The sequence below is a fragment of the Adiantum capillus-veneris genome, chromosome 19 (genome assembly GCF_014529385.1).
Source record: "Adiantum capillus-veneris isolate H3 chromosome 19, ASM1452938v2, whole genome shotgun sequence".
Lineage (NCBI taxonomy): Eukaryota > Viridiplantae > Streptophyta > Polypodiopsida > Polypodiales > Pteridaceae > Adiantum > Adiantum capillus-veneris.
In genome coordinates, this window is record NC_140949.1 from 124,829,323 (window position 1) to 124,901,411 (window position 72,089).

The 72,089-nt window shown below is 42.5% G+C and overlaps 1 protein-coding gene and 1 pseudogene across 5 annotated transcripts; one reads left to right on the plus strand and one right to left on the minus strand.

The window, feature by feature from the left end:
* The first annotated feature begins 10,370 nt into the window (after positions 1 to 10,370).
* Positions 10,371 to 45,044, plus strand: LOC147434807 (caffeoylshikimate esterase-like). Of its 5 annotated transcripts, none has more exons than XM_086491223.1 (3): positions 10,372 to 10,994; positions 12,644 to 12,684; positions 44,174 to 45,044. In XM_086491223.1, the coding sequence occupies exons 1-3, from the start codon at positions 10,609 to 10,611 to the stop codon at positions 44,266 to 44,268; spliced, it is 522 nt and encodes a 173-aa protein (XP_086347349.1). In that variant the 5' UTR covers positions 10,372 to 10,608; the 3' UTR covers positions 44,269 to 45,044. The 5 variants fall into 5 exon arrangements, 3 of the variants coding, with proteins under 3 accessions (XP_086347347.1, XP_086347349.1, XP_086347348.1); XR_015185387.1 differs by having other exon boundaries at positions 10,384 to 11,895; positions 12,606 to 12,684; XM_086491221.1 differs by lacking the exon at positions 12,644 to 12,684 and having other exon boundaries at positions 10,371 to 10,994; positions 44,144 to 45,044.
* A 26,744-nt stretch (positions 45,045 to 71,788) lies between these two features.
* The window catches only part of LOC147434808 (caffeoylshikimate esterase pseudogene), a 1,355-nt pseudogene continuing 1,054 nt past the window's right edge, over positions 71,789 to 72,089 (minus strand).

Genomic DNA, 72,089 nt, shown 5'->3' on the forward strand with positions numbered 1-72,089 from the left:
CCACAAGGGCAGCACCATAAAGCTCAGGATGCATTCAGAGATGTCGTGCTTGGCCATGTTTTGATAGATATGTATGCCAGTTGGGTACCCCAAAGACTGCGAGTTTGTGTGAGTGTAAATGAGTGAACTTACATAATTTTTATTGCAAAGAATGTAGATGAAGGTGACAAGGACTAAATTTTTTTGTCATGCCAAACAAAGGGACACATGGGCAATACACCACAACATGGCAACGTGGAATGATACATGTTTTAATAAAACATCGGTAATGAGTTCTTCCTTGTACAACTCTAGTAGAAGAAGCATAAGTCCCCCTTCAACACTGGAGGCAATAAAATGGTAGGGGAAGGGCACGTTCCCTATGGTATTATTGTGAACGTGGAGGGTGAAGTACACGTTCCCTACAATATTATTATAAATGTGGAGAACAATGCTAGCTCAACACCATACATACGTATGGTTTTTTTTATAATGGGCACAAGCATCGCAATGCAGGATATGCATCTCTCTCCATCTTCAAATACTACAATGTGTAAATTTTTACCTCCATACATCTTTTAATGCAATATCTCATTTGTGATGCGAGGTCATATAGCTTTTGACGAAAGCTTTGAGGAGATATGATATGCAACCATCATCACAAGCTATGTCATGAGGTAAAATCCACATGACTATCACTTCTTTACTTCTTACTGCATGCGAAGTGAAGCAATCAAGGCAAACTAGTTACTATATATATTTTTGAAATGGTTATGGGATCAATGAAACCCACATGAACGCGTAATTAAGGCATTGGGCTCCCAAAGTGGAGATCATGAATTCAAATAATCATCGCGAGGGGGAGAGTCCACACTGTTGACATTTTGGGCACCCTCCAATCACCTCAATGTTTGGGTGAAATTGTGCATGTCGTTGATCCCATCACTCGGGCTTCATTAAAGACCCGTGTGATTCAGTGTCATTGGGGGGGGGGGGGGGGGGGGGGGGGGGGGGGCTCCCAAGGTGGCAAAAAGGTGTGCCCTTCATAGCAAAAGTACAAACCTAGGACGTCCTTTCATGAGGGAAGCAAAAATTGGCCTAAAAACCATGTCTACTTGCAGTTCCAAGATTCTGTCATTCGAGTGGATCTTGTGATGGGTCGAGCACATCCTCTAGGAAACAGGTTTATAATTGATCATAGATCTGACACCACAGTTCACTCGGCCCCATTGCAGTATTGTTACACGTGTAAAGCGGACACTGATGTTGGGGAAGATTCTCCTTATCTGGATGTACTACCTGGGATAACTGAGTCGGACAATGTGGATTGGGTCCACCTAGCAGCAACCATAGACACTTGGGGAAATAGGGGGACAACCTGGGTAACACCTGAGGGGGATGAAATGCCCATACCCTTAAATATGCTACAAGCAATGCATATAGCTTCTGACAAGACGCATCCTCATATAACAAAGACAACATACAAGTGGGTCCCTAAAGCTTCTTTAGCAACCATAGCTAGTGCTAAAAAACAGAAGCCTTGTAAGAAACGTCCACTCGCCCCAAGAAATGTAAAGAAACGTTGCGTTGGATTCCTATAAAACTATTGGAAGCCCAAGGCTACTATGAAGGAAATGATCAAATCTGGGTGTCAAAACGTAGATTGAGTTCTTACCTGTCACCTGACCCATGTGAGCCCAATCCCATAGCTCCAAAACAAATCAATGATCGCGGAAAGAAAAAAATTACAAAATGCTACACACCTGCTCCAGAGTTAGTTTGGGTACTGAAGAAAGAAGGATTTGTTCCACTTAGCTCAAGAACAGGGAAATCAAATGAAGCTTCTTGCTCTTCATGTAGTTCCTATACGGAAATAGAAGCTTCAACACAACCTCCACCTACCATTGTACATATCCATACAAGCAAGAAAGAGTTTGCACCTCCCGTTGTAAGTTCACCACCTACAACAATGTTGCAAATAAAATCCTGGGAGAGTACCTTACCCCCTCTGTGTGTTCCGTGACGCTTTTTAAAAAACCTTCTTCCAGTAAGATTTGCACGATACCTCTAGTCATTTTAGTAGCTGGTGTTCCCTTTTTGTTAGTGAAAAATAGAGAATATTTTTTTTTAAATGCATAAATTTTTGACTTGTCAAACACCCAGAGGATACTCATTGCAAAGAAAAAGATGAATCATGAAAAGGCATCATGATTATACTCACATTTCATGATATTTCTATTGATAATGAAAAAGGGAAGAATATTTTTGGCTTGCCCAAAGGGAACAGGCTAGAGATGACTTCTCTATTTTCTTGGATAAAAATACATAATATAAATGTTGGAAGAAAAAAATTTGATTGGTCAGTGATGCAATAAGGACTCAATATGATGTAGTAAGGACTCAGTAGAAGGGAAGTGTGTCAAACCAATGAATCATGATGAGAAGGTTTACAACAAATATCTCAACTTTTAATACTGATCTCGAGTATATTGTCCCAACACACTGCCCTAGACAGAGTGTGTGTGAATCCACTAGCAGCGAGGTGTGTGAATTCGGTGGTGGCGCATGGGTGATGGTCACACTTGGGGTACAGGCCAATGTGGAGGGCAGAGTAGACGGCAAGTAGGGACGGCGGGGGAAAGAAGTACGTACTAGGGTGAACGTAGACGCCATGACGGCGGGCAGGGCAATGTAGTGCACGCAAGTGAGGGCTCCATGTGGATTTGGCCCCGACACAGGCATCATACACATGCACCTAGTTGCAGCATGCGAGGGATTACCAGCGTATACTAGGGTTGCTGATTGAGGCAAGCGGAGCAAAGGTGCTCCAACTTCTCTCTCCAGGATGGAGCTCACTAAAACGAAGTGCCACAATGGATTAACAGGAGGCTATGAGGAGAATCTGTTAGACAAGGGGAACTAGAACCTTGGAGTCCACCTCCCAACCACCCACTATATAGCATGGCTCCTAGCCCTTTGCCCTAGTTGGAATCCCTTTCCACACTGCCTAGCCCGGCCTTGCCGTTGTCCTGACATTACTCCCCCCTTAAAGAAGAGTTTTTGTCCTCGAAAACAAAAGTGGGGAACTTCTTCTTAAGAACACTAATTTTTTCCCAAGTGGCGCCTTCCTCAGGTCGATCTTTCCACTTGATTAAGGCTTGTTGATGTACATGGTGATGCGTACGTAAATCATGATAGTCAAGAATGCGTTCAGGTTCATGCGGTAATGTAGGAGGTTCAACGAAACCATTAGGGTTTAGGCGCCTCGGCCGGCTTTTGTAAGTTGACTCCATTCTTTAGGCCATGACACGTCAGCAGTTTGTTACATCTCTCCTTCTTGAAAGAGAGTAATCGTCCACAATTACAGCATATCTGCAAAACAACTCAAGTTAGCTCAAAAATTACAGCATATCGGCAATTACAACATATTTGCAAAACAACTCAAGTTAGCTCAAAAATTTCCGAGGGTCATTCTGAGGGACAATCAATTTGCTCTTTTTATTAAGGAGTTAGATTCTCCTTTCTGCTCTTTTGATCAAGGAGTTAGCTTCTCCTTTCGTCTAGATCAGAACTCTTGATATTCAGGCGTAGTAAAATATAGCCATCACACCGAGACCGTACTGATCTTCCACGGGTATCTTGATGCACTAAAAAATTACATACCTAGGCAATCTCATCGAATTAGGAATATTTAGTAATTGGCACATCACAATGCAACACAAATGCTCACATATGCATGTTACAAGACATAGAAACACAAAGCCGCCGATGAACAGTGAACACTCCCCCCGCAAATAACCATCCAGGTCCGGGCCATGAGCTGTTCAACGACTCCCTCATCACTCCTCCCGCAAATAACCTAAAAAGGTCCGGGCCATGAGATATAGAGGCCTTTTATAACCAAACGCCCCCCAGACCGCAGCCTGCGTCGTTTGGAGGTGCTGAGAGTAACCACTGCTCAGACTTCTCAATACTCCCCCCGTAAATAACCATGCAGGTCCGGGTCATGAGTAACAACAACAATACTCCCCCCCATAGTGGTCTCAAACGGTCCCGTACGTTTTGTAAAAGGAATAGCAAGAAAAATACATGATATCGACAATATTTTCTATAGACGTAGGATGTACCGCAACCGGTAAATACAGATAAAAAATCCCATTGATACCGGTAATTAGCCTTGCTAATTGCGTTCGTGCTCCAATTGACGCCGAGGATGTAATCTTGCTTCGGGTTCCAAGAAAACAATCCGATCGTGTAGGTGTGTTTGCCTTAGGCACCCCGTACTGCACTGGTCTTTGTATTTTGGATAACTTGCCTACGACAACTTGCCCTTTGTATTTCCCGGCCTTGCCCTTGCTTGGCCCTGTATGTATGCCTAGCTTCGCCCGAAGTTTCACAAGATGGAGGGGGGGGGGGGGGGGGGGGGGGGTTACCCTGCTGTGGGTACCGTTCCTTGTTTGTGGAAAAATTTAGGGTGCCCACTAACCCATAGGGTTGGGTGCCCACTGGGTGTGAAAAAAAACACCAAACACAGGTGATGGCGAGCTCGCAGGCAGCACGAGGCAAGCAAAGCCCACCCCGCCGTGGGTGTTGGTCGAAAGTGCCTGCCCCACAGGCACGTGAAATGTTCAAGATGTCCACGCGATGCCGTCAAGCCTGAGAGGAGGCAGTTTGGTGCAGGTCGCTTATCGGCCCCTTCTCCTCGCAAGCGGGGTTGCCCACCTAGTTCGCCACATCGTCCTCTTCACAGGGGGTGAGCTCCACGGTGCTCTTGGCCCCGACATGCAAAGCATGCAAAGTTTTGTGTGGCTCTCCAGCACCACGCCTGTCCCTTCCCAAAAATAGGAACCTTGCTCTTGATACCAATGTTAGACAAGGGGAACTAGAACCTTGAAGTCCACCTCCCAACCACCCACTATATAGCATGGCTCCTAGCCCTTTGCCCTAGTTGGACTCCCTTTCCACACTGCCTAGCTTGGCCTTGCCCTTGTGTAGTCCGGCCTTGCCGTTGTCCTGACAGAATCAATGACACCGGTGCAAGTTATGGACTTCTTGCTTAAAAGAGTTGCGTTGGGCATTTTGAGAACTGATCTTGGAGGTCTCAGTGCTCGCTAAGATGTAGGTTGAACTAGTCTTGGAGGTTTCAATGGAGAGAAGAACACAAACTCCCATAGCTGGTTCTTGAAGTCTGATGATAGCAAAACTCTTACCTCTATTCAACTGAGGAACTACCAGCTTATAAGCAAGTCATGGCCAAGACCTTTGAGCTCCTTCGGCCATGTCTCCCTCGCCCTCAAGCTACTAGATCTATCTCTTCGCCCTCAAATCCTGGCACCACCCCTCAACCTCCACCTCCTGCAGTCCAAGCTGGTCATCTCCCATCTCCTTGTATGTGCATAGGGAATGTTTGGGTCTCCTCTTTCCAAACATCTATATCAGCATTACAATATTTTTTCACAATGCAATTGTGCATTATCTTCTGATATATGTAGGGTGCACTATGGCCTTGTTTGAGGGGGTTTTGTATTGCTTGTTGTCCATACTCCTCATAGTCTTGCTTGTTTAAATCGCCCCTTTCCTTGTTCTGGCTTCTGCAAGAGTTGTATTTTCTTGCACTTCTTTACTTAGCAATCCTTGTGAGGATGAAGGTTTGGGGTTTCTACAATTTTGGCCCCTTGATAGCTGCCCTGTCTATCGACTATCTTGATTAGTTCCTCTCCCGCTACAAGTTTTTGGTAGTCATAGTTATGGGGCTAATAACTACTTAGTACTGTGATTGCCCCTGTATTTTGAAGTTTTTGCAAATTGAGTAGTGTACCAACACTTCAACCACACACATTGTACCAGCTTTGGATGGGGTTGTTTTGCAGCTTTGCTTGGCATGAGCAAGAAGGCAACCACGACACTAAGTATATGTGGAGGGGAGGTAACGTCTTTGTGGCCCTTATGTGGAGATCTTGGTTCCCAATTGAGAGCTGCACGCTGTTTGGCTATTGTGAGCTTGCTGGCAAGCTTCCATCAGTTTGAGGTTTTTGCTGAAGAGCGTTTCTAACCATGGTTGCTTTGTGTTGGGAAGGTCAAAACATGAGTCTCTGGTCCAAGATGTTGCTATTTCAATGCATACTCACGAGCGACCATGGGCGGCATGTTTTTGCTGATATTAGCATTGAGGATTGCTTTCAAGCATGCTTGTGAGTAAAAACTGCAAGCTCCTGATTAAAAAAATGTCTTGTGTAGTTATGCATGCTCGTTAGTGTGACCAGCTGGATGTTGAATTTGCATTGTAGAGAGATGGTGAAAAGTAATTTAGTTATTGTTGCTCCTCGTAGTCTGCTCTTCTTTGCTTGCCTGCTATCATGTGAAGGGGTTGATTTTTACGAAAAGGATTTCGTTCGGGGAGCCAAGATGCATATCATGTTGGTTATTTTCTTGGATCCAAGTTGAGGCTCAATGAATGGTTTGTGATGATGTTATTGAGAACATGTTTGAATGTTGGTTGGATATTGTTCTGTTGAATAGGTGAAGATGAGAGAGGTGTGAGGTTAGATATCTTGCTTTAATTATCTGAAGCATTTTGATTGCCAGTATTATTGACTCAAGGTGCTACTTTGTAGGTTATCTCTTTTGTGGGTTGGATTGGATGATCAAGTGTTTGCATTATCAAATTCAAGGCAATGGTTGTACAGGCCTTAAGAATTTATTGGAGTTTGCAGGTGTAACTGCAGAAGCTGTCACCTGAAGCCCATTGATGAATTCATGTAACTCCTTTACAGTCTAGGTAGGAGGCTTTACAAACGAGGAACCAAATCTCAGTAGCATATAGGTACTAGACCTCTCCTAAAATAGACTGGAGGACAGCATGTCCAAAGATACCAGTTCTCTCTCTGTCTTACTGATGTTGAGCCTGGGGCACAACTTGTTGTGGGTGCCATCCCTGAGAGTTCTATGCATCTCGAAATTGTAGGAGTTTTGGATCTCTCCTATAGCAAGCTTTAAGGAGGCCTTTGGCCACTTGCCAATTTCTCCTTTCTAGTACAAATTGATGTGTCTTAACAACTACTTCTATGGCCCAATCTGTTCAACTGAGTAGCGTGACATTTATACTTCAGCATGTTTTGGAACACATCCAAGGTCTATGCGGTGAACCATTGACACAATGTGCCAATGTGTCAAAAGATAACGAGACATGTGAGATGCATCAGCAGTGATGTGGGTGTATTATGAAGCAATCATAATCACTTTACTGCGCTGCGATGGGCCAACAACATTGTTATGGAAATTCACATACCTCTTGCACTCATATGTTGATAGTGTGGGGTATCACGTAGAAGGCAAAGAAGGGACAACTAGATACTGACTATGTGCTCAACAATCTCCATGTTGGGGTCTAAGAAGGGACAACTAAGCTAGAAATTGACGTGCGTCAACAATCTTTATTTGGCACCATGTTATAAAAACAACTGAACATAGGAGGGGAGAGGGAGGCCCTCAGCATGAATGTGGCCACCTTTGAGAGGCCTCTTAGAAAGGGTGTTTTTGCTCGACTTATAGATACGGAGAACAATTTTAACCAAGAGAGCCTAATTGGCATAGGGAACATTGGCAAGGTGTACAAAGCTGAGTCAAAATATCGGTCTATGGTTGGAGTCAAGAAGCTGCTGCAATTCAGCTATCAAGAAGAAAGAGAATTCATAGCAGAAATGGAGACTTTGAGCAAGACTTAGCATGGTAACTTGGTGTCCTTGTTAGGCTATTGCAAGATGGGCAAAGAAAGGTTGTTAATGTTTGAGTACATGGAAGGTTGAAGCTTAAATGATAGGATGCATGGAGATGAGGGGATGAAACAAAGGCTGACATTGCAACGCCATAAGTAAATTATGTGTGGGAGGGTTGTTCTTTCTTCATGAGGAGTGACTGATCCATATAATCCACACGGTTCTGCGACACTTCCCTGTTACTTGCCTGCTCGGGGTTGAGAACTGTGCCTCCTGCAAGGTTTTCCTTCTAGTCGTTTATGTCCTCCAAGCATGCTTCTTGTAGGATCGTGTGTGTACAGCTGCAGGAAACCCCTAGCTATTGCCGATTCTGTGCAGCCCCTGCCATATGATTGCCGAGCCTTTGGTGGACAAGCTTGCTAAGAAGTACAAAGTCAAAGTTAGGTGCTTGAAGCTCAACACAAATGAAAGCCCCTCGACAACAATTGAGTATGGGATCCGAAGTACTCCAATGGTGATGATCTTCAAGGGACGGGTAAAGCAAGACACTATTATCGGTGTTGTGCTGATGGCAAGTTGCAGTCTCAATATGGTTTGGGGATGCTTGTACTTGAAAATGACCATGGGATAGTAGCTATGCTTTAATTGTAGCTTACTGTTTCTTTTCATGTGTTGCTCTAATCATTTTGCAATTCATGATGATACGAGCCTACCTTTGTGCAGAGAGAGAGAGAGAGAGAGAGGCGAGAGCTTTGTCTTCTCCTCCTGCAAGCCATCTCTCTGAAGCACTCTTAGAAGATCTCATGGGTGTAGGATGCCATAACTTTGCGACCTCCTCCCTCGGCATTGGACCTACTTCGTCCGCCTCAGATTCGAGGTAGAGAGTTGAGAGAGAAACAAAGCCGCTCGCAAGAAGTCACTTTCAAAGAGGAGACAGAGGGAGAACCAACGTGCAAAGTTAGGTGCTGAAGAGCGATTTGCCTTGCTAGCATCATCAGCTCCATATCCAAAGCTTTTCAATGACTTTCCTTCAAATGACTTCAACACCCTCTTTTCCCTTTTGAACCTGCAAGACAAGATGTTATCTGATGCGTACGTGCGTGTGTGTGTGTGTGTGTGTGTGTGTGTGTGTGAGAGAGAGAGAGAGAGAGAGAGAGGCTCTTGCTTGTAGACTTTCACTTCATGCTCTACGGCCTTCCTGATGCGTGCGTGCGTGCGCGTGTGTGTGTGTGTGTGTGAGAGAGAGAGAGAGAGAGAGAGAGAGAGAGAGAGAGAGAGAGAGAGAGAGAGAGAGAGAGAGAGAGAGGCTCTTGCTTGTAGACTTTCACTTCATACTCTACGGCCTTCCTGGCTCGTTCTACTGGCGCCTCGACTTCTCTCACCGCTTCCTTCACCTTGGCTTATGCACCCTTGCCTTACATTTAATGATGATATCCTATGCGACTTCTCCCTACCCGTTTTAGTTAACTAGCAGGCCTCGTGATTTTATCACTTTTTTTCTTCTTGTTTTTTTTAATTTGAGAAGTGTTAAAATAGCATATACAGTTTTTGGCCTTTAGAAGGCCATAGGAGAGTGGATGAAGAATTGATGCACTTTTTGGACCGTTGATTAAGAATCACGGATTGGCGACACATGTCAGCTGAGCTTGTTTTATAATATATATATGGGTTTTTCCATCATTTCAACTTGGTCCTTTCTTTTAATGCTCAATTGACTTCTTTGTTTAATAAAGGTTATATTTTCTTTATATAATGTAAATGGGTCTTTCCATCATTGTAATTTGGTCTCTTTATTTAATGCTCACTTGACTTTTTTAAAAAAAATCTTTGTTTAGTTTATAAGTTTTATAAAAGTTATATATATATTTTATAATGTAAGTGTCTCTTTTCATCATTGTAATTTGGTCCTTTTATTTAATGCTCACTTGATTTTTTTAAAATTTTTGTTTAGTTTATAAATGGGTCTATTCATTTAAAGATCTAATTACTTTCTTGTCAGCTTTTTGATTTTAAACATACATTGTTCTTGTAAATTTTCTTTTCATTTACAGACAATTTCTAACTAAAAATTTATATATTGTCTTTAAATGAAAGAATTTTATTACCACTAAGATTTTTTTTTCAACTTTTGGTTTTGATATGCAAATGTCTCCTTATTACTTTAGTTCATATATTATTATTAGGGATTAGCTTTTTAAAAGATCACAACTAAGATTTTTTTTTTCAACTTTTTGTTTTGATATGTAAATGTCACCTTGTTACTTTAGTGCATGTATTATTATTAGGGATTATGTTTAAACATTTTCAATATTCATTTCTATCCTAAAGATATTATGTATTTATTTCATTTAATAGCATGCATCATTTTATTGTGTAATTTGTTTCATTGATATATTCAAACAAGAATTAGATCAATTTCTAAACTCTCAATATTTTATATACTTTATGTTTTCACGAGGTCAATTAATATAACACTAATACATAAGAGCATAAAGAAAAGCGAAGATTTTTGGTGCAATTCTTTTATCATTCAATTGAATTGTTGGATGTTCTCCATGTGATATTTGAACTTTTTTGGATTTTAATGTAAGCATATGGAATTGTCCCCCCACTCTCTCACTTAGTTGATGTCGAGGTATCTCTGTGTCTCTCTCTCTCTCTCTCTTCCTTATGTAGGTCAAGTGTGGTAGATTGGTTATGCCATTTCCCTGGTCTTAAGTTCAACTCTTTGTCGGCTAGATCTTTAAGGTCTCTTGGGATAGTTTGGTACGAAGTTAAAATTCTCTTCTTCTTCTTCCTGTGTCTCTCTGTCTTCCTTCTGTAGGCCGTCTTAAATCTTTACCTTGTTCATTACTTTGCTCGATTTCAATTCGATGAGAACGCTCTTGTAAATGCTGCTTATTGGCAGCGTGCAATGGACACTTCGATGCAGCAAAAGCAGCAGCAGGTGCCCGTTAATCCGTGGGCATGTGATGAACAGGAGCACTTCAGACGGCTTGGAGTGCGTGGTCAGTCTTCCATCTACATCTCTCCCAGAGGCCTGCGCCTCTTCACCAGGACAGTCGAGCGTGCACATACTCCCCCCTCCGCATGCATCTGCATGATCCATGGCTACACCAATGATATCAGTTGGACTTTCCAAAATACAGCGATCCGCTTTGCCACAATGGGCTACGCAACTTTTGCTATGGACATTGAAGGCCACGGCTCCTCAGAGGGACTCAAAGGTTTTGTTCCCAACCTCGACTTTGTTGCAGAAGATTTTTATTCCTTCTTCATGGTGCAGAAACAAGATCCCAGGTACAAAAACCTTCCTTTCTTTCTTTTTGGAGAGTCTTTGGGAGGTGGTATATGCCTCCTCGTCCACCTCGCGCACCCGCAAGATTTTGCAGGTGCTATTCTGCTGTCACCCATGTGTAAAATCTCTGACAACATCAAACCCCCTTGGCCTCTTCCCCAGCTCCTCACATTTTTCAGCTGGCTTGCCCCCACATGGGGTGTTGTCCCCACAAAGGAGCTGCGGCCCCTTTCTTTCAAAGACCCAGCCAAGCTTGAACTCTCATTACAAAACCCAAACCGCTATGTGGGAAAACCACGCCTTGGCACTGCGCGTGAAATGGTGAGGGTGACTTTATATCTGAGTCAGCAACTCCAAGAGGTTAGCCTTCCTTTCATAGTCATGCATGGTGGGGGTGATGTGGTTACAGATCCTGAAGTAAGTAAAGCTCTATATGAGACTGCTAAGAGTACAGACAAGACCTTGAAACTCTATGATGGCATGTGGCATGCCTTATTGGCTGGAGAGTATGATGCGGATGTTGATGCCATTTTCAATGACATCCAAAAATGGCTAGCAGAACATGTGGAAAAATGCAATAAAGACAGCTGAGAGCAGGACCTCTATGCAGGATGTTGCACATTACTTGGTTGCTTTGTGGGGATTGAGGTTTTGTGCTGCTTCAGCCGGCACTTCTTTTTGAGTACCTTTATCCTAGTCAATTCTTGCAAACAAAGATTGGAGACGGCTGAGAACATGTGGGTGAGTTTGGCTGTTCGTGAGGAAGAAGAGACAGTCGATTGGACTGTGTAGATGTCTTCACAGACCTGATTCTTTCCATTACCCATCAATTGTTGCTTTGGGTATTTACAAAGCCCCTTGTCATGAACTGTCAATCAGCCTTATTATGGCGCATTCTGGCTGGTACAGGTTAAGTCCATTTCTGTTGATTGTTGGCAATAAAGCTTATGGTACGATAATCTTAAGAAAGGTCTATCTTTAGGTAGATCTTTCTTGTGCTTACTGAGAATGCCAGTATTGTTATGACAATGAATTTTTTTGATGATGATCTAAAGAAAGGTCTGCTTAGGTAGGTTTTTCTTGTGCTTACCGAGAACATGAAATGGCTACAATAACACACAAATGCCAGTATTGGGACAAAGCTCTAGAAGGAAAGAGAGGCTTATTGATGGAAAAGCTTTAAAATATTTGAAATTTCTATCCGGACAAAGCTATCAATGGAGATACATAGGCCTTTTCTCTCATCCATCTGTCTGTCTATTATAGAAACGTGCATATGCATTTACATACATACGGGTATATAGGCATACACACTTGAATTTAAGTATACATTCGGTTCAAAATGAATGTTTTTATATGTGTTTGTATGATCAGATATGTATACATGTGTGCTTTTTTTTTCTTGGGTTAAGGTTAGCATCTCATCTGAACACCCTTTTTAGCCCATTTATCATAGTCATTTTTGGCAATTTTAACCTACTTGAAATGTTCGATTTTAAGCTCCCTTTTCCTCTCTCTCTCTCTCTCTCTCTCTCTCTCTCTCTCATATTTGTGATAGCAATGTGTTAGGTATATGCTTTCATTCTAAGCTATCGAAGTGTTGTATTATGCAGCTTCTGATTGTGGTTTGAGTGGAGTTCTTGTGCTGCAGTGGGGTGGACGATGGTGACGTTGGTGCAATGAAAGGAGAAGGTGCTTGCCCAACATCTTTTCATAGAAAATCGGTTTTTTTTCCCTTGAAAAAGTAGTTAAGCTCTTGAATAAGGCTACAAGATACACCCCTCGTTTATGTGCAAAGCTTGGCTGGGTGATTGTTCTAGCTATAGTTGGTGGTGGCATACTCATTCAAGAGGGTGGTGGGAATAAGGGGGACAAAATAGCAGGTCCCCGCCTCTGGATAAGCTACAAGCATAACTATGTCCATCCCTTTAGGCATCTAACTTCACACTAATTGGGTCCCAACAACCCTCCCAAGGCCTCCCATCCCTTTTTTCGGAATAAGAGGATTGTGCAAGAGATGATACTTGAATGTGAGACTTGACCCTATTCAATGGGAGATCACCACTGTGGATGATGCACCTCCTGGCTAATCCGGTGATGAAATCCAATACAAATGGGCACTGAGGGGTAGATCTTGGGTTGCTATTCACACTTTTTGTGAGAAGGTATGAGTTTCACCTCGCGGCTGGTGGGGGCTCTATAATCTCCTTGGAGCAAATTATGGAGTGGGTTACTTTGTAGCTGGTCACGATAGATTGTAAGGTAGACGTACTTGTACGAGGCCCATTGAGTCATTTATGTATTTGACTAGAGGTTGGACCTTTGTTTCTCTATCTTTGAGAGTTCAAAGCCTCATAAATGTGGCATAAGTTGCCACCTGGAAACATGGACATGTGGCATGTTTGTAAGATGTCCCCATATTTGCATGTCGTAGGGGTTGGTCTTTGAGGCGTTTTTCAGCCTTGATGCCGTCGTGGTCGACACCCTCGTCGTCATCGCAGTCTCGGACTTGACGACGATGGGTTGTCATAGTCCCATCGTCATCATCATCATCGCCATGACACAGTACCGCATTTTCAGCCCTTACATCAGCGCCAGTTCTCAGCCTTACAAATCAGCCAGCGTTTTTGTTTTCAGCCTCAGTGTTTGCAGATCAGCCCCTTAGCCTCATAGATCACACCCTTCCGCTAGCAGATCCTCACCGTACAGTCAAAACAGCCAGCGTTTCTAATTTCAGCCAGCGTTTCAGATTTCAGCACCTAGTGTTTTGCTCGTCGTCGTGGCCGTCGTCACCACCGTCGTTGTCGCCGACATAGTCCCAGTTTCCCGCATAGATCAGATTTCAGTTTTCAGCCAGCAGCATCTCTAGCGTTTTGCATCCTCAGCCCTTCCTCGTCGTCGTGGACATCATCGTCGCCGCTGATATATCGTCATCGTCATCGCAGTCCCGGACTTGACGACGACACCATTGTCGTCCTCGTTGCAGTCACCATCGTCGTCGTCGACATCACCGTCTTCGACATAGACCAGCGCTACCCGTTGTCGACTTCATCATCTTCAACATAGACCAGCAGTACCCGTCGTCGACATCATCGTCTTCGACATAGACCATCAATACCCGTCGTCAACATCATCGTCTTCGACATAGAACCTTAGTAACCCTCTAGCACCTCAATACCCAGTACCCAACATCAGTAGCAACAGTATCCATTAGCATCTGCATCTTAGCATTTAGTCATTGTATCAGCATTGTGCAAGAATAAAGAAAGTACTTGCTCTGGCAACAGAGCAAGGGAGCCCTGAGGGTTGGGACCCGACATCCTTGTGTCGTCTCTTTTCTCTCTCTTTCTTTCAGTTCAGTTCAGTTCTGTCACGTGAAGTAGAGTGTTTCTTGTGTCTATGTGTGGAGTACTAGATCCGAGCAAATCCTTACTCTTCTGCTACACCTGACATTGGTATCAGAGCTCTCTGTGCGTTGCACTTGACATTGGTATCAGAGCTCTGTGCGTGCTTCGGCTTCGCGAACTCAAGGGAAGAACCATCAAGAACCCAAGAAGAACCAAGAACCTAAAGAAGAACCCCAGAAGGATCAAGAACCCTAGGAACCTCTCTCAAATTTTTTTTTTTCCTTGAAGAATCTTTGAGTCCTGACCATGGACTTACCAGATCCCATCTTCATTGCCATGTCTTTGAAGGAAGATCGACATCGGATACACGTAAACCCAGATCTTGTACACTTCAATAACAATTGAATTGAAAGAGAGACGACACGCGACACGGAGTGACGAAATTCCACCCCAGAGAGTATTGGCCCTAAACCTTGGCGCCCCTTTCGGTATTTCTTTATTTTGCATCAACACAGTACAAGCCGGTACTCTAGACTCTGCACCTTCTCCAAGAAGCATGCCAGAGAATGAGCCGTAGTCTCATATTTAAAGGCCCTTGGCCTGAAAAGCAGTTACAGTGAAAAGCCTTCAAAACTCAAAAGCTTCTGGTTCAAAAAGCAATGCCAAAAGCTGTTAGCGCAATTTACGGAAATCCATATAGCCTGCCATGTCATTAGCCAACGCAAAACGCAGAAATCCGTACAGCGTGCCACGTCATCATGTCAGCGCAATTTTCGAAAATCTGCCACGTCATCAGTTTTGGTGTGCGTCCGGATCCTGCTTTATTTTAATCCTTTATGTCACTTGGGGCCCTATCGGACGGGGTCCTTATAAGTTAATAAGACTTCTTCTTCTTCTACTACTTGTTCTTCTTAGGGTTTAGGCCCCTCGGCCGGCATATGTAAGTTGGCTCCATTCTTTAGGGTTTTGCCACGTCAGCAGTTTGTTACATGCACCAAGTGTTGCACCCGGCAGGTGGTCTCCCTCTCAGCAGTACCCAAGCAGCACTAGCGTTTTTGGAGCAGATTTCAGCCATCGGCGTTTTTGCAACATTACCATCCTTTTAGCCTTGTCGTATCCCCGATTCCATTCTCGACCGCAGATCCTCGCCGGAAAGCCATCCATCGTGACAGATTTCAGTTTTCAGCCTTAGCGTTTTTCAGCCTTGATGTCGTCTTCGTTGTTAACATCATCATCGTCATCGCAGTCCCGGACTTGACGATGACCCATCGTCGTCATCATCATAGTCCCATCGTCTTCATCGTCGCCACGACACAATATCGCATTTTCAGCCCTTACATCAGCGCCAGTTCTCAGCCTTACAGATCAGCCAGCGTTTTGGTTTTCAGCCTCAGCGTTTGCAGATCAGCCCCTTAGCCTCGCAGATCACACCCTTCCGCTAGCAGATCCTCACGGTATCGTCAGAACAGCCAGCGTTTCAGATTTCAGCACCTAGCGTTTTGCTAGTCGTCGTCGCTGTCGTTGCCGACATAGTCCCAGTTTCCCACAGCAGATCAGATTTCAGTTTTCAGCCAGCAGCATCTCTAGCGTTTTGCATTCTCAGCCCTTCTCGTCGTCGACGACATCGTCATCATCATCGCAGTCCGAGACTTGACGATGACACCATCGTCATCGTTGTCGCAGTCACCATCGTCGTCGTTGACATCGTCTTCGACATAGACAAGCAATACCCGTCATCGACTTCATCGTCTTCAACATAGACGAGCAGTACCCGTTGTCGACATCATCGTCTTCGACATAGACCAACAGTAGCCGTCGTCGACATCATAGTCTTCGACATAGAACCTCAGTACCCCTTTAGCGCCTCAGTACCCAATACCCAACATCAGTAACATCAGTATCCATTAGCATCATCTCATGATTTAGTCATTGTATCAGCATTGTGCAAGAAACCCACAACCCAACAAAAAATGATATATGGAAATATATGTGGGCGCCTGCACAAAGGTGGGCGGCTGGCCCCAAACTCGGGCGGTTGGACAAGGTACAACCTAGACTATGGGTGGCAGCCCAAAGACATACTAGCCGTACAAGTATTGCCCTAGACCTATGTGAAGCAGCAGAGTGGTATAAGTCTAACACCCCCTCTCAGCACTGGATGTTGAACAAACCGCGTGAAGCCGAAGTTGTGAGGCAAATGATGAAGATGTCTACTACAATGTCCACTGAAGGACAATACTCTGGCAAACTCCGCGAGTGTAGCAGCAGTCAGGGGTGTCTTGACCGCCAAGAAATCTTCGTGGTAAAGTGCAGTTACGAGCAATGTAGCAAACTACTGTACCCCGCTACTGCAGTGTGAATGTACTGCGTGAACGTCCCGAACTGAGTGCAAAAACAACTCCTTGTTGTAAAAGAAGTGCAAAGAGATCTGGAAGTGTTGTGCCCAATAGGATTTGTGGTGTCTGTAGTCAAACCGTCTAGAGAAAATGGAGAAGCCCAGGAACCGTCATGAGAACGACCGGAACCTGTCAATGCATGAACCTGTAACCCAGTATGGGCAGGTGGTTAAGCTGTGAAAAACTTCAGGAAGGCCAGATGTAGCAATCTGCACCGTAAATGTGCTCCGAAACAAGGAAAGCCAGACTAAACAGTTTGCATTGTAGAAGCTACCATAAGCTGCAGCAGTCACGATAGACCGCACGGACCACCACCGGATGGTGTCCTGTCGGTGGATAGGGTATTCCAAGATGAGGGGAAAGCCAGACTCAACAGTCTGCACTGTGTAGGGCCTCTGAGAAGAGGTGTGCTCAGACCAAGCTGTCTGCACGGTAATCATCATGTATAAGTAGGGAAGCGAGACTGAGCAGTCTGCGCTATGAAGATCCTTTGAGAAGAGGAAAGGCCAGACGAATCTGTCTGCCCCGTCTTGCCTGTATCTCTTGCCTCCAATCCTCTGATGTCAACCAAAACAAAATCCGTGCCAACAACGCCACCAAATCGCAACTCGATGTGGCGCTCAATGTGAATGAGCAGGAGTGTCCTACTGCCCAGGTCGGAGGATAAGTCTGTTGTAAGGTTACCGAGGATGAGTGTAAGCAACTCTGAAGGTAGCAATGCAAATGATTAGGAGTGTAGAAGAGCAACTGCACTACCATCCAAGCCAAGCTCCGAGTGACTCTGGATGTGATTCACATTGTTGACGTAACACCTTGTACGGAAATTCCGTTATTTGCGCTGGCTAGCTTTTGGGACCCATATGCTTTTAGATTTGAAGCTTTTCATGTACACTGCTTTTGGAAGGCCCAGGGCCTATGAATAAAGTGCTAGGGCCTCGGTATGGGGCTAATAAGCTTGGGAGCACTGCTGAGATGAGGGTCCTTGGACATAGTACTTTGTGAAGCATTAATAATAAAGAAATACCGAAAGGGGCGCCAGTCTTTGGGTCCAATCATCTGGGCACGGAACTTCGTCGTGCCATGTAACAAACTGCTAAAACCCTAATTTTGGAAACCGGCAAACCCTAATTTTGGAAACCCTAACCCTAAAACTACAAAAACCCTAACCCTAACCCTAACCCTAACCCTAACCCTAACCCTAGGGGCAGCAGGCAGATTTCCGAAATTTGCGCTGACATGATGACGTGGTAGGTTGTACGGATTTCTGTGATTTACGTTGGCAGCTTTTTGGCTTTGCTTTTGGACCAGATGCTTTTAAGTTTGAAGGCTTTTCACTGTAATTGCTTTTTAGGCCAAGGGCCTTTAAATATGAGGTTAGGGCTCATTCTCTGGAGAAGGTGCAGAGTCTGGAGTACTGGCTTGTACTGTGTTGATGCAATATAAAGAAATACCAAAAGGGGCGCCAGGGTTTGGGGCCAATACTCTCTGGGGTGGAATTCCGCCACTCCGTGTTGCGTGTGCTCTCTCTCTATTTCAGTTCAGTTGTTATTTAAGTGCTAAAAGTCTGTTCACTCCGTTCTTTTATATTGGCATGTGTTGCCCGTCTTGTGACATGCCCTGTCGTCTCTCTCTCAGCTTTGTTGAGTTCTTTCAGTTTTCTCGCGTGTGTTGTGGTAGATTCTCGACTTGGAATGACCAATGTGAGGTCTTGCTATGATCTTCTCGCGTGAGGAAGAGGAGAAAGAAAGGGCGATGGCTGTTAGTGCAAGAGGAGGAGAATGAGAAGGAGCGCTGAGAGACAGGAGGTAGCGCAGGTGAAGAGCAGCAGAAGGGGCAGTGCTTGCTGAGAGAGAGAGAGAGCTCGTTAAGATTTTTAGAAGCCCACAATTCTTGAGTCTTTGGGGCAGCCTTAGTATTATACACATGAGATGACTTTTGACTTTTTAATTTAAGTTCTCGTTCTCACGGTCGGACACTGGGAATAGGCCAAAGTGCCTTTATTTCCTACAACCTCCCACCTAAAGGCAATGTGCCTCTAAGATGGAAGAAAGAATCAGCTATCTATGTACAAAAGCTGATTCCATATATCTAGTCATCCAATGCCCATCATCTGGCGGCAATATGCAAATCTCTCTACTGGCAAACTCTTCGTCAAAAGATCTGCAGGATTGTCATCCGTATGTACTTTGACCAACTCAATGGCTTTGTCATCAAGCACATCCAGATAAAATGATACTTACACTTCTATGTGCTTTGTCTTGGCATGAAAGACCGGATTCCCTGCAAGCATAATAGCACTTTGGCTATCACAATGTAGCACGGGAACCTTTTCATCAATACCAAGTTCTCCCACCAAGCGTTTGAGCCATAAAGCTTCCTTACATGCTTCCGTGGCAGCCACATATTCAGCCTCAGTGGTGGACAAAGAAACACACTTTTGTAGTCTAGAAATCCAAGTAACCGCGCCTTCTGTGAAAGTAAACACATATCCAGAAGTAGATTTCTTGCAATCTGGATTGCCAGCAAAATCTGCATGTGTAAAACCAACCACATATATCTTGTGCGCCCCAAAACATATGCACAAATCCTTTGTGCCCTTCAGGTATCTCAAAGTACATTTCACTGCTTCCCAATGTTTCTTGCCGGGATTATTCATGTATCTACTTACCACTCCCACCGCAAAAGCAATGTTTGGATGTGTGGCAACCATAGCATAGATTAAACTGCCAACGGCTGATGCGTAAGTAATCTTGGCCATTTCAGACCGCTTATCATCAGATTTAGGGCTGTCATCTGCGCTAAGTTTCACATGTGGAGGCAATGGTGTGCTAATTGCTTTCCCACCCGCCATATTGAAACGTTTCAAGATCCTGGATACATATTCCTGTTGAGATAGATAAAGAAGTCCTTTACTTCTATCTCTCATGATACGCATACCAAGAATGTGATTTGCATCACCAAGATCCTTCATTTCAAAGCGTTTATGTAAGCTTTGCTTCAATATATTCAGCTCATTGACATTTCGACCAGCAAGAAGCATATCATCGACATACAATGCCAACAATAAAAGACTCCCATCTTTAGCCTTTTTAGTGTATAAGCAGTGATCTGCATGACATCTTTTGAAATCTTGAGACCTCATAAATGCATCAAACTTATGATACCACTCACGTGATGCCTGTTTCAATCCATACAAGCTTTTGTTAAGCTCACATACCATCTCCTCTTTTCCGGCAACTACAAAGCCCTCGGGCTGCTGCATATAAATGGTTACATGCAAATCACCATGTAAGAACGTTGCTTTTACATCCATTTGCATGAGTTCCATGTCTTCACTAGTAACCGAAGCAAGGAGGAGTCGCAAAGTAGTCAATTTCACAACCGGGGAGAAAATTTCATCAAAGTCAATTCCTTTCTTCTGCGTGTACCATTTAGCAATTAAACGTGCTTTGTACTTAGGAGAGGCATTAGAAGTGACTTTCATCTTGCATACCCATTACATGGCAACACCTTTTTCCCGGGTGGCAATGGTACCAACTTCCATGTGCAATTTTTGTCCAAGGAATCCATCTCAAATACCATGGCTCCATGCCATTTCTTGCTATCTTCGCGTTGCATAGCTTCTTTATAGCAAGAAGGCTCACCACAACCAGTTAACATTACATAATCCGTGCTTGGAACAAACCTGTCAGGTGGTCGAGTGACCCGGGCAGACTGTCTCACCCAATGATCAACATCTAGAGGTTGTTCAGCCTGCAAATCATCATGAACAGCTGGCTGTCCAGCCATTCTTTCCACTTGTAAAGATTGCTCTACTTGCCCATTATGTTCCTCAACATGTGGTGCATCAATGGCAACTTCATTTCCCCCATTTGGGTCATCATTTTCAGCTCTAACAAGCTGCTGTTCAACGGGCATTCTCGGCTGTCCAATCGGTATATCTTCCTTGAAAACAACCCTTCTTAATTCCTCGACAAGAGTAGGTTGTTTGTGCATGCGATCCTCACGGAAGATTACATCATTGCTGTGAATAACCTGTCTTTTTTCGGGATCCCACAACCTATATCCCATTTCACCATCCTCACCATATCCTAGGAAAATACATTTACATGACTTTGGTTCAAGTTTGTTGCGATCTTCTCGCCGCACGTGCACATAAGCTTCGCAACTAAACGCTCTCAAGTGCAAATATGAAGGTGGCTTGCCGGACCACTTTTCCTGTCACAAGACGGGCACCATGTGCCAATATAAAAGAATAGACTGAACAGACTTTTAGCACTTCAATAACAACTGAATTGAAAGAGAGAGACGACACGCGACACGGAGTGGCGGAATTCCACCCCTGAGAGTATTGGCCCCAAACCTTGGCGCCTCTTTCGGTATTTCTTTATATTGCATCAACACAGTACAAGCCGGTACTCCAGACTTTGCACCTTCTCTGGGAAGCATGCTAGAGAATGAGCCCTAACCTCATATTTAAAGGCCCTTGACCTGAAAAGCAGTTTTTCATGAAAAGCCTTTAAACTCAAAAGCATATGGTGCAAAAGCAATGCCAAAAAGCAGCTAGCATAAATCACGGAAATCCGTACAGTTGCCACGTCATTAGTCAACGCAAAATGCGGAAATCTGTACAGCTTGCCACGTCATCATACCAACGTAATTTCCGAAAATCTGTCACGTCATCAGTTTTTGCGTGTGTGCGGGTCCTGCTTTATTTTAATCCTTTATGTCACTTGGGGTGTAACAGACTTGGACACTCCAAGTGAAGAATCAACCGCGACAGCACCAAATAACCACTGCAAAACAATTCATAGATCACAATAGATTTGCACTGGCCCGGCAGAGTTCCGTGCCTAGAGATATTGGCCCCAAAGACTGGTGCCCCTTTCGGTATTTCTTTTTATATTAATCAATCATCAAAGTACAAGAGAGCGGTTAGGGTTTCACTCTCAGACTCTGCGTCCAGATGCTCTGAGAAGTGAGGCCCTCACCACTAATTTAAAGGTTACAAGGGATGCCCAAAAGCAGAGCCCCAAAAGCTTCAAATCAAAAGCAATTGCTCTCTCTCTCTCACAGAGAGTCAAAACATGAAAGCAAAAGCATTCTCTCTCTCTTTCTCATTTAAGTAGAGAAAAACCGAAATTTGCGTCGCTCATCATTTTCCATTTAAAAATAATAATAATAAAAAAAATCAGCCTCCGCGATTTCCGGAAATTAGGGTTTCTGGCAGAAATTAGGGTTTCTGTTGTCCGCCACGTCATCACTTTGTGACATACCCCCCTCTTGAAAGCATTGTAATCGACCGCGATTACGCCTGCAAAACCGACAAAAGCCATAAACCGTCTTAGCAGACACAGACTGTTAGTACCTACGTACTAGGAACACACATCTAGCACATGTACAAAATCGACAGTCACATAACACGACATCACAGGACATCACCAGACATCACAGGACATCACATGACATTCAACATTCATTCGGATCTTAGACCATGATTTATCGGCAATGTAGCTAGCAATCACATCTAGGTCCAATCGGGACCTCATCGATGTCCGATTGACTAACCCCTATTGCAACCATGTCTATTCGAGATCAATCAGACCAAAATACTGCAGTCATTTCGTCTATCAGTTCTTGCACTCACAAGAAGTCAAGAACAAATTAGTATCATAATCAGGAATTCCATTTCATAAAGTCATCCAGCAGAATACTGTCAGCTCTCAGTATCCCTGAAGCTCAAAGAGACATCAGTGACTTTAGTATCAAAATCGAGGCATCTGTTGACAAAGGAGCGGAGTAACTCCCCTCTTGTGCATCCCACTGCACCAGATCTTCGGCCAAGCTGAGTTTCTGGGTTCCGTTTGGAGTAGACTATGCTAAACCAAAACATCGAGGTAAAGTTTCACAATTCGAGGAGTATCTGCTAGGTCCTCCTCCTCCATCCACTTCGCATCAAATGCAGGAAAGTTCTTGAACTTAACCAAGAACCGCCTTCGGACTTTACCTTTCTTCGTATCATTATGTGCCAAAATCTGTTTAGGAACAAGGATCTCCTCGTTTTCTTCCACTTTGGGTTGCTCATCAGGCTCCCCATCATCAGGCACATCACCCTTAACAGGTTTCAAGAGACTCATATGCAATGCATTGTGAATCCTCCAAGTATCTGGCAGTTTCAATCGGAAGGAGACATCATTTATCTTGTCAGTAATCTGGAAAGGTCCGTAGTATCACATACTAAGCTTTGGGAAAAGCCTCTCCTTTCCCTTTTTCTTTCTTAGGCGTGCCTTCTCAAAAGTAAGAGCACCCAATCATCCTCCTTCAGTTTCCAGTCGCGACGATGGCGATCCGTTGCCTTTTTTTGTCGTTCTTGAGACTCCTGCAAAGTCTCGCGAACCTTGGCAAAAGCCGTATCCAAATCTCGCGAATATTCATCCGCTTCAAATTTCTAATCTTTCGTGCTCAGGAAGGATGGAACCTTCGCAGCAGTTTCAACAATCTCACATAGCGTCTTCTCCGTCGAAGAGTGTATCGTGTTATTGTAGGCAAATTCCACCAAAGGTAAGTTCTTTTCCCATTGAGTCTTCTGATGCGAGATACAAGACTTCAATAAATCTAAAATCACTGAATTGGCAATCTCAGATTGCCCGTCAGTCTGCAAGTGGAACGATGACGAGAACTGCAACCGCGTGCCAATGTTCTCCCAGATTGCCTTCCAAAACAAACTCATAAATCTGGGGTCTTTGTCGGAGACAATCGTCTCAGGCGTGCCATGTAATCGAAAAATCATCGTGATCATTCTGTATTCTCGGGAGATCAAAAAAATGAACTCCATTTCAATATTTTCCCAGGGGCGGGTGGGTATGGGTAAAGGCTGTAACAATCCCTGTGCCTTATGCCTGTCAAACTTGACCTTCTGGCATACCAAGCAACTGCGCACAAACTTTTCCATATCCTTCTTCAGTCTCCGTCAAAAGAAATCTCTCTCTACCCCTTTCATGGTGGTAGCAATGCCGCGGTGACCTGTAAAAGGTGGACAGTGGCAATCAGTCATAACCTTTTCCCTCAACGGCTGTGTAACGCACAACATAGTCTTTTTCATCAAGTAGCCTTTCCGAAGGGAGTATCCAGCTACTGTCTCCCCATCCCGTATCCGTGTGAAAATATCTGCAAAATCTGTATCTGTGGCACACTGATCGACCATATCCTCGAAGCTCCTATGATGTATCGCGGAAATAGCCAGAACCAACGGGTTCCGAGACAAAGCATCTGCCACCACATTCTTTTGTCCCTGCACATGGACAATCTTGAAGTGGAACTGTGACAAGATGTTTGCCCACCGCATCTGCTTTTCCGAAAGCTGCTTCTGTGACAAGAAGTAGCGCAAACTCTGATGGTCTGTAAAGACAGTAAAATCCGCTTTGAGTAGGTAATGCCGCCACTGAGTAAGAGCATGGATAACCGCCAAAAGCTCTTTCTCATAAATCTGTGCTGTCATCTCCGGCCTAGAGAACAAACGACTCGTAAGCTATGACATGGCCTTCTTGCATCAAGACCGCACCCAGACTACGACCACAAGCATCACAATATACTTCAAATGACTTCTGCAAGTCCGGCAAAGTCAAAATAGGTCCCGTAGTCAATTTCTCTTTCAATATCCGAAAGGCAGTCACCTCTGTGGGTCCCCACGAAAAAGGTACTCCTTTTTGTGTCAAGGTATGCAAAGGGGAAGCAACCTCTGCAAACTTTCGTATGAACCGCCTGTAGTACGAACACAGTCCCAAGAAGCTTCTAGCTTCATGGACATTCCTCAAATCGGGCCAATCACGGATAGTCTCTATCTTGGCCGGGTTCATTTGGACTCCTGCTGTTGACACAATGTGTCCCAAAAAGTGTATCTCTGGTAGGAACAATTCACTTTTCTTAGCATTAATCACTAATGTGTGATCTTGTAATGCCTGAAAGACTTGAAGCAAATGATCTCTGTGTTCTGCCTCATTCGTCGAGAAAACAATGATGCGTCAAAGAAAGTGCCAACAAATAGCCTGTACTCTCGAAAAATCCTATCCATCATCCGGTTAAATGTCGCAGGAGCATTGGTTAAGCCAAAAGGCATCACCAAAAACTCAAATAACCCAAAAGTCGTCCGAAAAGTTGTCTTGTAGACATCTCCTGGCGCTATCCTGATCTGATGATATCCACTCTTCAAGTCAATCCTGCTAAAGCACGAGGATCCCCGTAACCTGTCGAGTATATCATCGATCCTAGGAATCGGAAATCTGTTCTTGATGGTGATTTCGTTGAGAGTGCTATAATCGATGCACATTCTCCAAGATCCGTCTTTCTTCAAAACCAACAACACTGGAGAGCAATACGGTGAAGTACTAGGCTGAACAAGACCTTTTTGCAAGAGGTCTTTCACTGAGTTCATAATCTTTTCATTCTGTACTCGGCTCACACGATAAGGTGGCCGATTCGGTGGCGTGCTTCCAGATATCAGATCAATGGTATGATCTTCAGGCCCTCTCAAAAGCAATCGGCATGAGCGTGGAGAAAAAAATCTTGGCGTTCTTTTCTTCAGGTCAAAACATATTCAACTTTTATCCATCGTTCAATTCTCCCAAAAGAATTAGTAAGAAAACTGAAGTTCATCAAGTACAATCTCTAAGCCCTTCATTTATCAAAGTCGCTTTCTCGGCCCGGTAGTCAACCACGGCGTAGTTCTTGTGGTACCAAGGGATCCCGAGTAGAACGTCACTCGCGTGCCCTGACCACCCCTGTCATTGCAAACAAAGTTTGCCAATGCTCGGTGTAATGGCAACATCCCATCCGGGTGCCAGTCGAACTACCTCCGCCTGTGGCGTCAGTCTGTCGAGCGTAGTTTCAAATCGAGCCGCAAATTCTAAGTGAAAAGAAGTTGGCGTTGGCTCCTTCAAAAGAGCTTCCTGATCCTTCACTTTGCCCCGAAAGCGGCAAAGTTTGTACTTTCATTCATTAGATTCGGTGCAGGTCCCACGCCATGTGGTACCAGCTCTGCTTTTCTATCTGCCTTTTCTGCCACATTCCTCAGCTGCTCTTGAACTCTCAGACCTGTGGTCGTCTTTATCATTCTGTTCTTTCTGTGCCTTATCAGGGCACTTTGCGGAAATATGTCCATGTTCCCCGCATCCAAAGCACTTCCCCTCTCTGATGAAGCGAGCTCTCTCCTTAGGAGTAAGCTTGGGTCGTGCATCCTTTTTTTTTCTCTGGGTTGCTCTTTTTCATTCTACTTTCATTCCCAGAGTATGTTCGGCTCGTTGTGTCATGGCCTCATTTGTGGGGTAGGTCAGACTGCCAGAGTGAATGGCAAAGCCCCGCTTCGCATGACTCATCAACTCCTGAACAGAAGCTAACTTCTGTTCCAAGCAGTGATTTCGGATCTCTGTAGGTAGACCCAAGGTAAACCGCTCAATCTGTTCTCTGAATGAGATCTTCTTGAATGAAGAGGCGGGTAGAAAAGAGCTCCAGAATCTTTCACAATAAGAATTCACTGTATCGCTCTTGGTCATCCGGAGATGGTTCCAAGCAGGTCGTATATCTCGCTCAAACTCTTGAGTCAACCAAGAAGAAATAAAACGCCTCTTGAATTTCAGCCATGTAACTGGCACAGTCTTGCTTAATAGAAGCGTGGACCACCAAGTACGAGCATTCCCCTTAAAGTAAGAGGCAGCTCTCCGAATCTTGGAGTGCTCTGAATAGCGTCCTCCCGCGAAAGCGATGTCAAACTGCTGTATAAAAGACAGCCTTCGAAGCATCTGAGTATCGTGAAAAGTATCAAACTTGATCGAGTGGCCACCTTCCTTAAACTCTCGGACTTTCTTGCTTTTATCTTCGAGAAAGTCATACTGGTTGGCCTTGTAAAAAATTCTTCTTGTTCGCATAAAACTTTCCGTCATCGGAATCTGAGTGTCTGTAGACGAGTCCTCAATAGAACTGTCAGTCTCTGGGCGAGATGTAGCCTTCTTTGCCTTTTTCTTGCCCTTTCCGAAGCTTTGTGTCTTGCTTCGCTTTTTGCTTTTTCTGTCTTCTTCGCTCTAATCCGAGGAGCTAGAAGAACTGTCAGAAGAAGAAGAAGAAGAAGAAGAAGAACTGGGTACTCCTTCAAATCGAACACGCTTCTTCTGTTTCTTTGCCTTGTCAAATGTCAACCGACGACCCAAATATCCCGGGAAGTCAGTGCCTTTCTTCTGCTTTTTGCCGTGCTTTTTGTCTTTCTTTTGCACGTCGAAAAGCTGAGCAATCCGTGCATCAACCACGTTCTCCAGTTCGTGCTCCGTATATTTTCTTGGAGGCAGAAGGTTTCTTGAGAGCGGGTTTTGGGAGTGGTGTTGTGGTTCTTTGCCACTCCATCTGTACCTCTTCCAAAGAGGTCTGGTTGATATATTTTGCCATCTTCGGGTCCTTGGCAAAATTGAGCATCATCTTTGTTGCATCGCCGATCAACTGGCGACGCTCTATCTCTCGCCGCTCCGCCTAAGTAGGCCAAGGCGGGCCATACTCTCTGCCTGAATCTTCGTTGTGATCCCAGCCCGCATCTCCAGAAGCAGAGGGAGTCGATTGATCATTGCCTGAAGCCATAGGTGCCGCGGAAAAAAAATTCGGGGATCGGATTTCCCGTAGAAGAGAAATCGGCCGTGCTCTGATACCACTGTAACAGACTTGGACACTCCAAGTCAAGAATCAACCGCGACAGCACCAAATAACCACTTCAAAACAATTCACAGATCACAATAGATTTGCAATGGCCCGGCGGAGTTCCGTGCCTAGAGATATTGGCCCCAAAGACTGGCGCCCCTTTCGGTATTTCTTTTTATATTAATCAATCATCAAAGTACAAGAGAGCGGTTAGGGTTTCACTCTCAGACTCTGCGTCCAGATGCTCTGAGAAGTGAGGCCCTCACCACTAATTTAAAGGTTACAAGGGATGCCCAAAAGCAGAGCCCCAAAAGCTTCAAATCAAAAGCAATTGCTCTCTCTCTCTCACAGAGAGTCAAAACATGAAAGCAAAAGCATTCTCTCTCTCTTTCTCATTTAAGTAGAGAAAAAGCGAAATTTGCGTCGCTCATCATTTTCCAAATTTAAAAATAAAATAAAATAAAAATAAATTTCAACCTCCGCGATCTCCGGAAATTAGGGTTTCTGGCAGAAATTAGGGTTTGCAGGAATTTTAGGGTTTTTGGCAGAAATTAGGGTTTCTGCTGTCCGCCACATCATCACTTTGTGACATGGGGCCCCATCGAATGGGGTCCCCATGTTGGTAGGACTTCTTCTGTTACTTGTTCTTCTTAGGGTTTAGGCCCCTCGGCCGGCATCTATAGGTTGGCTCCATTCTTTAGGCTTTGACACGTCAGCAATTTGTTACATTTCCTCGGGCACTTTTCCATCCAAAACCCTATTTGGTGAGCGATTAATAAGGTGAACAGCTATTTGCACAGCTTCTACCCGAAAACCATGGGGTAATGCAACATGTGACAGCATACTTCGGACTTTCTCCTGAATAGTGCGATTCAAGCGCTTTGCAACACCGTTTTGGGAAGGATTATGAGGAGCAGTCAACTCTCTCTTACTTCCCTTCGAGTCACAAAATGCATTAAAAGCGTTTGATGTGTACTCGCCACCTTTGTCAGAGCATAAGCATTTAAGTGTCTTGCCAGTTTGATTTTCAGCATATGCAAGAAACTTTTTGAACAATGCAAAAACATCACTTTTCAAACGGATTGCATACACCCACACTTTACGTGATGCATCATCAATAAAAGTGACAAAATACTTTCTACCACCTAAAGATAGCTTTGGCATTTCACATACATCAGAATGTACCAAATCTAAAGGTGATGACTTCAAAGACATAGACTTGTTGTGCGGTGTTTCCCATAAACACAATGAGAAAAATCTGAAAACCTCAAACACGGCACATAACCAAAACGAGATAGAGTTTGCATTCCTTTCATACTTATGTGTCCTAACCGGCCATGCTACAAGGAAACACTTGGCTGCTCGGTTATGGTCACCACATGATTACATGAACTAGATACATACAAAGGATATAAGGTGTCAGATTTAGACCCTTTTGCTACAATCCTCGACCCCTTACATATCTTCCATTTGCGATCACCAAAACTTGTGTGATATCATCTAGTTAACCTGTGTTGATTAAACTCTTCCTCATCTGCGGTACGTGTCGTACATCGAACCATGTAAAGGACAATTGCACACTGCCAATTCCATCAATGTTACATGCATAGTTGTCACCAAGGTAGACAGTGCCAAGTTTTGTGTTACATGAAACGAAGCACCGGAATCAAGTATCCAAGTATGCATGTCAACATCGGAATTAGCAACCAAGAAGTGCGCATCAAAAGAAGAAGCATAGAGAATCTCACTTGCGTCACTATCATAGCTGACTACATTGAGTTTCTCTATCTTCACAATACTTTTGCCTTTATCTTTATCCTTGTTGCTGTCATCAATGTTCTTGTTCTTCTCTTTCTTGAATTCATAGCATTCCCGCTTATAGTGTCCCTTGCCACAATGATGGCACTCTACATCCTTTTTAGAACGAGATTTACTGCGTGCCTTTCTATTTTCAGGTTTTCCCCTTTGTTGGAACCTACCTCTTGCATTCAAAGCACGGGAAGAACTATTCGCAACAATATTCTTCTTGTTCATCTCTTCCGTAAGAAGGGAACTCTCCACATTGGCATATGCAAGTGTGGCATTCGAGTTGCTCAAAGTTGCCCAAAAGTGTCCCAACTTTCAGGCAATGTGCATAGCAAAAACGTAGCTTTGAATTCATCATCGATGTTGAAATTCAAATTTGTCGGCTGGCTGAAAATTGAATTGAACTCATTCAAATGCACCAACATTAAAGTGCCTTCCTTCATACAAAGGTCCATTAGTCTTTTCAACCAATATACTTTGCTAGCAGCACTTTGTTGAGCATACAACTCATCGAGCCTCTTCCACATATTCCATGCATTCTCTTCTTTCTCGTTATTGAACAAAAGAGAATCCGACACGGAAAGCATAATTGTGGAGTGGGCAAGCTCATCCATCTCTTCCCATTCTTTATCATCAATGTTGGTTTATCTCCCTTTTCCTTAATCGGTCTCGCCTGCCTCTTCTGTAAGAGAACATTGTAACACTGCTTCTTCCATATAGCAAAGTTATGGGCGCCTTCCCAACTTTTTGATGTGCAAAAGATTGCTACTATCACTGCTGGAGACCATGTGTTACCACGCGAGACCAATAAAGCACTCAAATACAAGCAGTAAAAGATGAAATTAACCTGTAATGACACAAATTCAGCACCTCAGCTGATCATACGTATGCCAAAAGACCCAAAATGTCATCAATTTAGCAATTCCACAATGTCAATACATCAATTTCAAAAATAGTCCTGAAAATTCAGCATCAATTTCTCATTCGACAACAAGAAATTGCAATTATTTCGCTTCAAAATGCAAAACCCCCAAATTTCTGAGTTCAATGTGCCACAAATTGCATCAGAAATTGCCTGTTAATGCATTGCCAGGGCCAATTTTGCGTGAATTACCAAAATTCAGCAAAAGCCCCAAATGCGAATGGGATCAAACTCGCTTAATTTGCTGAATTATGTCACGTGACACATCCAACCCTATGTGTCTGTGGACAAGCTACAGCACGACAAGGGTTCAGTCAGTCTAGTCAGTCTAGATTTAGAAGTGTTCTGGCACTTTTGTGAGTCTGTTCGTAGACCGTGCATGCCCAGGCACTTAGTGTAGATGCACATCCTTTGCATTATCATAAGCATTCCCATCAGATCCATCAGAATCAGTTAGGGGAATTTTCCAGTGCATTTAGCCTATTTTACCTATTTTTGACATTTTTCACTTGTTATTTTTAAGCGACTTTTGTTGGAAAGTAGGTAGGGCAAATTGAGTAAGTTTGTATATAAGCAAACCTAGACTAGCACTAAATGGCAGAAGAGACAACAGGAGCCAAGCTCAGCAAACAAGTTCTCAACAAGACCCCTTGGTGGATTTCCTCCAAGCAAGAAGAATCAGCCCTAGCGTTTTCTCATCAGCAGATCACCGCGATGGAAGCAAGCTCAGACCTAGCGTTTTCACTCAGCATCATCGCAAGAACCGCCAGCAGATAGCGTTTGTTGCATAGCCTTGACCTAGCGTTTTTGAGATCCCTTGACCTAGCGTTTTTGCCAAGTTCAGCAGACCTAGCGTTTGACAGATTTTCAGCAGATACAAGGCAGCGTTTTCAGCAATGAAAGGCCTGCCAATTCAGCCCTAGAAGAGTAGCAGATTCAGCCCAGAAAGACCATCAGTTTTCAGCCTTAATGAACCTCAGTTTTCAGCTCTAAACCTGCAGATTTTCAGCGACAAAGACCATCAGAAAACAGCCCCAAAATCAGCGTTTTACGCCTAGCCGTAGATTTCAGCTCATAGCGTTTTTGGACAACAGTAGAAAGATTGCAGATTTCAGCCCTAGTGTCGGTCTCGCCATCATCGTCGACATAGCCTTGACTTACATCAGTCACATACATACAGTTTGTACCAGATTGTGCAATCATAAGTAGATCACTCTCGCCGACGAGAGTGGGGCCTTCGGTGGAGGGTTTTACAACGTCTCTGGTGTCGTATCTCTCTTCTCTCTCTCTATCTCTCAGTCTCATACACTTGCACGCATAGTGTCCATTCACTTTGTTTGTGATCATAGCATTCTCTCATTAAGAATGGAAGGCTCTCCCTTCCATAAGAACAAAAGGAACCTTGAGCACAGTTCGGAGCACTCATCTTGAGCAAAGCGCAAACAATCATTCTGCTGCACCTTACAAATTAATTCTAGAATTTCTGAATTTCAGAAATCTTAGCAAAAGCCCCAATTTCTGAGTTCTAATTGGCACCGAAACCACTCGAATTGAGTGACAACTTGTGTAGAATCTTGAAGTTACTGATTTTCCATTGTCGTAGACTTTTAATTCATTGCTGTCCGCTCGATTTGCGCGCTGAATTTCTTGTTTTCAGCTTTGTAGCTTTCGAAACGTCCCTCTTTTTGCATGCACACTTCTGTGATCACTACGCACGCGTAGAAGTGCACAATTCCCGCTTTTCTCTGATGAAGCCAAGCTCTGATACCAATTGTGAGGTCCTGCTGTGGTCTTCTCGCGTGAGGAAGAGGAGAAAGAAAGGGCGATGGCTGTAGGCTGTTAGCGCAAGAGGAGAATGAGGAGCAGCGCTGAGAGAGAGGAGGTAGCGCAGGTGAAGAGCAGTAGAAGGGGCAGCGCTTGTTGAGAGAGAGAGAGCTCGTTAAGATTTTTAGAAGCCCACAATTCTTGAGTCTTTCGGGCATCCTTGGTATTATACACACGAGATGACTTTTGACTTTTTAATTAAAGTCCTCGTTCACACAGTCGGACACTGTAAATAGGCCAAAGTGCCTTTATTCCCTACAACCAAGTGTGTTATAGTGGTATCAGAGCTCAATCGATTCTTCTTCTACAAAGGATCCGATCCCTTTACTCACAGCACGCATGGATTTAGTCGACAAATCCACATTCCGGCCTGGGCGAGAACATGAAGATTCCAATGGCATCGTCCATCTTCTGAAGATTCAAAGTAGTATGGGCCATCTCCTCCTACCTAGTACGAAAGAATGAAGATACAGCGGCTACAGCAGGTTGACGCTTGTGCCCAACAGATGCTTTGGTACTCCAAAGATCCACAATATGCAAATTTTTTGGCCAAGTACCAGCTTGACAAGATGCAAGCCAGGCACTTCCTCGGAAGGGAGACGGGAACGGAACGCCGTTTCCTTTCTAGGCATAACTGGAACGGCACCCGGAACGTGGTCCAAAACGGTAAGCGGAATGCGGAATGGGAGCATCTGGAATGCTCAAGCCCTCTCTCTCAAGCTCTCAACCTCACCCTCTCCCTCAAGGCTCTCTCTCCCTCTCCCTCTCCCTCTCCCTCTCCCTCAAAGCTTCAAGCTTCAAGGCTTAACGCCGCGAGCTCCATCACTCTCAAATTCTCGACCTCACCCTCTTCCTCTCCCTCAAAATCTCTCCCCCTCTCCCTCGGGCCTCAAGACTCTAAGCCTTCATTGAAGTTCAAGCCTCAAGGCTCAAGCTCCATCCCTCCCTTAAGGCTCACTCTCGAGTCTTAAGCTCCATATGGCATCTCTCCCTCGTGTAAGTGAAACCGGCCTGTTCAATCCAAAAAGGGCGGTAGACTTTACTTTAAACCTTGATTTAGCTTTCACCCATTATTAGTCGTCTATTTTACCTGTACTTTCAAGACACAACAAAGGGGAGAGGGATACAGGCTGCTAGATTGCACCTGTATGAGTAGACCGACACCAGATTGGCCCCTAACTTAGGCGCCCCTTTCGGTATTTCTTTATTCTTCAAAAGAGGGAATAAACGTTGTGAATCCCTACAAGCTGCCCCGCACAAACTCGGCTGAATTTCCACTGTTCCAGTCCCATTTCGGCAGCATAACTGTACTAGGACACTTCACAGTCAGTATTCCCACGCATTGACTGACTTTCCCGACGCATACGGGCACTTCGCAAAACCTGGCGAGAATCTGCAGCACGCTGAATTCTCTGTTTTCAGCCCTGAAAATGCGCCAGATCACCTGTACAGCGGTCCCCTTGCATCCCCGAACCTCCTGGGGGTATTAGGGTCCGTTTAGGGCCAAAACCCTAAACCTGCAAAAATACACAGCAGGCTGTAATTTACTGTTTCGGGCTCCGTTTTGCGTGCCGGTCGCATCCGTAGCAAGTCCTCGAGCTCCCGCACCTGTAGGGCTACTTGCCCTTTGAATCGGACGAGATTTCTGGCGTGAAACCTCTCCGAATTCACCTGTACCTGCGGGGGGATTAGCCGCTAGCTAATCCAGTACCTGTGCAAGAGGCTCTTGCCTCGGCAATCGCGCATGAACCCACACAACTGTACATTGGTCAAATGAAGAGCCCACTAGAGGGGCATAACATACTGCCAAAGGGGAGAGAGAGGGCAGTGCGTAGCGTGCAGGGCATCACTCCTGGCACCGCACTGTGCATAAGAGGGAAAGCAAGCACTCCATAGCTCTTAACCTATGACAAAAGCTGCAAATGAGCCTCTCCCAGCTTAAAATTCAGCGCCACTTCTTGTTGCATGAGGCAAGTGCACCAGAAGGTGCCACTTGGCACATTTATAAGCATTTTCCCGTTTCGGGGTTGCCGCCTAAAAATCTCCCAACCGGTTGCCCAGTTGACTTCACGGCAGAATAAGAAAATGTTCCCCTTGTCATTCCGGAGGTAATGACGTCAACACATTTTCAGGTCCCAAAATAGCAGTTCCCTAAATTTTAGGAGATGCTGCCATTGTATCTTTCTAGGTCATCCGACCCTCTTTGTACACTGCGGCCACATCCAGAACTGAAATGTAGCCTCTGTAGCAAAGGATTCCACTTTGGCTAGTCAATGACCCCACTTGGCTAACCATAGTCCTTGTCCAACCTTAGTGCTCTCTTGCCCTCAGGCCTGGACTCCCTCTGGACAGTTCCACACTAGCTATGCAATGCAGGGCAGTTAGATTTCCCGAGGGGTGTTTCCAAAAAGTGAAAGTAAATAGATAATAAGAAAGAAATCAACAAAAAGGATAGATAGTAGTCACACGCTGGTGACATACCTCCCTCTTGAAATCTCAAACATCCTCGTTTGCATCTATGTCGTACATGCTTACTGTCAACACTGATGTATTCAACACCTGTCGACACATATACGACACATACATGCTCATTGTCAACCCTGGTGTATTCAACACCTTGTTGACTCATGTATTACCTGCGTGTGAACCCTGTCCCAATGACATAGTGGTAGCTGCGCATTGTGCCATTGCTTTGAGTCACTAACTTTCCAATGACAAAATGGTAGCTGCACATTTTGCCACTGTCTTATAGTACACGTTGGATCCCGTAACACTTTCGAGCATACCCAAACCGACAGTTTAAGAATGCAGTTACACATGTACTCTTCAATAGAAGCAATCACTGTATCCTTGACAAACTGACAAGAAATACTCACTTCTATAGCACTAACCAAACTTTTGGACATTCCATAAGAGCAATTGCCAAACTGACAATCTGTACAGCTCTAACATTCATGTAACAGGTATTTCATTTGAGCTCACTTTAAATACCTTGTACATCGTCACACTGACAATCCATGTAGCTTTGAAACTCAAGGGGTCAAGGTAGGTTGCAAACCGAAGGCTTCAAGGTAAAGTGATAACACAGTTGGTGACTCTGCAAGTTCACCTTCTTCCATCCACTTAGCATCCATTGGTGGATAGTTTCTGAACTTTACCAAGTAACGCCTAGCAACCTTGCCTTTCACTTTCCTTTCTTTGTGTGCCAAAATCTGTTCAGGGACCAAGATCTCGTCAAGTTCCTCGACTTCCGGCTAATCTTCAGCTGGCATATCTTCTGGCACATCACCCACATAGGGTCTGAGAAGACTCACATGAAATACATTGTGAATCTTCCAACTGTCAGGCAATTTCAGCCTATATGCAACATCACTGATTATGTCGCATACTTGAAAAGGCCCATAGTAACGCATGCTGAGCTTTGGAAACAGTCTTTCCTTGCCCTTCATCTTCTTTAACCTTGCCTTTTCAAAGCGTAAAAGCACCCAATCACCAAGTGAATATACCACTTCACGACGGTGACGATCAGCTGCTTTCTTTTGCTTTGCCTGAGTCCTTTCTAAGGCCACTTTGACCTTCTTGTACATTTCATCCATGTCCTGAACATACTTATCTGCTTCAAATATCTTGTCCTTTGTATGCAGTATGGGAGGAACTTTCTTGCCACCTTCAACTATCTCAAAGGGTGCCTTGCCAGTTGATGAATGCACTGTATTATTGTATGCATACTCCACCAATGGCAAATACTGCTCCCACTTTCCTTTATGCTCTGACACATAACACTTCAGCAGATCTAGGACAGTAGAATTTGCCTCTTCTGACTGCCCATCTGTTTGAGGATGAAATGACGAAGAGAATTTGAGCGTGGTGCCCATATTCTCAAACAAGCCTCTCCAAAACAAACTTGTCATGCGTGGATCACGGTCGCTAACAATCGACTGTGGCATGCCATGATACTTGAAAATATTGCTCATAAACAAGCGTGCCATCTGATCTGGCTTTATCTTCTTCCTGACAGGAATAAAATGAGCCTGTTTGCTGAATCTGCAAATAATGGTCCAAATACCATCGTTTCCTGTCTGCGTTCTCGGAAAATCAAACATAAAATCCATAGCAATACTTTCCCATGGTTTATCTGGAATAGGTAGTGGTTGCAATAGCCCTGGTGCCTTTTGCCTGTCAAACTTGACCTTTTGGCATATTAGGCATTCTCGCACAAAGGCATCCACATCTCTTCTCAATGTAGGCCAGTAGAAGAATGTCTCAACTGCTTTAACTTTAGCATCGATACCACGATGCCCTGCATACGGTGGGACACGACTCTCTTCCATAACATTGCGTCGCAATGGCTTTGTGACACACAATCTGCCATGCATCATCATGAACCCGTCTTTAAGAAGATAGTGTTCATGACGTTGTCCATCCATTAGTTGCTCGAAGACCCTTGCAAAATCTTCATCATTTGCATACTGTTCTCTCATATCATCAAGTTCATGATGATAAGGAATCGACACAGCTGAAATTTGTGGCTTCCTTGACAAGGCATCAGCCACAACGTTCTTCTTGCCTTCCACATGCACAATCTGAAAATGGAACATGGACAAGATATTTGCCCATCGCATATGCTTCTCAGATAACTTTGTTTGTGTCAAGAAGTATCGCAAGTTCTGATGGTCCGTTTGGACAACGAAATCTGCACCTAGCAGGTAGTGTTTCCAACTTAAGAGCGCATGAATCACAGCCAGTAACTCTTTCTCATAGACCTGCATGGTCATCTCTGGCCCTTGCAAAATTCTGCTCTCATAGGCTACTACCCTGCCATCTTGCATTAGCACTGCACCAATGCTACTACCGCAGGCATCACACTGGACCACAAATGACTTCCTAAGATCTGGCAACACAATGACTGGATCTGAAGTCATCTTTTCTTTTAAGAGATTAAAGGCTGAAATCTCTTTTTGTGTCCATCTAAAGGTGACTGCCTTCTTTTGAAGAGCATGTAAAGGTGAAGCAATCTTAGCGAAATTTCGGATAAACCTTTTGTAATAGGAGCATAGTCCCAAAAAGCTTCGGACATCATGCACCGTCTTCAAATGTGGCCATGACTTGATCGCTTCAACTTTTGCAGGATCCATTCTGACACCATCTTTTGAAACAATGTGTCCCAGAAAGTGAATCTCTTCCAGAAAAAACTCACTTTTCTTTGCATTGATGAGCAACCTATGACTGCGTAGCTCTTTGAACACAATGGCCAAGTTATGCCTATGCTCCTCTTCATTCTTTAAGTAGACTATCATGTCATCAAAGAATGTACCAACAAACTGCTGGTGTGGACGGAAAATTCTGTTCATCATCCTATTGAACGTAGCAGGAGCATTTGTGAGACCAAAGGGCATCACTAAAAATTCGTGAAGGCCAAACGTCATTCTAAAAGCAGTCTTGTGCACATCCTCTGATCTAATGCGGATCTGATGGTACCCACTCTTTAGATCTATCCTGCTAAACATAGCTGCTCCTTCTAATTTGTCCATAATATCATCAATTCTAGGTATAGGGAACCTATTCTTGATGGTATTCTTGTTCAGTGCACGATAGTCGATGCACATACGCCATGAGTCATCCTTTTTCTGCACCAACAACACTGGAGAACAGAATGGAGATGAACTGGGCTGAATCAGCCCCTTTTCTAACAGCTCCTGTACTTGGCCCATTATCTCTTTCTGCTGAGCCGCACTAACCCTGTACGGAGGCTTACTTGGTGGGCTACTGCCTGGCACCAAATCTATCGCATGGTCCTCGGGTCTCTCTGGCGGTAATTGAGACGGTAATGAATCGGAAAAGCAATCACTATACTGTTGTAAAAACATTGACCTTTCTTTATCTAGCACAGATAAATTTGATTCATCACAATCTGACACTTCACGTAAGTACGCAGAAAGATGCTTTTTCATTACAGAAGTAATAGCAGAAGCTGATACAGTAGGAATAGACTCCCCTTTAAGCTTTACATCCAGAATATGAGTCTTTCCCCTGCTCTGTACAGTGATCTTTTTGTTGTAGGCATCCATGATTCCCTGTACACGAAACAACCAAGGAATACCTAACAACACATCACATCCGTCCAGTGGTATGATGTAAAATTCTTCAGCATCTACATAGGACTGGATATGTAGACGCAACTTTCCAATGATGGGTGTCACAGCCTCTGTATGGCCAGGACATGCCAAACCTGCCTCTGCTGTATACCCATCTCTTCAGGTCTGATTCCCAACTTTGAAGCCAATTCTGGGGAAATGAAGTTGGCTTTGGCACCTGGATCAAAGAAGATAAGCACTGTTTGATCCCTGACCTTTCCCCATGCTCTGCAAAGCTCACATGTATTTGAATTTGGCTTATCGCCCACCATATCTGACACTAGACCAGCCATGGGCTTCTTTCCTTTCTTGTCTTCCTTGTCATCAGAATCAGCTGGCCTTTTCTTTGTAGGACAGTTGTAAGCAATGTGGCCAGGCTGCTCACATATAAAGCATTTGTTTTCTGTCCTCAGGACCTTCTTTTGCTCTTCTGACTTGCGAGGAAAACGTCTTTTCCATTTCTTTGCTGGTCCTTTTTCTGATTCAGCCGTAGCTTTGTCTTTCCCTGCGTTGGCCGACTCCTGAGTCCCTTTAGGAGCCTCATTGGGAATGTGCTTCTTGGCTGAATTTTTCTTGCCTGATCCTGCCTTGACGCCAGTGTTAAATTCACAATCTTCTCCCTTGAGCAAACCATTGCCAGTGTTTGCTACCTCGATGAGTTGCGTCAAAGTAGTGACTTTTGTCTTCGTGCAGTATTTTCTCAATCCTTTGGGTAGGCCACAACAGTATTTTTCAATCTGTTCTGTCAATGGCACAAACCTATAGGAAGTTACTGGAAGTAGAGCTTTCCAAAACTTCCGATTGTAATCATCCAGATTTCTGCAAGTGGCAGCATTAAGCTGGTGCTATTCTGTCATGACGTCTGCTTCAAAGTCATCAGATAACCATGCTGCTGCAAAAATCTGCTTGAAGTAAATCCATGTGGACGGAGCTTGCCCTTGAAGCAATAAAGTTGTCCACCATTGTCCCGCATTCCCTGGCAAGAAAGTGGCTGCCTTGCGGACCTTTGAAGCCTCTGTAAAGTTTCCCCCTACATAGGCCTTGTCAAACTGCCGGAGGAATGAGAGAGCCTTCTTCCTGTCATCAAACCCTGTAAAGGTCGTGAAAGACACACCTTTGCCACCTTCTTTGTACGGCGTTGGCCTCTCTAGCGGCGTTAAATTGTCATATGGAAGTGACTGAAACATGGGAACACTATTAGGGTTCATCTGTGTTCCTTGGCCGCTATTAACTTGACCTGGAAATGCCATATTTGGCTGCTGATTTGTAATTCCAGCCATACCAAAATTTGCTTGTGGCATCCCAAATTGGCCCTGAGTGCTCTGAAACCCTGGTTGCATACCCATGACACTGTACATGGGGTTAGGCATCATCGTTTGAGCACCCCCAAACACTGTTCCTGGCGTGTAAAACTGATTTCCAAGTGCATGACCAGCCATGCTCTGGAATACGGATCCACCTCCAAAGTAGCCAGGGTGTACTGAAGGTGGTGGGAAGACCTGTTGCATAGCCTGTAAGTTGCTTCCCTACCCATTAGAACCAGCTATAGGCTGCTGAAAGGTGGCGGGCTGTACTGGTACAGCCTGAAAGATTGGCATCTCAGCCACCTGTTCTTGCACCTTAGGCATAGGTTGTGGAGACTGCATGTTCTCCGTTAAGTGTACAGGTGTTTCCATTGACTGTGCGGTATGAATCACCTGTGCTGGAGCCTTAACAGGCTTTTGAATATGATCCAGTGACCCAACTTGCTGAGACGGAACAGGAGGTTGCAGAAAGGCTAAAAACCTCGGGTTCTGCATTAGTTGTGTGAACATAGCCACAGCAGTAGCCAACTGGGTCCTGAATATATCATCATCCGTCTGTGGTGGTCTTGAGGACTCACCCACTTCATGTGTCTGTTGACCCTGTGAAGAGGAAACCTCTTCAGTCACATCATCTGGTCTGTCAGCCATAATTGCTATTCCCTGTGTCTTCAAGCCCAATCTGACCAAGGCTCACTTCTATGGGAAAAAGTGATTTAGTCCCGTCGATGGAACCATGAAACCGGCCTGTTCAATCCAAAAAGGGCGGTAGACTTTACTTTAAACCTTGATTTAGCTTTCACCCATTATTAGTCGTCTATTTTACCTGTACTTTCAAGACACAACAAAGGGGAGAGGGATACAGGCTGCTAGATTGCACCTGTATGAGTAGACCGACACCAGATTGGCCCCTAACTTAGGCGCCCCTTTCGGTATTTCTTTATTCTTCAAAAGAGGGAATAAACGTTGTGAATCCCTACAAGCTGCCCCGCACAAACTCGGCTGAATTTCCACTGTTCCAGCCCGATTTCGGCAGCATAACTGTACTAGGACACTTCACAGTCAGTATTCCCACGCATTGATTGACTTTCCCGACGCATACGGGCACTTCGCAAAACCTGGCGAGAATCTGCAGCACGCTGAATTCTCTGTTTTCAGCCCTGAAAATGCGCCAGATCACCTGTACAGCGGTCCCCTTGCATTCCCGAACCTCCTGGGGGTATTAGGGTCCGTTTAGGGCCAAAACCCTAAACCTGCAAAAATACACAGCAGGCTGTAATTTACTGTTTCGGGCTCCGTTTCGTGTGCCGGTCGCATCCGTAGCAAGTCCTCGAGCTCCCACACCTGTAGGGCTACTTGCCCTTTGAATCGGACGAGATTTCTGGCGTGAAACCTCTCCGAATTCACCTGTACCTGCGGGGGATTAGCCGCTAGCTAATCCAGTACCTGTGCAAGAGGCTCTTGCCTCGGCAATCGCGCATGAACCCACACAACTGTACATTGGTCAAATGAAGAGCCCACTAGAGGGGCATAACATACTGCCAAAGGGGAGAGAGAGGGCAGTGCGTAGCGTGCAGGGCATCACTCCTGGCACCGCACTGTGCATAAGAGGGAAAGCAAGCACTCCATAGCTCTTAACCTATGACAAAAGCTGCAAATGAGCCTCTCCCAGCTTAAAATTCAGCGCCACTTCTTGTTGCATGAGGCAAGTGCACCAGAAGGTGCCACTTGGCACATTTATAAGCATTTTCCCGTTTCGGGGTTGCCGCCTAAAAATCTCCCAACCGGTTGCCCAGTTGACTTCACGGCAGAATAAGAAAATGTTCCCCTTGTCATTCCGGAGGTAATGACGTCAACACATTTTCAGGTCCCAAAATAGCAGTTCCCTAAATTTTAGGAGTTGCTGCCATTGTATCTTTCTAGGTCATCCGACCCTCTTTGTACACTGCGGCCACATCCAGAACTGAAATGTAGCCTCTGTAGCAAAGGATTCCACTTTGGCTAGTCAATGACCCCAATTGGCTAACCATAGTCCTTGTCCAACCTTAGTGCTCTCTTGCCCTCAGGCCTGGACTCCCTCTGGACAGTTCCACACTAGCTATGCAATGCAGGGCAGTTAGATTTCCCGAGGGGTGTTTCCAAAAAGTGAAAGTAAATAGATAATAAGAAAGAAATCAACAAAAAGGATAGATAGTAGTCACACGCTGGTGACAGTAAGCCTTAAGCATTATTAAAAAGCATGTCTAAATAAGATTCTACTTGGACTAATGGGTGTTTGTGTCTTTCTACTACTGTATAGGTCGAATCGAGCCTAATCTAAGCATATTTTAGGTCTACCGTTCCAGCCCCCATTCTCGTTGTCTCGCCCCCCCCCGGGCCCCCTGTTTCGGAAACGTTCCAAAGGCCCTCATTCCCGTTTCCTGTTCTCGTTTTGTGTAACTTTGCATTTCTATGCAGCTGGTTGTAAGAACTTCAAGATCATTCTCTTGAGGAAGGAGTGCTTGAGATTGGGGCGTAGATTGAGACGGACAACGGTCGACTACAGGTTACATCTTTTCTTTTGGCTGGGGAACAGTTTCATGGAGCAGTAAGAAACAACCTACAATTGCCCTATCATCTACAGAGGCCGAGTATAGGGTTGTTTGCAGTGCCACATGTGACTATATGTGGTTACAGAGGCTACTTTTGAAGATTGGCTTGCCTCATAAGACGCCCACGATCTACTATGACAACCAAAGTTGTATAGCCATTGTGAGGAACCCGGTTTTTCATGCCCAGACGAAGGGTATAGAGATACAGTTCCATTATGTTCGTGAATAGACGAAGGATGGCTCTATTCGACTAGAGTATGTTCCGACATCAGACAACCCCGATGATATATTCACCAAACCTCTACCACTGGCGACATTATTCTCTCATGCCAGCTTCCTTGGATTGGTTTCCCGTGAAGGAGCTGAGAGGGGGTGTTAAGAGTTTTAGAGATTCTTGTCTGATGGTGGCTTCAATATCTCCCAAGAGCAGATTGTGGTTGTGCCGGGCGGTACCCGAGGTAGATGTTCTCGGTGGTGCATTCCACGGTGTTGCATAGCGGATTGGCTAGCATGAGGCAGGATCCGTGTCTCTATGTTATGTAGTTTTGCTCATGAAATGTGGGAAGTATGTCACTTTAGTGACTTCTCACATTTTATTAGCAATAGGTCCTATTTTTGCTAGTGGTGGGGTTTATATCTGGGTGGGGCATATTTTTGCCCACCCTAAATATGTAGACCCCATATGTAGCATTTGGCCATATCAGTGTATGCAGAGTTTGCCAACGTTTTGGGTAACACCCTTTCTCTAGCGTTTTCTCTCTCTCTAGTGCTTGTATGTGTGGACATCCTCTCTCTAGCATTTTTCTCACCAGCGTTTTTTTCTCTCTCCAGATTAGCCAGCGATCTCCCCCTCTCTGGCGCTTCACTCTCTCTCTCTCTCTCTCTCTCTCTCTCTCTCTCTCTGCACTTTGACACCCTATAGTGTAGGTTGTGTTGCAAATTGAGTCCCTGTGCCCGTTCGGTGGGCGGCACACGTTAAGAGGTCATTTCCGAGGAGTTTTGTCACGATAGATCTGAGATCCATTGGCTGCCCGGTCCGGAGATGAGGTTTGCTCGCAATTGCAGACAAGATCATCGGCGGAGATTTTTGTGTCACATAGGGACCAGAACGAGCTTTCTTTAATGCTCAGCTTCATAAACTATTGGCTGAGAATGGAGGCTGTGTGAGCTCTATATCCTATTTATTCTCTCTCTCTCTCTCTCTCTCTCTTCCCCCGCCGCGCGGAAAACATTCCTCTCCCAACCACAATGTGAACTCCCACTTGCGATGCTCATTTCCACATTTCTGGAGCATCGAGTCACTTATTAGACCTCACATGATTTCATTCTTTTGGTCCCATAGCAATAATGAAATCTCTCTCTCTCTCTCTCTCTCTCCCTCTCCCCCCCCCCCCCCCCCCCCCCCCCCGGCGCCCCCCCTCGCCTCTCGGTGTATATATGGTGGCATATTGCAAGAGAAAATTTGCAATTTTTTGTAGATGAAGTTTTTTCTACATAGCTTGTGAGCATATGAAGGAAACATATTTGAGGTATGGATAGAAGTCTGAGTGGATTGCCTAGAAGAAAGTGCTAAATTTACTGGATGTGTTGAAGTGGTGGCCTTTGTCATCCCTCAAGTTTCTCGATTTAAGAAGGTTTTGAGACACTTCAAGATCCTTCATTTGAGTAGAACAAAAAGCTTGAGTCTATTTTTGTATGTGGTAATGACTGGCTTGAAATATGGATGAGGGTTTTTCAAGTAATGATAGTAAACCAAGTCTTTGAACACTAACGAAGTGGGTGCGTTCGAAAAAAACGGAATTTTGAGGGGCTCCCTTGTAGGATCTACTGAATTGTACGATTTAATAAGGCCTATGACAATGTTTTAGTGAGTGGTTTGCAGCTTATGAAGGCTATGTCGTATTGACTTGTCGTTTCTACTTGTCTTTCTTCAAATGCTCTATTTTTTTTTCCCTTTCTGGCCTTCTTACCTTTGTCTAGGTCTCTGTCATGTTAGGATCTTGTTTTTTGAACTCACCTTTTGTCTCTTTAAGTATGTAGTCTTTTACTAGTTGGCTCAAAGCTGTTTTAGTAGTGGAATTGGGCATGCTTGTATGGTGTTAAAAAATTGTTATATGCCTTGCTAAGTACTAATCAATTTTATTGGTGATTGCAAGGACTTCTTTAAGTGAATCTTGCCATTTCAGGAATGGGCTACGGGATAGCTGTTGGGGTTACAACTGGGGTGTCCCCTACTTGCCAGGAAGAGGTGCTACCTCCCCTACTGCTTGGTGGGAGTTAGAAACACGTGTCGACTTGCAGGATGGGCTTGCTAGAGAGAGTGCAACATTGGAAGTTTGAACTTGACTGACACCGACTAGGAGTAGGAATTGGCAGCCTCTTGGCCAAAAGTATCTCCTTTTTCGCCAAAAATATTTCCTCGTTTCTTCTTCCATGGGCTTGCCCTAGTTGAGCATCGGGCAAGCTTTTGATAAAATCAACATTATCGACTAGGATGCTTTTTATGTTGCTGAGGAAGGCTATCATCGCACGACTCAACGAGGCTTCCAAGGCAAATAGCCAAGCAACACGGCAATCATGGGAACAGCATGAGAGAGAGGAACTGTGACATCGGAGCATCTTTCTTGGTGAAAAGAGCTCGACTAAACTAGGAGTGGGTAAAGCAAGGGGAGATGGTGCAAGGTTGTGGTGGAGGGAACACCATTGATACAAAGCTCCAAATGAGAGAACGGTTGTTCGAAGTGCAAGATAAGAGGGTAAGGATGACGATGCAATTTATAGATGTAGAGGGTTAGTGGGGTTGATTATGTTTTACTTAATGCTGATAAACTGTAATGCTAAAAAGCCCTTTTCGGGCTCAATCTTTCCTACTTGAGGTTTCATATTCGAGAATGTCATGATCCAATCAAGGCCATAGAAAATGTAGCATCATGTTATAGTAGTATCAGTTCCTGATAGTTTATTTAAGGCCAACAAAAGGTTGAGCAACATTTTGATGTAGCTCTTTTTCAGTCAGTGTGATCTTGCTTATCAAATTGATGTGTTACATTGGGTGGACCTCCGTTTGTATCATCCCAATCGATGTTTTCTTTTCCCATGACCAGAACACTCATTAAGTGCAAAGATTAATATCTTTGAAGTAAGACGTAACAAGTGTTGAGACTAACACTTTCTAAACACATTACTAGCCAAGGATTCACATAAGACCAACCCATTTTGAACGCAAGGCCCTACTTCAATGATAAGCTATACAGATATGTTTCTACACTATGTAGAACACCATTAACAAGGCATTTCAATTGCTTGAAAAGGCCATGATGAAATGGTGCTACACATTTGTATTCATATCCTAGAACGTTGTTATAATCAATTAAATCAATGCAAATCCTTGAGTATCTTGTCTAGCTTGCACCTTTAGTTGTGTTTGCTAGTAATGGCACTTTTTAAATCACGTGACTTGAGTCTTGAATATTATCCTGTTTAGCCGTTTAGTAACAATGTAGCAGATCATAGAAGCATCCTTTACTTTGGTAATAGTAGGGAGGTTGGTGCTACGACCCTCTAGGAAGAATGATTACCATTGAATCTTCCATTGTGAAATTATTTTCTTTAAAAAAAATGTGGCAAAAGGTGCAAGTCTATCGTGATCAGGTTGACTTGTACTAGGTCACAATGCTTACATGAACATCATTGCACTTACTTAGTCAAGATCTACAAAAGGATGTGGACATGCAATCCATTGTGAAGATTGTCTCTCATTGAAAACTTTTGTTTACGTAGCAAAGTGAAATGGATAAAAGAAATATGTCTGTTTAAGGTGATATTTATTGCCTATGGACTTTGGATGAGGTGATAGAAAATTAACAGTATAATCAACTCTAGAACTACTTTGCTTATATGCCACTGCAGATTGTAGTGTGGACATCTTGCTTATAGAGGCGTCAATAAATTGGCTCTTAAATTCCTGCCCTCGTCATTTTGTACACTGATATTTGCGTTAGTCTCATAGCTTTGGCATATGGGTCGGTATGTAAAGTTATACTAGTATGTAGAGATGCTTATATTGAAGGATGTATTGGTGGCCACGCCGAAGCTCACGTGAAGACATAATGAGGACATTTACGGCATCCATACTCGTCAAAGCTTGAAAGATGTTTCTTATAGAGGTGTCAAGAAATTGGCCCTTAAATTCTTGCCCTCGTCAATTTGTACAATTATATTCGTGTGAGTCTCATAGCTTTGGCATATGAGCCGATATGAAAGGTTATACTTGTAAGTAGAGATGCTTATATGGAGGGATGTATTGGTGGCCACACCGAAGCTCATGTGAAGGTTTATATCGAAGGACATACTGAGGACATTTATGGCATCCATACTCATCAAAGCTTGGACGATGTTCTTGCCATGCAGCACCTTTGATAAATCAAGCACCATGGATGGATTGGTTTTAGAGCCACAAAACACAACCAGATAAGGTTAAAAAAACAAAGCTAGAATAAGACTGACCATGACAATACCTACATACGAAACCATAGCTGATAGCGAAAATGACCACCTTTTGGCAACCATAACCATGACCATAACCACAACCACTTTCATAATTGACATAACGATCACGAGTAGAACCATAACCACTCTCATAGCTGACATAACGATTATGAGTAAAACCATAACCATAGCCAAAACGCTAGCACCTTAACCATAACCATTCGATAACCATGATGAGAACATTAAACGTGATTGAAATGAAAATCATAACCACAACTATTCAACCACTATATCCATAAGCATAGTTGAAATGATGACAATGAGCAATTCATAATTGTAACCATTCAATAACCATAACATATTCATAGCTAAAATGACAGAAACAAGCACAACCATGGCCATAACCACAACAAAATTGACAATCGTAGTGACAACCATTTACTAACCATAACCATAATCAAATCGATCTCCATAACCATTTTGATAACGATTAAGTGTGTTTTCTATCTACTATACTATTCGTATACTTATCATGCTATTTTTTCCCTATCTAATATCAATTTTTTTAAATCAATTATTGCGTATACCTAGTATTATGCACTACCTATTATCATACTTTCTATCCAATATCGCCTACCTATCACATCCAACTAAAAAAATGAATGCGCTTTTGGGAAATAGCATTTGAAAGCACGACTTCTTTCTCTTCAGAATTTTGAGGCTCTTTGGAGGGACACATGTCAAACACTGAAGGACCTTCACTCAGATGGATACTAAGGCCTTTAGCATGCCAAAAAGAAATTGGATAGGATAGAGATGGCTATTTGAATTTTGGCTAAAATGGAGAACCGATGGATCTAGTATAGAGAACCCAATAATCACTTCAAGTTCAAATTCAAAACATGGGATAAAAGGGCAAGAAATATTTGAATTTGGACTATAATGGCCAAGTGGTGGATCTAGGATACAAAAAAATCACTAGAATGATGGATCTAGGATAGAGGACCTAATAATAACTTCAAATTCAAATTTGAAAAAGAGAGAAAATGGAATAAAATATTTGAATTTCAACCAGAATGACCAAGTGATGAATCTAGGATATAAAAATCTCATTGAAAGGGTGTATCTAGGGTAGAAAAGCCAATAATCTTTTCAAATGCAATTCAAAACAAGGGGTAGAGAGCCTAGAATGGCCAAGTGGTGAAATTGGAGTGTCTCTATATGGCTCACCAACCTATCGATCCATGTTTTAAAAAAATCATCACATAGTGTGTAGGAGCGAGTTTAAATCCCCTCACACTCTATTTTTGGACTGTAGAAGCACTTGGGCAAGAGGTACTCATGCGCAAATGTAAAACTTTTTGAATTATGGTAAAATTTCTAGGTTGATTTTGTTAGAGATAGTTCTTGTGGGGCATATCCCCCTTTGCACTGCATCCGGATGCCACCATACATCAAATCGGGCTTCAAAATAGTTCAGGTCCGTAAGCAAATTTCCCCATGGTCTCCCCCTATTGACTCAAGAGCACCAAGCGCTAAATTCTCCAAGGAGTCTTTCCAACAAGGCACTTAGTGCCATTCTTGCATAGAGTGTAGAGAAGGTCATTCCTCTACAAGAGGATTGTCCCATCTTGTATCAAAAGACCATTCAAAGAAGGAGTTTTTACAAAGTAAGGAAAATTATTACTCTCAGCCTCTCTCTTGAGCTGAAAGATAAATTTTTTTGCATCCATAGCACAACCCAATTTATTTACAATGTATGACTTATATTTCATCTCATATGGGGATGATGTTATAGTAGTGCTATTGCAAGGAGACATACACAAAACTTGGAACACCTCCAAGTGATAAGACAGCTCCATTGGCACCATGGGGAAAAGGGGAATTGATTGGTTACATGGTGATGGCTTCCGCACTTGGTAGACAAAGGTCAAGGTTCATTTGATGAAAAACATATAAGGAAAATACCATTAGTGATCCCTCCTCTAGTGAAGGTGCACAAACACATTCCATGAGTGCAAAAAGCCTAACAAAAAATGAGCAAGATTTAGGGATTATCATCACATCTTTGCACGACAACTATGCACATTTTTCAATGAATGTGAGACATCCTCACAAGCCTCGGAGATACTTGAGAAGAATTTTGGGGCTACAAGAAAGAAGAGTAAAGTGAACCTGAAAAAGTAGCTATACAAATTAAAGATGAACATCAAAGAAGAAATACCAAGTCTTGTCGAAAGAAATCATGCAACTTATATATGCAAAGTGTGATGTGCCTAAGGAGGACAAGATTGTTGTAATTTTGGGTGCTTTAACACCTAGTAATAGCCATTTTTTGGCTATCCCTATTTGCCACAGAGAGCTACCTCACCCTACCAAAATCACCTAAGCATTATGGCTATCCTCACCTTTCTACTATACTTAGGCATGTATGAGTTCAGGGACTTTTCCAATCTCCAAAAAAAACCTTACCTACCTAGTCACTAGGATTGTTGAGCCAAAAATAAAATAGAAATTATATTACGATCCTTTTTGTGTATATATTTTATTGTATATAGGGCTTATATATACGGGTATTATTATTATTATTATTATTATTTTGGTATTATTTAAATATTTATATCTAGGTGTGTGTTATTTGCCTAAATATGCTATGTACATTGACTCACCATTTTCATGAGTCCAAGACTCTCTAAGCTAGGTGTGACTCCACTGTAAAAAAATTCACAAAAATCCTTTCACTCCCTTGAGATTAAAATTTTCTTACCTATTACATAGAGTTTTTTTTACAATAGAAAGATAAATACACAATCACTTACCAGTTAATCAACAATTGAGAGATAATTATTTTATTTGATTGTTATTTTTATTTATATATTTTCAGCTCTTTATCGTAAAATCTTATCACAAGTCAATGCACTACTTTGTTTGTTCTTTTTTTGCTGTATATAAATTATTTGCCAAAACTTCTCATCCATACGTGCGTAAAGGGCATATCAATTATCAATTTCATGCCATGATGCATGGAGAGACACACTTTTGGAGCCACATGGAGGTTCAACAAAAAAGCGGCCACAAGAAGACTTTTGCAGTCCTGAATTGTATATGTTTTGGTATGATTTTTGGCATCCACATTCACTATGAATTTGAAGAAGTCATCAAAAGACAAAATTTAGCTCACAAGCTGAATAATCATCTCACATGTTTTCTTAATTTTTGGAGCTACCACTTGTGAGATATAATTTTTTTGGTGGAACCTAGCGTGTCCACTTTCTCTCACAAGTCACCCTAGTCTTCTCTCACCTCCTTTCACACTTCTCCACACACGCACACACGCACACACACACACACACACACACACACACACACACACACTAAGGTACTAGAGAATGCTTATTGTACTTGCCCCTTACATTTTTTTGCCCCCCCCCCCAATTGGCATGATAGGGCTATTTGCTCAGCTACTGTGTGAAACTTGCCTTATAATGGGACAAGGCCCGTAATATACTTCTCCTCAAAAGCGTGAAAATCCCCTGCTATCATTATATGATGAAGGTGGCCCCTTCTATTCTCTGACGATGAACCTCCCCAGGCGGATGGTATCTGCTGGTTGCTTGTGAGACTCACGCAGTGGAGGGCGGCTTGGGCCATTCACCTCATCCGCTCTGGATGCGTGCACACCTACCTATTTAAACAAAGGTGAGGGCACACCTTGGCCCTTGCTTAGCCTTGGATTAGGTTATTTTTTCTTTGCTCTGTGTTGTTATTGTCCGAACTTACTGAGCTATGGAACTTGCAGCTCAAACATCGCAGGTGCTGTGTTTTTACTCTACTGCCAGCACGAGTTTTTGTTTTGGTATAAACAGGTTATGAAACATTGTGCATGGTTGGATGGGAGCCGGTTGGCATATACAGTATAGGTTGGTTTTTTCATGACATAGGCTGCTGCGCTTGGGCATTACGGTGGGCCTTGAGACCGATTGCGTTTGGTTTTTTTTTTGTTGTTGGCTATTTTGATAAAGGGAACACCTGTAGGTTTTGGTTGTCACTGCAGATTGTTATATTGGCTTTATTGCTGCCACACCTGGGTATGAGTACGGTCTTGCCCTCGAGATTTCATATGAGGCGACTGTTTGGGGTGTTATTTATCTCATCTAGTACCTTTGGTTGTTGAAACATTAAGGCATCTTACTCAAACAGGGCCGGACACTACCGTTCTTTAAGGGATGATAATAACTTGTAGAAATATTGGGATTTTGAAGGTAAGTATATGGCTATTACTTTCGGCTTTGGCATAGCTACCGAGCTATGGCTCTTGATATGAGGTTCCACTTTGTAAAGATGGAGTCTCGCTACTCTGCTGACTGGTTATACTGTCATTTTACTGGTTGTAAAAAGGGAGATATTCATTACCCTCATTTGGTCCCATTGGTTGATGAAAAAAAGGATAAAATGATTACGCATCTTATACAGATAAAGTCGGACATGACCTCTCTTTGTTTAAAGGGATGCCAATGAAATCTTGGGATTGCTACTTTTGAAGGTAAGTATATGGTTGCTACTGTGGGCTTAAGCATAGCTACCGAGCTATGGCTAACAAGGCGACCTCACTATTTTAAAGTTTCTAAAGAAAACTCTTGATGTTTGGATTCTTGGTGGACTTCACCACTTAGATTAGAAGGTAGATTGTACCACTCATTTTGGAAGTAATACGTAAAGACTGCTAACATACAGGTTCTAATAAATGACCTAGCTTGTCTAAAGTAATTAAATTTTGTAAGATGGACATGGATAACAACTGATATGGTCCATTGATACCTGTAAAACATATCCAAGGCTAACTGAATTGTTGTCTTGTTTGGATGGATGCAGGTAAGGACTCTATCTTATCTTGGAGGGTTTTCTTTTCTTTGGCAATCTACCCTACTTTAATGAAGCACTCACTGAGGACCGGGGAAGTTCTTTTACTACTTGTTTAACTGGAAGAGGATCTCTTTCCTACAATCATTGTACCCAAATAATTCTAATACTGAGTTATTTTTGTACTTATCTGTTCATTGTTCCCTGGCCAGCTGTCTTTTGAATGTAAAAATTCAATTATGTCTTATTAGTTAAGATTTAAACAGTTACACACACACACACACGCACACGCATGCACGTACACGCACGCACGCGCGCGCGCGCACACACACACACACACACACACACACACACACACACACACACACACACACACACACACACACACACACTCCTTGGCATCTCTCACTGAATGCTGCACTTTCATGGCTTCTCTCACCTTCTTCATGATTACCATCCCCTCTCACCTCCATAGCTCTCATAGGGGCTTCTACATCCTCTCTATGTCTCTCTCTATCACCTTTAAATTACAATTCCTTGTTACCTCTTCTCTATATAGATAAAATTCAGCATGTAAACCATGTCTAATATCTACTAATTGGGGATTCTCATCAACCAACATCAACAATTTCTTTGTGGACATCAACCTTGATGGCGACGGCTTAAAGAGAAGGAGGAAGAAGAAAAGACCGACGGTCATTTTTAATGATTTACAAAAGGGTGAGTCCAAACTTCTTCAAAGCTTCACCATCACAAGATTTTCCTCACTTCATTCATCCTCCATCCTTCTTCAAGCCTTCAACTCATTTTATCCATTGTAAATGTATCGCTAACATTCTAGTGATTGCTAACACTAACTACTAACCTACTAACACAAAACATCCATTGACCTAACCTTAAAAGACACCGTACCTCAAGACATGTACATAGTAGAAACTCTCTCTCTCTCTCTCTCTCTCTCTCTAATTTCACCCTATCTACCATCAATAATGCCTTTCTCTTGAGCCCACATCCATGACTCATGGAGACAAAGAAGTTGCACTATATTTTGATATTAAAGAAATTCACAATCTTGATTTGATTAGCTTGTAAAGTAGGAATTTCATTAATCTTATTGAGGGATCTCCAACCTCTAAATAGACCCCTCTCCTTTTTGTAATCATCTCCAATATCTCACGCAAAACCCCAACACTCTATACGCGAGGAGAGAATTAGGTGTAGTCATCACCTTGTGAGCTTCACACTTGGGAGAAGCTTTGATGTTACACATTGCAAAGTGAGAGAGTGTGAGTGCCATATCTCAAACCACTATTGTACATGCTCTTTCACTATCACTAATTGAGGTTTTGGTGCTTCAAAGGCGTGCTTGGCTTCAGAATCGTCATCCTTCCATTTGTGTAAAGTTCTTTGACAAATGCAAGGTGACTTGTATTCTTTAAGCTCTATCATTTGAGTATGCTTGAGAAAGTGATGTGTGTTTTCATTGCCAAATTCTTACTCATTGTAAGAGGGTATGGTGGTGGGAGGCGTCCCATAACCCTAAGATAGTGTGTGTGTGTGATGGCAATGATTAGATTTCATTATAAATTTGTTTAGTTTTGTGCAAGCTACATGATAGCATGTAACAAACAACCTCTTGCAAGTCACAACAAGGTATCACACAAGTTCCACTGCTTTTTCTCTTCCCTTTGCTCTAGCTATCTCTTGCTCCATTTGGTGTCTCTTGTGGTAGATTTCTTGTGTGTGTTTTGTTGTGCCCCTCTTTGTTGTAAAAAAATCTATGTTGCATCCTAGTTTGCATCCCATAAGTAGGTGGTGCCCTTGCACGTGTTTGGCTGTGGGTTTGTTGTTGCCTTTCTAGATTGTGGTTGCCACATGCCCAATCGAGCAACATGGAGCCTTGAGGGGTGTTTAGAGGTCGCCTCTCTTGTTGCCCACCCCGGATCACCTCACTAGCTTTGACAACTTTTTCACTACATTGAAGAAAAATATCCAACTCCTGCCTCAATTCTTTAGAATCTGAAGAGAGAAAGAAATGGAAAGATCAACCATCAAGGGGAGGAGCATTAGTAGTTGCATCTAATAACTGTACAAAATCATGCAATAAATATAACAAAGTAGGGCATTCAACTAAGGATTTGTTTTCATACAGGTATGAGCACCAATTCAATGTCCACAACTTTGGTTCATATAGCATATAAAAACCAAGAAGACAAAGAAGAAGAAGAGGTTGGCAGCAAGAATCATATCTCTTGTTACTATGACAATGGTGACATTCTTTAGCTTTCTTCTTTCATGTACCTCTTGCATTGGATTCATGTTATAAATAGCTTGGATTAGCTTTTGGTCTTAGTCTTGTATACATTTTTTTTAGAAAAGGTGTTTACAATGTGTCTTTTAGATTAATGTGCATATTTGTCTCTTTGATTAGAGAAGTTTTGTTTATTGGATTGGGGATGCTACTTTATTTTGCACTCTAGACTAGAATGTGTTGTCATTGTATGACTTGTCATAGCTCAAATCCCAAGAGGAGTATTGGTATTTTATGAGGGATTCGGCCTATGATTTATCCTTCTTGGTGTGGATTTGAGCTCGTCTACAAGGATCCTAGATGGCACAAATTCATGTGCCTAGTCTTATGTCTACATGAGGATATGTGACTTGTGCTTGGAGCCTATTTCATCCCCCATGCTTTTAGGGCAGACCCATGATTCTAGGGACTGATTTGGAGGTGAATTTAGACTCACATAAGCTTGTACTACACCCTTATACTCTAGCCCTATTTAAAGGTGCAATCATGTCCTTACTTTGCTAGTTCAATAATCAAGCATATTTTGCGTCTATACTCTATCTTGTTGCATGCATTGATCAAGTGTGTAATTACTTGCTAATCTCCATTATTCTTAAGTGTTGAATGCCTCTTTTCTCTATCTACTATAGCCTTCACTGCTATTAGCCTACTTATCACATTTTCTATAAGCTACTATCATGTTTTCTATCTATAATATCATGGTTATTGTTTTTTCAATCTAGTATATATTATCACAATTTCTATCTATAGATCTATCTCTACCTTTTTTTTATTCTATCTATATCAATTATAACTATCTAAGTACTAAGTATCTTTGTATCTATCGGGATACTATCTACTATGTCTCATTGTATATATGCCGACTATCTAGCTTGGTATTATCTACTACAGCTATCTAAAATATCTATCTACATACTACGTACTACATATTACTACTATCTATCTAGTTACATAGTAACTATGTGCTATGTATTTTTTCTATCTATTATATGTATCTACCGTGTACTATATTTTTTTCCTCTATGTAGCTACCATGTATTTTTATATCTACTATCTAATATTTATCTAAATGCATACTCTATGTGTTTCTATCAATATCTTTTTTTTTGTTGATTTAGCTATCTACCATGTAGTTGTCTACTTATCTATATGCGTGCATGTGAACATTCATGTATATGTGTGTATTGATGTGTGTGTGGGGGATACATATTGATGTATATGTGTGTTGGCATGTGTGCATTTATGTGCCTGCACATTTATGCACATGCGAATGTAGTGTGTGTGTATATGTAAACATTTGGGTGTTGGTGAAAGGCTGGTATGCATGAATCAATTTGTTCTCAATTTATGTATTTTCTTGATAATTTTATGAAGTATTGTGTGTGTGTGTGTGTGTATGTGTGTGCGTGTGTGTGTAATTGTGCTTGAATGTGTGTTGTGTGGTGCACATTTATGTGCATTCACTTATGCATAATGCAAATTTGTGCATGGATGTGTGTGAATGCATGTGCATAAAGATGGATATTGGATGCACTTTGAAGTGCTTGGAGTGACAACAATGATCCAATATCTGCATACAAACCAAAAATCATGCCATGAGTGCGTGCGCGCGCACACACACACACACAGAGAATATCGGTTTACTTTGGCTAATTATTACTCACCAAGTAGCTAAGGCAAGACTCTTCACCCAACTTGACTTGAGGTTTTAACCTTCTTCTAATGAGGTGTCCCCTTGTGATGCATTTCTTAAAGAATACGGGATTTGGTGAGGACTCTTACTCCTATTGGAGTTGTTTACCTCGGATGTGAACCTAGCCTTTCTATTATTTCCATTGAAAACCTACCACCCTTGAAATGGAGAGGCAATAGCTAACCTATGTCTCGACTTCTGATCCCTTGTGAGATGTCGCCCCTTTGACGCTGCAATGCAGAGACTTGCGTGGGATATGTTCTAACTTGTCCCTGATGCATTACTTGTGACCTTACTCTACTTGTTTATTTTTCCAAATGGACCTTCCCCTTTGGATGTAAGTGTCACACATTACTATTATTGGTTTTTAGTGCCATGCTTTGTATGCAAATTACCATTGCATGGATGTTCATCACTTGTCTTGCTCCTGGCCACTGTTTATGGAGTGTCACTTTGGTTGAACATCAAGGCTCACCATTTCTTGCATCCCGCATCGACTTGAAGCTCGAAGCTGCAATGAGGTGTTGCATACCTTTCCCACCCCTAGAACGTATGACATCACCTTGCATTCTTATTGGTCATGGTTATTTCTCACTGTGGTAGTATTAAGATGGGCTTTGAGCCAACAATTGGGCTAAGACTTGGCATGATGGGATATTTGTTGCTAGCACTTTACTATACTCCCAACCTCTATTTAATGTGAGGGATTCTTCTATCCCTCACCTAGCCTTGTGTGTTATTCATTTTTTGACTGGTCCAAGAAAATAAGAGAATGATAATGAGAGGTAATAGTGTATTGGGGATTCTATTTTGATACTTTCTTGGAACTCTTGGATTTCTCCTTCCTATGCTACCCTATGGAGATAGTCAAGAGTGCTTCAACATTGGCTTCACATGCTACCTAAGTGAAAATTTGAATTTATGTTACTTTCTCGGCTTCTTATGGCTCTACTTAGACTTTGTAATGGTTGCCTTACTTTGAAATCAGATCATAACTGAAATAGAATGCTAATATTAATTGGGAAATTTAGCACTTTTTTTGACTAATTCTAAATCCTTGATGATTACAAAAAATTGAGCTTTATGGCAATGCTTCAAGGTTGATGACCCTGTTATGGGTGGTACCCTTGACTAGCTGGTTCAATATAATGGCTTCTTGTTACTGTTTTGATTCCTTAGAGAAGGAATGGCATCAGAACTTTGATGAATCCTAATCTATTATTGAGCTTTACTAGACTGAATGTTATGCTCATGGGTACTTGATTTTGGTAGTACTTCAAGTTATGGTTTGTGTTTTCTGTAATATAATGAAAAGGCCTTGCATAAATGGGTTTCATGATCTAGATTTGAGTGCTGGCTACTCTATACTCATAGCTACTTTGGTATCTGACACCTCTTGGTTTGGCCTACCTAAATAATATGTCCACTAGTTTGCTTAAATAATCTCTCTAATGGTTGTGTGGCTAGAAACTTATATGGAAGCTTGAGAGCAGTTTTTTGGTTGACATGGTATGTCCTGACATTTTGCATACTTTGGATATTTTGGATAAGCTCTAGGAATTATGGCCTATCTCTACCTTTTGCTGACTGCTTAACTTCTAGATTTGAGAAGGGATGGAACTCTTACTACAACTTGGCTTGCATCTTATTACTTAAAAGTGGTGATTTGAATGTTTTCTATTGGTTGTGGCGAGCTGAGCTTATGAATGGACTATATTCCCTAAATGCAAATTTTTGGATATGAATATTGAGGCTAAAGATTGTAAATGACATTTTGGGGTTGCTAACCAGCTCAAGGGTGAGTTTTGCTATATATACTTATTGTCAGATGATTGTGGCAAAAGGAGCTTCTCCACTTTCTTTGGATTACTACAATGGTCTATTGGCTCTATTATAGCAAATCCTTATGACTATGGTTTGAGCGTTATAAAAAACAAATGGTTTGATGGCCTGGGTGGATATGATTACTTGGTTTGAGTTGGGTAGCTGATGATTTTACTGTTTTGCTCAAAAGAAACTTGATGGTGCTATTGGTTATTGTCATGGTACTCTAATTTTTCTGAAGTTAAAAACCCTGAGCTTTGATATACTTACCATTTCTTGAGACTACTGAAAATTTTCCTATTTGATTTTATGTTATAATCATGGCTTTGATTTGCTTCTATGATGAATACTTTTCTATGAAATTTTCTATTTTTTTGATTTCTTGCACTTAAAGATATATCTAGACATGGATCTTGACTAGCTTGGATACCATCTCCTCACATTTTGATTGGTTATTTCTTAATCTATTGGATCTCGTTTCTGATGTGGGACTGTATATAGCCTTGATAGGCTCTACTACAATTTTTTACGAAGTTGTACAGACAAAAGTTGAGTTCCACGAACCTCTTCTTCAGAGATCTCAAAATATAATTGGTCATCGTAATGGAATTTCTATATGTTGAAATTGTTGGTGCTCTCAAAAGATCTTAATGATTTTCTCTAGCCTAAACAAAGTTTTTTTGCGATAATTGTGGTTCTAATTGAGAAGCCTCACCTAAACTTATTCTCAATATATTGATGTTTTTGGTTGTTTACATGCCGTTAGTCTTTACTCTTAATACCTATAGCTACTAAGATAGCTTTGACATCAAATTTCTTTTTGATAGTGGTGCATGATACCTCAATGAATGGCCAGTCCTTGATTGATTTGATTGGTGCAATTTTTGACTTTTTCAACCTATCAAGTGCTAGCAACAAAAAGACACACGATCATGTTGCAGCTGTCATAGAATTTAGGCATGTTCATTGTGAGCCGATGTTTTCAATGAGAGGAGCACAAGAGTAGTAATAATTAGTGCATTTGCATTTGGATTTGGTGTGAATTTTGATATTGTTTTACATGTTTGGAATCTTCAATCAATCCCGTTAAAGCCTCAAATCATTGCATAAACTTTGTGTGGAGATAGAACTCTCCGAGATCTCTTTGACAAGCTATCAAGCTCCTCAAACTGACACTTCGATCTCATTGATTTTATTACTATTTTTAGGTGTCTGTGGGGAGTTTTGTGTGTGAAGCTTTGCCAAAGAAAGCTTTTATGTCTGATTTTGGGGCCCTTGACAAGGAAAGCCACCAAGGGTTGGCAGTTAGCAGTGTTGACACTATCTTTTGGGGTGGAGGCCACGATCGTGTGTTCAAATTCCTTATTTTAGAAGGCAAGGCAAGCGGACGTCAAATGGCATATCAAATTGGCTTAATGTTCTTTGTCAAGTCCTCAAGCGGTAGTGCCCATGCCCTTTTCCTTTTGCCGTTGCCTATAGGCCTACCAGTCTAACCTCGCTTGCTTGTCAAATTGCTTATTGCTCGGCTATTGCCTGTTCTTCTTGGCTTTTGAAGTGCGCTGTCTCGTGGCCCGGATGCTCCAAAGCCAACACCCTACCAAGAGGGAATTCCCACGAGAGTTGCTCTTAGCTCACAAAGGTCCAAGCCCTTAAGGGCCTTATCTCCTGAGCAGCAGAACAGTAAGGGGCGTTTCCCACTTGCAGAAAACCAAAAGGCCTCTTCCACGTTTCAAAGAAAAGGTTCAAGGGGGGACTTTTTCAAAAGGCAAAAAGAACTTCAAGCATTATCCCTCGAGCATTTGAGAAAAGAGCTTCAAGAAGGATATTTTCTCAAGCTTCATCAAAATTCAAGCAATGGAAAAGAAATCTCTCTCTCTCTCTCTCTCTCTCTCTCTCTCTCTCTCTCTCTCTCTCTCCCCCACATTTCTTGTAATTCAGAGCCAAATTTTTGCATTTGAGCACAACATTATGTATTCTTATACATCCATCATTGAGGATATTATCATATGCAATTGTACGGAGTCTATGCACTGGCTTTGGGATAAAAATCAAAATGCTAAGACCACTTCAAGGCATAGTAGGAGACAAAGGGGAAAATTCACTTCAAAGGAAGGATCATTGGCATTAGCATCCACATTAGATCTATTTCATTATGATTTTTTACACTGCATTTAGTGTTGCATCTAATAAAAGTGTCAAGAAGTGCTACAAGCGTGAACATTTAGCAAAGGATGACTGAAGGTCTAGACAATGTATACACTATGGAAAGATGGGGCATCCCTCTGCCAAGTGTACACGCATCATCAACATCTAGAGAGTAGCACTTTGAGGAAAACTCGGTACGTGTGATAGCTTGGTCCTAAGGGACTCATGGTTCGAGGGGAGGTTTCTTTGGCCTTTGTGCCACCAAAGCCATTGAATCATTGTAACGTGTGTGGTATATCCTTTGTGGAAGTTGAACTTTTTGTAGTGGGTCACTAGTTTAGTCCAAAGTCCACCAAGGGGAGGTTTATTGGGATTGTGGCCTTTGGCCACTACCGACGGCTGGTGTGTGAATCGTCTACGTCAATAGTCCATTCATCATATGAGCATGTGAGGGCACATGGTCTAGTACACTTGGTAAGTGAGTTGCAGAAGAGTCCAAAAAGGTATCTCAATCACCCTAGCTTTCCACATTCTATGGAGCCACTCTTGCCCTTGGGTGGTGCTTCATGTGTTGGGGTATAAAGCCCAATGTGGTCGCCCAGGTAAGTGGGCGGGTCGCCAGGTATGTACACATATTCTTTTGTAAAAACCTAATAAGAACTCACTATGCTCTACACATTACAGTAGAGCGAGTTCACCATATCGTCGTGCTCTTCTTCTTGCACTCTCTCTCGCGTCGCACTTCCGCTCGTACTCCTTCAACTGGTATCAGAGCTCAGATCGAGGCTCGGGGCAGCACTGCAGGAGGCTAGAGTCACCAACTCAGATTGGAGTGAAATTCGACAGGCGAAGACACGGCCCCAAATCCTGTGGGAAGGCCCAAAGGGCTAGGTGTTGTCAGAATTTTATTCTAAGGTCATCTCGGCCACCGTTCGGCTTCAACAAAGGTCTGCGCAGGCCATTTTCGACTACGTGGTCTCGACGGGTGCAGATCCGACTCTGCAAATTTGGGGTTTTCGGCCTACGACTGCAGGTGCTGAGGATATCGACACTCCCAGAGTGTTGATTTGTGGCTGTCTACACATCGAAGGACGGCTCACAGTTCTTGGAGGCGTGTCACATACGACACGGGCGCATCTACACACAGACTGTAGGCGACATCCACTAGTTCATCAGGTAGCTTGTGTTTGCTGCTTGATATTCCAGATTTCATCCTGACATTGCAGGTACTTCCACATGGGATGTATTGTCAGAGATGATGTATGTTTGTTGAGGGTTTGCTGGCTATGAGTCACGCGCAAACAACCGCCGCAGAGGTTACAGCATACAGTGGAAAATTTGTGGATGTATGACTTTGTGGGAAGTCTATGTACTGTCAGATTTACTGCAGCCTTTGTTGAGGGTCGAGTGAGGTTTTATTGAGTTGGGGGATTCTCGAATGTTGAGATCCTTTCGGTGATACAGGTCTTGGAGCGATCCCTCAAGCACCCTTAGATAGGCAGCTAGGATGTATTGACTGTGAGTTAGACAGTTGGGATTGCATCTTTGCTTTACTGCCGTTGAGGCATTGTCGCAGTCCATGCTTATAGGATAGTGATAGGACAGTGAGAGACAGTACAGGTGCAGGATAGGTTTACCCGCAGCTTACAGTGTCAGAGAGACAATGTTTTTTGAGCTGTTTTTTGGTCTGTTTTTAGTACATCAGAGCCATTTTACAAAGGAGACTCTGCCAAAATTTCTGCAGAATCTGAAGCTTTCTTGGTTCATTTGACAGGTTGATATTGGTTCAGAGGTCAGTTTATAGGGGAAACTCTGCCGAATTTTTCCCAAAAAAGTAAACTACTGTGAAGTGTAGCTATGGCTGGATCACAGGACACTGCTCTTTACAATATCAAGAAGCTGGATGGAACCAATTTCCCATTGTGGAAGAAGCAGATTTGGCACGTGTTGGTACAAAAGAAGCAGATAAAACCTATAAAGCTCAAGGGGATAAAACCAGAAGATATGGACGAAGATGAATGGAGCAAAATGGATGAATTGGCACTTTCTACCATTATGTTGACTTTGGCAGAAAGCGTTTACTTCAATGTAGCGGACGAGATGTCGGCTTATCAAGCATGGTTAAAGCTGAGTGATCTTTATGAGAAGCAGAGTGCAGCTTCACAGGTATACTGGCTTAAGAAGCTTGTTGACTTGAAGATGAAAGAAGGGACACCTATGTCCAATCATCTGAATGAATTCAACACAATCTATAGTCAGTTGTCAGCTCAAGGTGTCAAGTTTGATGAACCTGTTAGAGCTATGTTCTTGTTGATCACATTGCCGAAAAGTTGGGACACTTTTCGCAGAGCTTTGAGTAATTCTGCACCTCCAGATGGTTTGAACATAGCAGGTGTAGAAGGAAGTCTGCTTACTGAAGAAACCAATAGAAAGACAATGGACAAAGGCAAAGGAACAGCCTTAGTTGTCAGGGGAAGGACCAAAGAAAAGTACAAATGTGGAAAGAGGAATCAGTCTCGTAGCAAGTCCCGCAGTGCTAAAGGCAAGAGTGACATAGAATGCTACCATTGTGGCAAGAAGGGTCACATGAAAAGAGACTGCAGAGAATGGAAAGCAGAAAAAGGCAAAGAGAAAGCTGAAGACCAGGGTGAGAAGAACAAGTCCTCAGTGAAGATTCAAGAAATAAATGTGACAAACACTGTTGCAGAGGATGACAGTCTAGTGTCAGGAGACATCTACTTCTTGAAGAATACAATGGACTCAGCTCTTCTTACAGCATCTGATGGAAATGCACTGAGTGACTGGATTATAGACTCAGGGGGATCACTTCACGTGTCTCCAAACATGGAGTGGTTTACTTCTTATGTGACCACTAAAGATCAAGTTCGGCTAGGCAATGGGCAGACATGTGAGATCTTAGGTGTTGGAGATGTTCAATTGAAGTTTCAGAATGGCTCTTCTTTCACGCTGAAGAATGTGAGACATGTTCCTGCAATTACAAAGAGCTTGATCAACAGAGGTTTACTTGATGATGCTGGCTACGTCACCATTTTTGGACAGAACATGTGGAAGATATCCAAGGGTTCTATGACAGTAGCACATGGAGTAAAGTCTGGAGGACTTTACATGATTTATGTATCAAATGTCTCTAAAAATGTAATCAATGTAACCGAGCAGCCGAACGTTTCTTTGTGGCATAGCCGGTTAGGACATATGTCCAAGAAGGGAATGGAAATCTTGTCTCGTTCTGGTTATTTGCCTGCCTTTTCATTTAATGATTTTGAATTCTGTGAACATTGTCTGTATGGTAAGCAAACACAGTAGCCACATAAGCATAGAAGCAATAGAAGAGATACACAGTTGGCACTTGTTCATAGTGATTTGTGTGGACCTATGCCTAACCTATCTCTAGGGGGAGCTTCTTACTTTATGACATTTATAGATGATTACTTGAGGAAAGTATGGGTTTACTTTCTCAAGCACAAGGATGAAGCGTTTAATGTTTTCAAAATGTTTGTGACACTTGTGGAGAATCAGAGTGGCAAGAAGCTTAAATGCTTACGCACTGACAATGGTGGAGAGTATGTTTCAAAGGCCTTTCAGGACTTTTGTGAGTCAAAAGGTATAAAACGTGAACTTACTGCTCCTTACAATCCTCCTCAAAATGGTGTTGCTGAGAGGATGAATAGGGCCATACAAGAGAAGGTCAGAAGTATGTTGTCTAATGCACAGCTGCCAAATGGGTTTTGGGCTGAAGCTATATCAACAACTGTTCATCTTGTAAATAGATCTCCTAGCAAGGTTTTGCAGAAGGATTCAGTGCCAGAGATGGTATGGTCAGGCAAAATGCCCTCATACAAGCATCTCAGAGTCTTTGGCTGTGAGGCATATACTCACGTTCCAAAGGAATTTAGAAACAAACTTGAGCCAAAGAGTAGAAAGTGCATCTTTCTAGGCTATGGTAATTTTGGTGAGATGGGGTACAGACTTTGGGATCCCGAATCCAGAAAGGTTGTCCGCAGCAATGATGTTCACTTTAATGAATCCAAATATCATTCTAAACCAGAGAGGGTTGAGGAGATTAGAAGAGTTGTCTTCCAAGACAAAATGTCAGGGCTCAAGAGGAGCAAGGACAGGATAGAGTGGAACCACAGGTTGTGGCTGAGCCTGAGCCACCTATTGTGCATAGATCTGGACGTGTCACGCGCCTTCTGATAGGTTTGTTCCATCTATGAATTATGTCATGTTGACTGATTGCAATGAGCCTTCATGTTACAAGGAAGCAGTGCAAATGAAGGACTCCGTGAATTGGCAATTGGCCATGCAGTTAGAGATGACAACTCTGCATAAAAACCAGACATTGAAGCTAGTTAAATTACCACGGGCCAAAAAGGCTCTACCCTGTAAATGGGTTTACAGGTATAAGATCACCGCTCATGATAGTCAGCCAAAGTACAAAGCAAGTCTTGTTGCGAAGGGCTTTAAGAAAGAACAAGGCATTGACTTTGATGAAGTCTTCTCTCCGGTGGTCAAGATGACTACATTGAGATGCTTTCTTGCATTGGTTGCCATATTAGATTTGGTGTTGCACCAAATGGATGTCAAGATAGCGTTCTTGCATGGTGATTTAGATGTGGAAATTTACATGCAGCAGCCAGAAGGGTTTGTTGAGAAAGGCAAGGAAGATTGGGTATGCCAGTTGTTAAAGAGTCTTTATGGCTTAAAACAATCACCGAGGGCATGGTACCATAAATTCCACAAGTTTATGCTTTCTCAAGGCTACAAACGTAGTGAGTTCGATCACTGTCTATATACAAAGAAGGCTAAGGATGGCAGTTGGCTGATCCTTATTTTGTATGTGGATGACATGTTGATTGCTGGCAAGCACTTGGAAGAAATTTCAGCTTTGAAGTCAAAGATGGCAAAATCGTTTGACATGAAAGACATGGGTGAGGCAAGTCATATACTTGGTATGTGCATTGAGAGAGACAGATCAAAGAAGTTGATTTGGTTATCTCAAACAGAGTATATTGACAAGGTTTTGCAACGTTTCAATATGGAGAAGGGAAAGGCATTGAGTGTTCCATTGCCACCATATGTGAAACTTAGCAAACAAGATTTTCCTGTGTCTGAGGAAGAACAGGCTGAAATGGATAAGATTCCATATGCGTCTGTAGTTGGTAGTTTGATGTATGCAATGATTGCTACTCGCCCAGACATTGCATTTGCAATGGGAGTAGTAAGTCGATACATGTCAAACCCAGGCAAGAAACATTGGGAGGCAGTGAAAGGAATATTGAGATACCTGAAAGCTACAAAGTGTATGCGTATATGCTATGGGAGTCAGGAGCTAAGTGTAAAGGGTTTTACAGACTCAGATTATGCAGGTGACTTAGACAACCGAAGGTCTACGTCAGGGTATGTCTTTACATTGGCTGGTGGAGCAGTATCATGGCATTCTAGATTACAAGATTGTGTTACTCAGTCTACTACAGAGGCTGAATATGTTGCAGCATCAGAGGCATGCAAAGAATCAATTTGGCTTAATCGACTAGTAACAGATTTGGGAATCAAAGAAGAGATGCCTGTGTTATATTGTGATAGTCAAAGTGCTATACAATTGGCTCGCAATCCAGTTTATCACTCAAAGACAAAGCATGTGGATGTGAAGTATCATTTCATCAGGGAAATGCTCGAGGATAAGCAACTTCAGATTGTCAAAGTTCACACCACAGAAAATCCTGCTGATCTACTTACAAAAGGACTTCCCTCAGAGAGCTTTGCGCATTTTCGCAAGCAGTTAGGTGTAGGGTAGTACATCACTTCTCTACATCTCTTGTATATTAGCTTGTATAGTAGCTTCTCTCACACTTAAAGTACCACATTGGACTTTAAGTGGGAGGTTGTTGGGGTATAAAGCCCAATGTGGTTGCCCAGGTAAGTGGGCGGGCCGCCAGGTATGTACACATATTCTTTTGTAAAAACCTAATAAGAACTCACTATGCTCTACACATTACAGTAGAGCGAGTTCACCATATCGTCGTGCTCTTCTTCTCGCACTCTCTCTCGCATCGCACTTCCGCTCGTACTCCTTCATCATGACCTTGGGAAAGATACCTACGTGAACCTTGAGAGGTGCACCTAGCACTTACAACTACTATATAAGTAGCCAATTCTAGTACACTTCAAGCATTTTACTAGTGTATCATTAACAAGTTATCATTTTGAGTCTACACACACCTCTCTCTCTCTTTCTCTCTTTCATTGAGTAATAAGTGTAATTAGTGATTATCAATTATGCTAAGTTGAATGACATGCTTGCTAATCCTCTCTAACCTTTCACTTAATCTATTGAATTTGGTTTCTTATGTGGGATTGTTCATAGCCTTGATAAGTTTTTATATGATTTACTACTAAGGCGTATAAAGAATAGTTGATTTTGAAGGATCTTATTTACAGGTCACAAATTTTGGTTTCTCACCTTGATGGAATTTTTGTATCTTGAAATTGGTGATGCTCTCAAAAGATCTTAATGATTTTCTTTAGCCTAAGCAAAGTAATTTTTTAAGTTGATCGTGGTTCTAATTAAAAAGCCTCACCTGAAATTATTCCCTATATATTCATGTTTTTGGTTGTTTATCTTTCCAAAGGCTTTCCTCTTATTACCTGTAGATGTTGAAATAGCTGTGACATGGTATTTGTTTCTGTTATTGGAGGATGGTACCTTGATGGTCAGTCCTTGATTGATCTTGATTGGAGCAATTTTTGACTTTTTCTTATAAGTACGTGAATGCGTGTGTGCTCGACGTGTTGTGGGAGGAAGGAGAACTAGAGGTTTGGGTGGAGCTCTCAGTGAGGGTTAGAATAACTCACTTCTCTTTATTATTCTATATAACCAAAGAATCAGATAAGGTTCATACGATCAATATGATGGGTGTAAGGCCAATTGGCTTGAACCCAAACAACTCCCACTTGAAGGCCAATGTGGCCTATGTATGTACAACATGTACATTCGTGAAGCATCAAAGTGGATTCACCCTGCACCCATCATCTCCATGCAATGTGCAAACCACTATGAGAAGGTAGGACCTTTGTGAGAGCATCTGCAGGGTTATCCATATGAACCTTGACTAGCTCAAGACGCTTGCTTGCCAATATGTCACGTATCACATGATAATGAACTTCTATGTGTTTTGACTTGGAGTGAAACACAGGGTTCTTTGTTAACGCAGTTGCACTATGACTATCACAACGTAACACTGGAGTTTGAGTAAAGTTAATATCTCCCACTAGGCGAGCTAACCACACAACTTCCTTGCTAGCATAAAAAATTGCTACATACTCTACCTTTGTGGTGGAAGATGATGTAATATCCTAAAGGCACGATCTCCATGATAAGGTTGCTCCAGAATAAGTTAATATAGCCAGATGTGGATCTTCTACTATCTACACAACCAACATAATTCGCATCCGTGCAACCCACAATGGATGCATCACTATTCCCAAAGTGTAAGCACTTGTATGCTATACCTTTCAAATATCTCAAGATCTCAAGATGTGCTTCATTTTTTCCCAGTTATTTCTGCCATGATTTTTCATAAATCTGTTAACAACTCCCACTGAAAAACCAATGTCCAATCTTGTGGCTACCATGGTGTACATAAGACTCTCAATTGCTGAAGAATATGGCACCTTGCCATCTCCACTTTCTCACCATCAGACTTGGGAGAAATATTCTTGCTAAATTTTGCATATTCTTGCATTGGGTTACTCAATGTAGCCTTCTCGCTTGCATATTAAGACATTGCATGACCTTGTGGAGATATGTTTTCTAAGATAACTCCAGTATTACACGCTTCCTATCCCTCTTGATATGCATACCAAGAAAGTTCCTTGTATCACCCAAATCCTTCATAGAAAACTATGTGCTAAGTGACTTCTTTAAGATGAAAATTTCATCTTTAGACTTCCAAGAACGAGCATATCATCGACATAAACTATCAAGATGATAAGTGAACCGTCATTCAACTTTTGGGCATACAACCAGTGATTGTCTTGGCTCCTTTTATACCCTTGGAACAATGGTTCACTTATCATCAACATAAAGTATCAATATGATAAGTGAACCATCACTCAACTTCATGTACCACTGCCTTGAGCCTTGTTTTAGTGCTACAATACCTTACACAATCTAAATACGAGTTCTACCCTTATAAGCTTCTCAAATTTGACTTCAAAACCCTCTGGCTATTTCATGTAGACATCTTCTTCTAGATCCCCGTGAAGAAACCCATCTTTACGTCTATCTGAACAAGTTCCATGTCCTTAGTGGCTACAAATCCAAGCACAAGAATGTAGTCATCTTGAACACTAGAGAAGTGAAGATTAGTACATCTAATGATTGTGGCACGCTAAGAAGTACATCAACATGTGGAGACTCAATGACATTCAACTCTTATACCTTCACACTACTTTTAGGACGTGCATAACTTACGACAATGGATTTACCCTTCTCTCTTTGCAACAAATGATTCTCTCTTTTCTCATGTTTCCTTTCAATGTTTCTTGTGTCATGTCCACGTTTCTTGTGATCCTAAGAATGACCGCAATTGCTACTATACGACCTCTTTGCCTTAGATGTTTTTTTTTGGCTACTACCACTTGCCATATATGCATCACCATGCCCATTAGCGTCAAGAGATTGACGTCAAATCTCTTCCGTGAGCAAAGCGCTAGTAACATAATTGAAAACAAAGTTTTCCCTTAGGGACATAGTTACTAATGGCAGACAAAGAACATAGAAAGAAAATGGCATCTATTTCATCATCGAAATTAATCCCCTTTGATGTCAACTGAGTAAAACACATCGTTAAAAAATTTTCAGGTGTAAACTGAAATTGCTACCTTCTTTTATATTGAGACGCATAAGCTTCTTCATCACGAAAACACTGTTTTGATGCACTCTTACCATCCCATGCTGAGCATAAAGACTCCCACAGTTCTTTAGCAGTGGTTTTGTCCACAACCATGAAGAATATAGGCTCACCGAGATGCAACCTAAGAGTTGCCATGGCATGAGCATCAAGCTCCTCCCCCTGATCATCAATGTACAGACCCTCTCTACGCTCTTTCAATGGCGCTGCAAGTCCTTTGTTGATTGGGACATCAAGCATTCCCTGCTTCCCTATAGTGAAATTTGTGCCATCAAATTTCGTAATATAGTAATCTTCTTTCTCTGAAGATCCAACCATGATGACAAGGACTAACTGGAAGAGAGTAGTGCTAAGAACTTATGGTAAATTTTTTGCAAAAAATTTAGCGAAGTCTCCTCTGTTTGGAGATCAAAATCTCAAGTAGAAACTCAACAAAAAACATTTCAATATCAATGCAAAAGAATGTTGTAGACAAACTAGAGGAGTTGTGGGAAAAATATCGTAGAGTCTCCTCTATACAAAGATCAAAATCTCAAGCAAAATAAAGACAAAATCAGCCGCATAAAGTATCAAGAGTGCTCTCTGGGCATAAAATGGCATATATTGCTTAAAGAAACAGTCAAAAGATGGCCAACTTGGCACCAAAGCAACTACATCCATCTATACATGTCCTATGCAATGACCCCCACAAAAGGTTATGTAGACACAACTAGCCACAGTCTCAGAAAAGGCTCTTCCAGTCGAATCTTAAAAAGGTTTGAGATTGCCAAAACAAGCCAAAATCAGCTCCACAACAAGGTACAATGGCAGTATCTACACAACACATAATATGTCCGAAACAAAAAACTGTCACTACAAGACTACATGACACGTGCTCAAACAAGTGCCAATGAGATGCAAGCAAAAAACCTGGACCACAGTGAGCTCCCTACAGGCAGTAAAAACTGCTCTGAATAGAGCTCAAGCACACACAAGGTACTAATCACACATATCCATATGCATAAAGTTCCCAAAGAGAAGCAATCACTGGCCAAAAATCTCCCATTGAACCTAGAATCTGTCACTGACAAAACTCGTAAACTGTAGCCAACTAGGCTAGGCAAAATCAAACCATAGATGCCATGTATACAATAATTGGTACTTGTCAAGTGTAAAAATAACACTCGTAGTGAAAAACCTGCCAAGAAAACACATAAAACATGTAGCTGTGCTGGAATGAGATGATCTCTTTAAACAACTATTCCAGGTATGAGCCAAAGGATTGCTATGAGATTTATTGCAAAAAGAGTACAAGAGCAAGATAAGCTCTAGGAATGACACTAGACAATAGTACAATCACAACACAATACAAGAGCGGCATGACACAATAGCCCCTCAAATGAAGTAATGGGCCCTATTTATAGCTCTCTCACTGGACCTCTGACTAATTGTCCACGGTGCGATTACCACAGTAACCGATCTTGGCAATTACAAATTTCATTGCTAGACTGTCTTCTCGACTGGGGGATGCTCCCACTATCTACATTTCCTTCCCCTCTTTGTGTGAACTTTGGAATATTTCCAAAATTTCAGATGTCTCTGAAAAGTGAAAATTTGAAGAAAATTCAGAGGTTCCGCTTCAAATTTTGAACTGACCTCTAATGCTAGTGTTGCTGGAAAATTTCAAGTTTGTTGTTGAAAATGAGTTGGAATACACCCACTTTTCTTCCAAAAGTATGTTACTAGAGATGGATTGAAATCCACCCAATTGCCTTCCAACTTCCCTCTGGAATAACTTACCCATTGACGTGGGTCTCTCTTCTTGCCAGCTGAGATAAGCCTCGTAGCTCTTGTGTTTGTGAGTTGGCTTACCTATCGAAACATTGGTTGTCGTCGTTTTCTTTTATCTGGAGCCTTTAAAGGTTTCCAGATGGTCTCTTGGAAATCCTCCTTCCATGTTGCAATCCAATGCTCAACATGAGTGAACCCAACTAACTCCACAACCCAAGTGAAAGAGTGATTCATCGTCAAGAGCACCTTAGCTCAAGCCACTATGATCGCCAAAATGGAATGAGCTGGTCTCGTTAGACAACTATTCTAGGTTGAGTTAGTAGAGTTTGCTAAACTAGTTCATACATACAATTTAGACAACAGATCAGATAGAGACAATGAAAGTGAAACGGAAATGATAAACAGATTGAGACTGGAATTGGATTTGTATTCAGATTGGTATAACTAGAATGGAGTACAACAATTATGAACCAAAGGATTGGTTTGAGCTTCATAGCCAAAAGAGTACAAGAGCAAGATGAGTTCCAAGAATGACAAGACAGTAATAGAATGGCAACACAATACAATAGCGGCATGACAAAATAGCCCTTCAAATGAAGTCATGGGCTCTATTTATAACTGTCGGATTGGCTGCCTGTCCATTGTGCAATTACCGCAGCAACCGAGCCTGGTAATTACCAATTCCATTGCTAGACTATCTTTTCGACTAGGGACTATTCCCACTGTCTACATGTGTAGACCCGTGAGTCCAAAAAAATGATGAAATTGAACCGTTAACATCTAAGTTCACAAAATCGAACCACATTAGACATACATCATACAAAAAAATGTGCAAAACATAGCACAAAAAAGCCAAGCAATAACTCAAAACTGCTCTCATCACATGCCATAAAGAAAGCCACTTGTGTTTGTGTATGCACACACATGTTCGTCTCTACTTTCGTGTCCAATGCGGAGGAGCTCCATCTCCTCTCCCTCTTCTTTGCATTTGAAGACCATGCATGTGTCTTGAAACACACTGGAAATCTCTCTGTTTTTGGTGAAAATTTTAGGGTATTTACACTAAACTGCTCCAAATTTAGCCGATTTTCTTTAAGGCGACCCTCTAAATTAGTTGGGGAATTTTCAAAAATTGTCCTTAAAAAATACACTAAAGAAGAACACTGACTTACATACTTCCCAAATAAAGTTGCACTTGCCACCTTAACCGATAGGTTAAAATTTCTAAAAATGAAATGTCTCATAAATGGGCTATAAAGGGTGTTCACATGAGATGCATAACTTCAATAAAAAAGAAAAACACACATGTATACACATCTGACCATACACACACATATAAAAACATTCCATTTGAATAAAATGTATACTTGCATTCAAGTGTATGTATACATATACACGCTTATGTATGTATATGAGGACGGTTGCATGCATATGCATGTCTCTAAAACATCCAGAAAAATGGACGAGCAAAAAGGTGGAAATATCTCTATTGATAGCATTCTGAGGATTGTAATTTCAAATATTTCAATTCTTTTCCATCAATAAGCGTCTCGTTCCTTCTAGAGGCTTGTTACAATACTGGCATTTGGGTGTTAATTTGTAATTGTTTCATGCTCTGGGTAAGCACAAGAAACATCTACCTTAAAATAGACCATTCCTGAAATTATCATACAATAAGCTTTATTGCCAACAATCAACAGAAAAGGAATTAACCAGTGGCTGATTGGCAGGTCATGACAATGGGGCTTTGTAAATACCCGAACCAACAATCGATGGGTAATGGCAAATAACCAGGTCTCTTCTTACTCATGAACAGCCAAACTCAACCACAAGTTCTTATCCATCTCCAATCTTCGTTAGCAAACATAAATTATGATAAAGGTACTCAAAAAGTAGCGTCTGCTGAAGCAGGACAAAACCTCACTTCCACAAATATCATTCTTCATTGCATTTTTCCAAATGTTCTTCTAGCCATTTTTGGATGTCATTGAAAATGGCATCAACATCGGCATCACACTCTCCAGCCAACAAGGCATGCCACATGCCATCATAGAGTTTCAAGGTCTTGTCTGTACTCT

Bases quoted from the DNA above. Each gene is read 5' to 3' on its own strand.
- LOC147434807 (XM_086491221.1), top strand. From the start codon at position 10,609: ATGGACACTTCGATGCAGCAAAAGCAGCAGCAGGTGCCCGTTAATCCG. The intron at 10,995-44,143 runs GTACAAAAACCT...GGTGATTGCAAG, and splicing joins GTGCAGAAACAAGATCCCAG to GACTTCTTTAAGTGAATCTT.